We start from the raw sequence: 72,089 nt of genomic DNA, 5'->3' as shown, positions 1-72,089 counted from the left end.
GTGGCACAGCAGTTATGCTTATATTTACATAGGAATAACATCCATGAAATGTATCAGTCAGGATTTAGACCTCATCATAGCACAGAGATAGCTCTGGTTAAAGTAGTAAACAACCTACTGTTGGCATCTGATCAGGGTTGTGTCTCGCTGCTTGTGTTGCTTGACCTTAGTGCAGCATTTGATACCATTGATCATTCCATTCTTCTGGATAGACTAGAAAATGTTGTGGGTGTTAAGGGAATGGCCCTCTCCTGGCTCAGGTCTTATTTAACTGATCGCTATCAGTATGTTGATGTAAATGGTGATTTTTCTAGACATACTGAAGTAAAGTTTGGTGTTCCACAAGGTTCTGTCTTGGGTCCACTGCTTTTTTTTCTTTATATATGTTACCTCTGGGTGATATTATTCGTAAACATTGTATTAGTTTCCACTGTTATGCTGATGACACACAGTTGTATGTTTCTGCAAAACCTGATGAGAGGCACCAGCTTAATAGAATTGAGGAATGTGTGAAGGACATTAGACACTGGATGCTTATTAACTTCCTTCTGCTTAACTCTGACAAGACTGAAGTACTTGTACTAGGACCACATGCAGGTAGAAGTAAGTTTTCTGATTACACAGTAACTCTGGATGGCCTTTCTGTTTCTTCACATACAGCAGTAAAACACCTCAGAGTGATTATTGACCCCAGTCTTTCATTTGAAACTCCTATTGATAACATTACCCAGATAGCTTTCTTTCATCTCAGAAATATTACTAAGATAAGAAATGTAATGTCACTACATGACGTGGAAAAACTAGTTCATGCTTTCATTACCTCCAGGTTGGATTATTGTAATGCCTCACTGTCTGGATGTTCCAATAAGTGCATAAACAAGCTCCAGTTAGTTCAAAATGCAGCAGCAACAGTCCTTACTAGAACTAGAAAATATGACCACATCACCCCTGTCTTATCCACACTGCATTGGCTCCCAATCAAATTTTGGATTGATTATAAAATACTACTATTGACCTTTAAAGCACTGAATGGTCTCGCACCACAGTACCTGAATGAACTTCTGGTCCTCTATGACCTGCCATGCCTACTTAGATCAAAAGGTGCAGGCTATCTGCTGGTACCTCGTATAGTGAAGGCTACATCAGGGGGCAGAGCCTTTTCTTACAAAGCCCCACAGTTACGGAACAGCCTTCCAAGTAGTGTTCGGGAATCAGACACAGTCTCAGTGTTTAAGTCTAGGCTGAAAACATATCTGTTTAGTCAAGCCTTTTGTTAATGGTGTTTATGAGGTAAAGGTGTAGATCTGGAGGGTCCTCAGACATAGTGTTTTGGTAAACTGGGATGTATGGATACTGTCAGTCCCCCACTCACTTGCTCACTCGAGTTTGTTGACAGTGTAGTGGCTGGCTGCTTTATGTCCCGGGGCTCTCCCCTTTTAGTTATGCTGTCCTAGTTAGTTGCCAGAATCCCTGCTTGTGCTCAGTGCAGTATGTATACTGTTCCTACTTATTCAGGTGACATTGGGCATACCTAACAACCTGTGTTCTCTCTCTCTCCCCCCTCCCCTCCCCCCAAAAAAATCTGTCCCTCTGAGTTGCATGTCAATCCTGAGATCGAGATGCTGACCTCTTCTGCTCTTCAGACCTGCCTGATCCATCCTGGTGCCCTGTGTCTGGTTGGAGTCTCATCACATCGCTCCTGTGGAGGATGGCCCCATGCGGACAGTTAAGTCACACCTGGAGGATGCTCTGGACACTTACAGTAATGCTTTTATGGCTGAGGACTACAGTTGACTTGCTAACTTTAGGATTGTAGTTGTCATGAATAGTTTTGCACTCAAGTTTCCATCAATGAAGAGTTTATAACATCAACGAAACTGACTTGTTGTCTGTTGTTGCCCAAATGAGGATGGGTTCCCTTTTGAGTCTGGTTCTTCTCGAGGTTTCTTCCTCATGTCGTCTGAGGGAGTTTTTCCTTGCCACCGTCGCCACAGGCTTGCTTATTGGGGATAGATTAGGGATAAAATTAGCTCATGTTTTAAGTCGTTCAAATTCTGTAAAGCTGCTTTGCAACAAAGTTTATTGTTAAAAGTGCTATACAAATAAACTTGACTAGGAATTAGCAGAGCCTAGGGCTCTGGAAAGGCTTACAGGTTCTTAAAACAATCAGGGGAGCAGAGTTAAAAAACCAACAGGACAGCAGAACCCAATTTAAAATTAAATTTATTCCACAAAAAACATAACCCAGGACTGAATCTTTAAATTAAAACCACCAATAGACTGCTAAAAAAAAAAGGAATACAACACTAAGCAGGCTTGCAAAAAAAACACTAAAAAAAATAGTTTGTAGGAGAATTAAAACCCCATTAAAAGTTCAAGTCCATTTCAATAGCTCCTCCCATGTCCACACTTCTTCTCTTTGTCACTCAAGGTCCTCCTTGCATGCCTCTCACGCTGATCCAAAGCCGTCAGATGGTTTTCCTGGGTGGCAGATATCTCGCTGCCAACCCAGGCCTGAGTGAAACAGCGTAGGCAGACACTGGCTGCTGCACGCCTCCCCACTGTGACTTCTCGTGGTTCAACGCTGGCTACTAACTCCTGGGAGGACCGCTTCTCCGATGACTGTTCTCTCCAGCATCTGCTCCCCATGCGTGCACCTTGCTCTCTCCTTTTCTGTCCCAATAAAAATCCATCTAGATTGTGTGGCGCATCCCCCCTGCACCTGTCGCTTATCAAGTAATTAAGTCAATATGCAGGGTGTGTGTGTGGTGCTCCCAAGGTCATCACAGTTCGTTTCAACTGCTTAAATAATGCACTCCACAACAAACTTAAAACATCAAGCAATTAACATAAAAAGGGAATAACAAATCACAGCAAACCAGGCAAAAATATTTTTTTTAAAAGCATGCAAGTGAAATAAAAGCACTCTAATAAAAATGCAATATATTTAAAAAACAATATATAACATGCACTTGCATTTTTGACCCTGTCACATGTACACTTGCACTACATGTGCAGGAATAAAACTTTACTTCAGACAGGTTTAAACTGCATGGGCAGTGCCAGGGAGGAGCTTGGGGGTGCTGTCGCAATAGCACCCCAAAAAAATTCTGTTTATTTAGAATTTTTAATTGTGCTCAAATTAGACACAGACATCCTCGTAAGAGGCTGACAACTGACAGACCAATTGGCCTACAGACGTCAGGGTGAGTGAGTGAGATTTAGAATTTTTAATTTTAATGTGTGACTACTATAATTTATCATTTGAAAAATAAATAAACACATTACTAAAACAGGGGCTGGCATGGTGTAGTGGTTAGCACTGTCTCCTCACAGCAAGAAGGTTCTGGGTTTGAGCCCAGTGGTGGACGGGGGCCTTTCTGTGTGCAGTTTGTATGTTCTCCCCATGTCTGCGTGGGTTTCCTCTAGGTGCTCTGGTTTCCCCCACAGTCCAAAGACATGTAGGTTCAGCTAATTGGTGGCTCTACATTTATCATAGGTGTGAATGGTTGTTTGTCTGTATGTGTTAGCCCTGTGATGATCTGGCGACTTGTTCAGGGTGTACCCTGCCTCTCATCCATAGTCAGCTGGGATAGGCTCCAGCTTGCCTGCGACCCTGCACAGGATAGGCGGTTACGGATAATGGATGGATGACTATATAAAGCCAACACAGGTGATCTGATTCAGCCAATTGGTACAGCACGCATTGACCTTACTTTCACATCCTTTAGCCAGAGCACAATCTAGGTGCAACTTTTTTTTTTGTAACTTAACATTAGTCAAGCATTAGCAATATCATAATGGATTGTGTTTTACTTCATAAATGTCCACGTCTGGTGACCCAATCAGCAGACACATTGTTTTGTTTTGAAGATATCGAATGGTAAGTGTATGATTTTCCCCTCTGTTGCCAACTATAAATTTAATGCATTTGGTAGTTGAGGCACAAATTATGACCCTTAATAGTTATTTCTATGTGATGCTCATTCAAATATTAGGTTTATGGAATGGAATACTGTTGATTCATTAGTCATGGTGTTGGGAATTGGCAATGTGAGTTTTTGATCTCAGAATTGGAGGCTGAAATTTGCACAAACCTCTGTGTCTGTGTGCAAGCCCTGGCTGTGGCATAATTGTCTGAAATTTTATATTCAGAGGTTTGTTTACGTAGGCTGGCTTGTGAGCATTATGCATCCTGTGAGCTGAATATCCTGCCTTGTGTTTAACACAGAATGGCATTATGACTGTTATGGAGCGGGTACTGCGTATGTACGCATGTGTGTATATGTGTCGGTATTGTTGCAATAGAAATTAGAAGGACTACAATTTTAGTGTCAGAGAAATTAAATTCGTCAAACTGCCCTGGGTGTCAGATCTTCTTTTTTTTCTTCTTTTTTTTAAATGAAAATTTTCCTTGTATTTTTATGTGACATATGCTTTTCTTTGTTTGTAGTCCCTGAAAAAGTTCTGTTTAGACAGCAAGAATCGCATTGCTATGACAATTACCATTGTTTACTAGTATCTGTGTCAGTACTGTGTATGTGTATCTCGCTGATTGAGATTTAAACTTCATAAAAGTGAAGTTTGTTGATCAGTAAAAATCACATGGTTACAGAAACTTTCTGATTAGAATTTTAGAAGCCTTTATTTGTCACATCTACATTACAGTACAGTGAAATTCTTTCTCTGCATTTAACCCATCTGAAACGGTGAACACATGCACGCGTGCACACACACACAGAGAGAGAGAGAGAGAGAGAGAGAGAAATGGTGTCTGGGGATTTTTATTTAGAATTAGAAGCCTTTATTTGATGGCTCTGTGTAATGAAATTAAACAGTGTACTCGTGTGCTAGTTACGTCACAGGTGGATATCCGGTTTCAGTGCAAATGGTTGCATCCAGGTAAGCCTATTTTTAGCAATATCATAACTTTTAAAATGGATAAATTGTTGTTGTAAAGTTTTATTTTTAATTTAAATGTGTGGAGGGTACATTAAGGCACTTGCCATGATCGGCAATCTGCATTTACTTTTGGGTTTTGTTTGACTTTAATGAAAGTTGAGTTGGTAGTTTTTGTGTAATTATGCATAAAGGCAAACAAACAAATATAAACCCTTTCAAAGATGTAATTAAACTATGGCACAATAATGGGGAAACCCTAAATTTCAGAACACACTCTCTGAAAAGTCAAGCAACCCTTTAGCACCAGGAAAAGAAAATCTCTGGTGCTGCCCCTGTTGAACTGTGAGTATTATATTATTGTATTGGATCCACCAAAACAATCACACAAGCAAGAATACTTCAGTGACATTTACCTCTTCTTTCATTGTTTTTTGTTTCAGGGAAGACTGTCAGTAAAGGCATTGAGAACGACAGCACGAGCCAAACTACAAACATGGCCACACACAACTACAACTCCCAGAGAGCACAGACACCCCCCATCACCAGCTTATTGAGGTATTTCACCTGACGTCACAGAGTCACGTGACGCCCCGGTGTCCGCCATTTTGAACGTCAAGCTAGCTAATGTCAACAACAGTAGCTGGTATGTTACTGTAGCAATGTTTACGTTCAGTCATTTGGATGACTGTTAAAACCTTTCAGTCTCAAGTTTTTCCTTTACTGGATTTACTAGTTTACTGAGCTAGCGCGCGCCGGCCGCCGGGGAGCTAGTGCGCACCGGCCGCCGGGTAGCTAGTGCGCGCTAGCTCCCAGCTTGCCTGAGCGCGCTAGCTCAGTAAACTAGTAAATCCAGTAAAGGAAAAACTTGAGACTGAAAGGTTTTAACAGTCATCCAAATGACTGAACGTAAACATTGCTACAGTAACATACCAGCTACTGTTGTTGACGTTAGCTAGTGCTAACAGCTAGCTGCTAGTGCACTGCTACAACTACACCGACCCTAATAATACAGTTCTTGGTCATTGTCTGGTAACAGCAAATTTATAACGGGCCATGTCTCAACAGACTAAGAAGTTATTTCAATGACATTTAATAACATTTTGTTTATCCTGAGGACCGAAAGTAAATGAAAATATGAACAAACCTTAGCTGTAATAAGATGGCGACCACCGGCTCCAGGGACGACCCGCTGATGTAGGCATGTTACCCAACCTGACACAAAATATTTGTAGGCATCCAAACTCTTATACGCTTTCAGATCAATACCTGTGTATGGCGATGGGTTTTTAACGACATAGGTATACAGATCATGTGGGCCGAAGTCAGGTAAAGACGAGGGCTTCGTGTACTTCCGTATGTCAGTGAGCAACCCTGGTGGAAGCAGGTAAACGTCGTTCTCTAAGCCTGCTAACCTCAATTTTTGCAAATACCTCTCCCTCTGCTCGCCCTGTAAATGCCCTATGTCGCTGGATAGTGAAGGTGTTTTCTGCATCTCACTCCTTTTTCTTTTATGTTTTTCGTTTGTCGCCTTCCTCGCATTCAAACTGATTCGAGCCATGCCGTCCAAAATGGCAGCATCACATGACTTGGTCACGTGGGTGAAATACCTCAATTGAAATCAGCTGTCATTCATTCACAAACTCATCAGCCACACTACTTAAGCTTCTCACACACACCTTCAATGTGAAGTATTGTTCTGTGTTTTCCAGTCCATACCAAGCCTTTTTATCTCTGCCTGACTCTAGTATTTCTGACCCTTGCTATCTCTCTTTGTTTACAGTGGTGCTTGAAAGTTTGTGAACCCTTTAGAATTTTCTATATTTCTGCATAAATATGACCTAAAATATCATCAGATTTTCACACAAGTCCTAAAAGAAGATAAAAAGAACCCAGTTAAATAAATGAGACAAAAATATTATACTTGGCCATTTATTGAGGGAAATGATCCAATATTACATATCTGTGAGTGGCAAAAGTATGTGAACCTTTGCTTTCAGTATCTGGTGTGATCCCTTGTGCAGCAGTAACTGCAACTAAATGTTTCTGGTAACTGTTGATCAGTCCTGCACACCGGCTTGGAGGAACTTTAGTCCATTCCTCCATACAGAACAGCTTCAACTCTGGGATGTTGGTGGGTTTCCTCACATGAACTGCTCGCTTCAGGTCCTTCCACAACATTTCGATTGGATTAAGGTCAGGACTTTGACTTGGCCATTCCAAAACATTAACTTTATTCTTCTTTAACCATTCTTTGATAGAATGACTTGTGTGCTTAAGGTCGTTGTCTTGCTGCATGACCCACCTTCTCTTGAGATTCAGTTCATGGACAGATATCCTGACATTTTCCTTTAGAATTCACTGGTATAATTCAGAATTCATTGTTCTATCAATGATGCCAAGCCATCCTGGCCCAGATGCAGCAAAACAGGCCCAAACCATGATACTACCACCACCATGTTTCACAGATGGGATAAGGTTCTTATGCTGGAATGCAGTGTGTTCCTTTCTCCAAACATAACACTTCTCATTTAAACCAAAAAGTTCTATTTTGGTCTCATCTGTCCACAAAACATTTTTCCAATAGCCTTCTGGCTTGTCCATGTGATCTTTAGCAAACTGCAGATGAGCAGCAATGTTCTTTTTGGAGAGCAGTAGCTTTCTTCTTGCAACCCTGCCATGCACACCATTGTTGTTCAGTGTTCTCCTGATGGTGGATTCATGAACATTAACATTAGCCAGTGTGAGAGAGGCCTTCAGTTGCTTAGAAGTTATCCTGGGGTCCTTTGTGATCTCGCCGACTTACATGCCTTGCTCTTGGAGTGATCTTTGTTGGTCGACCACTCCTGGGGAGGGTAACAATGGTCTTGAATTTCCTCCATTTGTATACGATCTGTCTGACTATGGATTGGTGGAGTCCAAACTCTTTAGAGATGGTTTTGTAACCTTTTCCAGCCTGATGAGCATCAACAACACTTTTTCTGAGGTCCTCAGAAATCTCCTTTGTTCATGCCATGATACACTTCCACAAACATGTGTTGTGAAGATCAGACATTGATAGAGCCCTGTTCTTTAAGTAAAACAGGGTGCCCACTCACACCTGATTGTCATCGCATTGATTGAAAACACCTGACTCTAATTTCACCTTCAAATTAACTGCTAATCCTCGAGGTTCACATACTTTTGCCACTCACAGATATGTAATATTGAATTATTTTCCTCAATAAATAAATGGCCAAGTATAATATTTTTGTTTCATTTGTTTAACAGGGTTCTCTTTATCTACTTTTAGGATTTGTTTGAAAATCTGATGATGTTTTAGGTCTTATTCATGCAGAAATATAGAAAATTATAAAGGGTTCACAAACTTTCAAGCACCACTGTACATTACCTGTCTTGCCTCTATTGCCCTGTTTGCTGATCGACTGACCCTTGCCTGCCTTTTGACCATGCTTCTCATTTTGCAATTTGGCTTCGTTTCCAGTTTGCTCCCCGCTCTCCCCTGCACATACATCCGTAAGTGCCTGCACTCTGACAAAGACATTAAAACACACAGTCTCCATTTTCAATGCTGAGATGATTAGACCAAACCTGGTGAACTCTTCATCAAATAACTTAAGTATTTTTCCCAATTCGGATATACTTTTGCATAAGAGGACAATATCATCAGCATAACTGACTTGAATGATGTGAGTCTCTCCACTACAAGGATGTTCCCTTCATTGACTTTGGTTGATACTAGTAAAAGGAATTGCATACTTCAACACCATGGTCATGGTCACTATTAATCCAATAAAGGATACATCTCAGAACAAAGCCCAGATAGATATTGAAGATGCTAGGAGTTTCAAGGCTTTCTGGTCTATGACCACAGATGGTTTCAAAAGCTGATGCTGAATGTTTACTTGTCACAACTGTCCCAACGAAAATGCATTCCAGCAATTTGGCGAGGGTTGAAGCAGCTTTGCATATCTCTAAGATCTTGAAAAGAATCTTGCGATTTATCCAGCCATTAGCTGCTTTTAGATTGATGAAACAGGAGAACAAATCACCTTAATGGTTATCAGTAAAGTTCTTTATGAAAAAGGAAAAGCAGAGGTGTATAACATCAGGGAAAATGTTGTGAGCCTTATTAGTACCTGTGCAGATAGTTGGAAATCAAAGGATGGCCTTCGTCCCATGCTGTAGATCTCACATAAATGGAAATATTTAATTCAATTTGCTCTATCCAGCTTTAAACTTTAAGAAAACCACAAGGACTCTTCTCCCAAGTGCTTCAGGATATTCACAGAAACCTTCAAAATCTTTTCTAAGAAGCAAGCTCTTCTAAATTAGATTTTTATTATTACAGTATATCAGTAGTGTTTTCTCAACTGCAAATACAACAAAGAAACTGCTGCTTTTCTAGTAGACAGAATTGTTAATTCAAATTTAATACTTGTAATGTGTAATAAAGATATGCTGTAAAGAAAGATGCCTTATACACAGTAATAAAATAGAGATACTTGGTGTGACAACAGCAGTAGTCTTAGGTACACTTTGTGGAGATTTATAGGAAAATTAGCTTGTAGGTTTTATAGAGTATCTTGGATAATCTGCTGCAGTTCTTCTGGAGAATTGAACCTCACATTTGCTGCTTTATCATCTTTTATTATTTGCATGCAAATCCCAGGAGCCTTCATCATGTTTTTGTGTGAAAAGTGGTCTGTTATGGAAAATGTTTCTTTACTGACCTACAAACTTTTCTTTTTTTCTGAAGCATTACATCTTTTGTTGAAAAAGTAATGCTTGGAAATATAAAATGTTTTTGTACTGAATCAGTAATGCAGAAGTCATTTCTAAGATAAAAAGAAAAAGCAACTATAACAAAATTTGCACTAAAATAGGGCGAATAAGACCTTTACACAGTACTGTGTGTGTGTGTGTGTGTGTGTGTGTGTGTGTGTGTGTGTGTGTGTGTGTGTGTGTGTGTGCTTTAAAAAGGTTTGTCAATAAAACAAACAATGGTCTTTATTATTTGCCAGTTGCATGTTACAGTCAGAGACTTTAAGATGAATGTATCCTCAAATATAATTAATTCCACCACATCAGTACCCACTCAGAAGCTTCTCCCAGTTAATTGTAGTGAGCTACTCATCTTTGTAATTGAAAAGAAGGCGTTCTCTTGGGGTTTTTTTTTGTTAAGGAAGTAGCAATTTAAAGGAAAATGACAGTACATTTATCTCAGAGTACATTAAGTGTCTTTGGTTGTCATTTTCACACTTATTTTCTATTCATCTGTATGTGTTTAAAAATAATAAATAAAATCTGACTTCTTTGTATAGATGTTATTTAAGATATGAAATATATTAAATAACCCTGCAATGATTTGGCAACTTGTCCAGGGTGTACCCCGCCTTTTGCCCATAGTCAGCTGGGATAGGCTCCAGCTTGCCCATGACCCTACATAGGATAAGCAGTTATGGATAATGGATGGATGGAAGATATTAAATAGAGGCAAGTTGTTGTTTACCTCTCAAAAGTGGTAATTGGTTTATCCAATTTATTCTGAAAATATCTGAATAATTGTTTTTATATGTTAGTTGGAGACAAACCAGTGTGCTTTTATTTGGTTGTTCATTTATTCATTTTGATTTATTGAAGACTATTAAACTTGGAGGCTGTGAAATACAAAGTTGCAAACAAACAAAAATCAGAAATGTGCAAACAGTTTCCCTCATTTTCTTTTAATTAAGAAAGCTCAAGAAGTATGTGTCTAAATGTGTATACATTTGTTCTGCTCCTTATGTCTGAACATTCTTTAACTAGCTCTAGCTTTCAAAAAGCACACAGTGAGATGATGAGATCTGTAAGTAAGACAAAGCCAAGGCTATCATACAGAAATATTAATTGATAGTACTTTTTTGTCAAACTTCATAGAAATGTCTGAAATCTTGAATAGTTCTGGATTTGGGGTGCATTTTTAGAGTAATTTAAACTGAACATACATTGGCTTTCAATTTCAGTGGCAGGTCTGTGGAATGCAAACATCCTTTGCAATGACTGTTTATAAAATGGCAGACAATGCTTGTGTGCCATTACCAACATTAACCCTCTATTGCATGCTGTTGCGTCAGGGTAACATACTCTTTTCCCCTTAATAACACAAACACACACAAAAAAAAGGTACCAATTATAAATGCCTTTTGTAAAAGGAAGGAAGTAAAGGAAACTGTGGGTGGTAGAAATGGGCAACTGGACTTGCTTGAAGATTCTTGAAAACGTTTCACCTCTCGTCCAAAAGGCTTCCTCAGTTCTGTCTGACTAATAGGGAGTATCAGATATTTATCCTCTCCTAAATATCTGATACTCCCTATTAGTCAGACAGAACTGAGGAAGCCTTTTGGACGAGAGGTGAAATGTTTTCAAGAATCTTCAAGCAAGTCCAGTTGCCCATTTCTACCACCCACAGTTTACTATGACCTGGATGATTGAGAATCTTCACAGACAAGTAAAGGAAACCAACAGTGTGCTTATATTTGATCACATGACCTTTCGTACCCTTTTTACAAAGTCTCTTCCTCAACTGATATCTTTCACACCAGCCATATTTTTGGTCTCCAAAAATGGTCGAAAAATGGCAGCATTCTGAAGAGTTTAATCAATGAAACATTTTCACAATCATGGGTTAATTCTGATTTCTTTCTTTTTTATCAATGTTTAATGTTTCCATCAAATATTTATTTTGTAAATTGATAAAATAGCTATGTTGCTTCAAATCAACAACATGTAACAGTGGACTGAGGATTCCAAGTTGTTATGCTTGTTCGTAATATGCCATTAAAATGTCAAATCAATGATTATTGTATTATCGTATTAACTGTCACTGGATACATTGTTTGATAACATACATACATACATACATACATACATACATACATACATACATATATGAGAGAGAGAGAGACTATATCGTTGCACAACCATGTTATGTTCTTTATATTATATGGACACATACACACACAAAAATGCAAGTTAATTGAAAGAATTTTAATTTTGAACCAGTTCACCATTTTGACAACATGTGTCTCGTCAGCAGGAAAACACTGGGAGTGACATCATCAGAGTGAAATATAGAAAAATATGTCACTCGGATCCACGATGAATTTTGTCTAAAAAATGCGAGTTTTTCAACATGAGAAGATAAACTTCATATCTTCAAGACAACGTGTGATTTTTCTTTTTATTATATGGATACATTCACAAACAAAAAGTACCCAAATTTATCAAAACAACTGAAAAATAAGTGTTTAGTCACTTATTGTGCACTATAAGTAAAAAAAGTGTGGCCAAATATTTTTAATCCATTATTTCATAAGGCATGCAGTAGAGAGTTAATCAATAGTTAATCTATTTCATGTCTGCTTTTCTTCAATGGAAGACCATTTCTATAGTGTTTATATTCATATCAGCCTCCCTAAGGTAAAAATTGGGCAACACCAAATTTAATGGAGCTACTTTTTGCTATTTTTCAACCATAAAACTTCAAGTGTACAGGAACTTTAACTAAACTTGTTTAGATAATATAAGAAATATTAGTATACATTTAATCTTTAACATGCAAGACACAGTGGGCAGCTAAGCTCAGGTTACTGTCTGTGTTCCATATTGTGTGTGCATGGGTTTCATCCAGGTTATGCAGTTTTTCCCCAGATCTTTTTTTTTTTAATATAATGCAGTGTAATTTTCACTGTGAAAACCTGCTTTGCAAACTGCTCTATCTAATTACCATTTTCTTTCCATCACCCAACTATTGGAAGCTGTTTGTGGCAAACAGTCCTCCACTTTTCTTGGCTTAGATACAATTTTTTCTTCATAAACAACTATTATTTCTTAGATGTAGAAAGTATAAGGCTCACCAATGTTTCCTTTTTTTTTGCAATGAGTCCTTGTATCACTTTTCAATAATCTTTCATGGTAATGAAACATGTAATATAAATATTGTTAATCTAAGAAAATATCAAATAATATATGTTCTTTAAAAAATTTACAGTATGTAGGTTAAGAATCACTGTGCAAAATACTTTTCTTATTCGGTAAATTATGAAGATAAACTATACTGTGTTGCTCTAGCTTTTGTGGGACTACTGGGGACTAATGGGACTATTTTCTATGTACCATTAATCACTGCATGCATAATGGATAATATGCCATCTCTATATTATACTCACTACATGCATTCATACAACCAAAGCACTTTTTAACTGTTGAGCTATAAAAGTAGAATTGTTTCTAAATTTTTTACCCAAGTGGATAATTTTATAAATATGCTTCAATGTCTTAAAATTTGCCACAGAGCTCCTACAAGTTGGGTTAGCACATGTGGAAGCCTAAAATATTCAGAATTTCAATTGGGCTCATGTGTATGGATTAATTAGTTCTACATCAGTGATGTCCCATGGGGGTACAGCTGCAAGGTACTGTGGGACCATTTATTTTGAAGTGGATGTCTCATGGGCATTTGAAGGGCTCCCCCTTTGAATTTCTTTAATCTCGATTCACATTTTGCTTAAACATTACACATTGATATCTGATGCTTGGCTTTTTTTTTTTTTTGCATTACCTCAAGATGCTGGGCAAAGTTATGAATATGACAGGATATTATTTCTTCTCAGAATTACATTCATATCACATCCTGTTGTGGACCATACCCTGTACCACAATGAGAGTGCTTTGGAGCAGTTAACTAAGCTATCAGTACTCTTTTCATCAGCAATATTGCAGCTCATTGTTTTTCAAAAGAATTAGCCATGCTGAGGACTAACTCATATGTAAAATGGCACCATATCTTGAAGGTGCAATGAGCTCTACTAAACATAACCTCATTAGAATCAAGGGCTTTATCAGGCATGTGAAGCAGTCAGCAAACAAAGGGCTTTGCTAGAATGAAAGGTCATCCTGTCAAGCCAAGCAAAAGGAAAATAGCAGCATCTCAGTGCTTCTGTAGTGTGCTGGTCCACTACCTGTGGCTGATCTAGTGAAGAATGTGTACCTCAGTTTGACAGTCAAGACAAAACCACTAGCAGTGGAACTGACTTCTGGCCAAGCCAAGCTTTGTCAAGTCAAGTCAAGTTTATTTGTATAGCGCTTTTAACAATAAACATTGTCGCAAAGCAGCTTTACAGAATTTGAACAACTTAAAACATGAGCTTTGTCACGAGTTATCTTGTCCAGCTTATTTTCTAAACCAAGAGCTGGAATAAAATGAATGTGGTAGGGTAGTGTTCATAAGGCTGTGCGACACCAATTTAAGCCCTCCAAGACAACTGACATAACTCTGCATGACACTTGTACTCATTCCAGTTGGCATCAGCTGGCATAAATATTGCCCTCATTAATTTTGAGGTTAGGTGGTTATAACACCATGCGACATGGGTTTTTGATGACATTGTAAGGGCTAACTTACTTTAGAGCATCATGACAACTGACTGTGTAGTTTAGTGCTCTTCTAGTATATCAGAGTTACATAATGGTAATGATGTCATACTTAATGGCTGTAATTTAGTCATTGTAAAAAGTAATGTACAACCAGTTGTAATTGTCTATAAAATCTTGGTGTGCATTACACACCACTGTGTGTTAATGATAAAAGGTCATTATTCATCTACAACACGGGCGATTGCTCCAAGACAACGAGGGAGGCTCAGCCTCCTCTAAAAATGACAAACATAGTGTAGGATGAATTGCGCTAGGCTTATGTTATAGCCGACCTTATAACATTGTTATTTCAGATCCAGAATCATAGAAATATATGTGCTCAACCCAACTACAGTGCGAAATCATTCCTTTATAACTTTCCCCAGTTCACCTAATGTGTGCGTGAGTTTTTCCCCCTCGTGACAACGCGATGCAGCCCAGCCTCAGTGGACTTCAATGGCATTTGGGAGCTATGCGCTTTTCAATATCAAAATGCAAGAAGATTATTGGACAAATACTGAGAAAACGCCCACCCCACGGACTCCCAGCCTCAGTGGACTTCAATGGCATTTGGGAGCTATGCGCTTTTCAATATCAAAATGCAAGACGGTTATTGGACCAATACTGTGAAAACGCCCGCCCACCGGACTCCCAGCCTCACAGTGGGAGGGACATGGCAAAGCTTTCCGCGAGGAGACTGGTGATTGGTGAAAGCGGCCGGATATTTTCTTTGATTGACAGCTCGTTTCAAATATAGACAGGCAGCGGTGAATTTCAGTTCAGTCCCATGCAGATTCGCAAGTGCTGTGGTGTATTGTAAGAGATCAGCTTACATTTCGATTTCATTCATTACATACGGTTTCTACCAGCTTTTTTAGTTTGTATATATTTTCATTGTAAATAAAGTGTAAATATAGTGTTGTCAAGTTTGCTATCTTAGTTCCAGAAATTTTGTTTATTTGAATGACTGAACTTGAACTTGAGGGGGCTAGTCAGCTAGCAAGAAAGCTGCGCACGGATGCCAAGCATTGCTGATTTAATTTTGGCGAAGCCATTTGCCAGTCTTCCTTTTGAAGCAAAAATTTAAATTAAAGAGCAGGGTAGACCAACGCCTCAAATTGACTTGGTGAAAAAGGTAGGGAATAATACTCGTTCCTTTCAGCTCTCCTGGTACGAGAAAGTGAATTGGCTAACAGCAAGTGACCCACATCAACAACAGTAAATACACTGAGTGCAGAATTATTAGGCAAGTTGTATTTTTGAGGATTAGTTTTATTATTGAACAACAACTATGTTCTCAATCAACCAAAAAGTCTCATAAATATCAAAGCTGAATATGTATGGAAGTTAGAGTGGGGCGTTTTTAGTTTTGGCCATTTTAGGAGAATATGTACATGTTCAGGTAACTTTCACTGTGCAGAATTATTAGGCAACTTAATAAAAACCAAATATGTAGCCATTTCACTTATTTATTTTCACCAGGTACACTGATATGACAACTCCAGATTTGCAAATAAACATATCTGACATTCAAACACAAAACAAAAACAAATCAGTGACCAATATAGCCACCCTTCTTCATGAGGACACTCAAAAGCCTTCCATCCATAGATTCTGTCAGTTTCTTTATCTGTTCACGACCAACATTGTGTGCAGCAGCAACCACGGCCTCCCAGACGCTGTTCAGAGAGGTGTACTGTTTTCCCTCTTTGTAGACCTCACGTTTTATAATGGACCACAGGTTCTCTATGGGGTTTAGGTCAGGTGAACAAGGGGGCCATGTCATTATTTTTTCACCTTTCAGGCCTTTACTGGCTAGCCATGCAGTGGAGTATTTGGACGCATGAGATGGAGCATTATCCTGCATGAAAATCATGTTCTTCTTGAAAGATGCTGACTTTTTCCTATACCACTGCTTGAAGAAGGTTTCTTCCAGGAACTGGCAGTAGGTCTGGGAGTTGAGTTTGAGTCCATCCTCAACTCGAAAAGGTCCAACAAGCTCATCTTTGATGATACCAGCCCATAGCAGTACTCCACCTCCACCTTGCTGGCGTCTGAGTCAGAGTGGAGCTCTGTGCCCATTACTGATCCAGCCACAGGCCCATCCATCTGGCCCATCAAGAGTCACTCTCATCTCATCAGACCACAGCACCTTAGAAAAATCAGTCTTAAGATATTTCTTGGCCCAGTCTTGACGTTTTATCTTGTGTGCCTTACTCAGTGGTGGTCGTTTTTCAGCCTTCCTTACCTTGGCCATGTCCCTCAGTATTGCACACTTGTACTCTTTGACACTCCAGGAATGTTGCAACTCTGGAATATGGTAGAACTGGATGCTAATGGCTGATTGTTAGCTTCACGCTTGATTTTCCGCAGATCATGTGCAGTTATTTTGCGCCTTTTTTTTTCCACACGCTTCTTTCGACCCTGTTGACTATTTGCAATGAAACGCTTGATTGTTCGGTGATCACGTTTCAACATCTTCGCAATTTCAAGAGTGCTGCGTCCGTCTGCAAGACATCTCACAATTCTAGACTTTTCAAAGTCTGTCAGATCTCTCTTCTGACCCATTTTGCCAGAGGAAAAGAGGTTGCCTAATAATTATGCACACCTGATATAGGGTGTTGATGTCATTAGACCACACCCCCTCTCATTACACAGATGCACAGCACCTGATATACTTAATTGGTAGTAGGCTTTCAAGCCTAAACAGCTTGGAGTGGGACAACATGCATTAAAAGGATGTTGTGGTCAAAATACTCACTTGCCTAATAATTCTGCACTCAGTGTAGGCTACTTTAGTAATATGTCATGGATGGACCAAAAATATAGAATCTATTTAAAATGTTTATGCTGAGTATATTATGTTGGAATATATATTTTTCTGGATATGAATTAAACACAGCTACAATTTGGAAAACATTTTTAAACAAAAACACAGCTGAGAATATTTCACACTACAGACCTGGATTAAAAGTGAAGGGTTATCAAAATTGTCAATAAAACATTTCTCAGTCAAAATAAGTAAAATATAGGGAAAGTGTCACTGAATGAAATGTGTGGCACCCAGCTCTATGTTTGGCTCCCCAAGATCAGTGCTTGTGCCTATTCCAGAACACTCTGCTGTTACTGCTGAGGTTCCTGACAAAGAGCTGCTTTCAATAATGATCAATTTTTAAACATGCCACAATTTTAAAATATAAAATGTTAAAATATACCCCCCCAACACCACCATCATGTATATTGGACAGTAGGCTAATGGGCCAAAAGAACCTGTATTTCACAGTTTGTGACCCTGCCAACAATCAGCCACGTCAGAGGCAAGAGTATGGGCAAAATTGATGTGTTTTTTCTTTTTTCTTTTAAAATCTGGAAATATCGTAACTGACCAGCCTCCCGTTTGAAAGACTACCAGCCGCCACTGATCTACAACCCCAGTTCCAAAAAAGTTGGGATGCTGTCTAAACTGTAAATAAACACAGAATGCGATAATTTTCAAATCATGAAAACCCTATAGTTCATTGAAAATAGTACAAAGACAACATATCAAATGTTGAAACTGAGAAATGTTATTGTTTTTTTGAAAAATTTATGCCCGTTTTGAATTTGATGTCAGCAACACGTTTCAAAAAAGTTGGGACAGGGCATCAAAAGACTGGAAAATTTGTGTAATGTTAAAAAAACCCTAATTTGATTAATTGGCAACAGGTCGGTCACATGATTGGGTATAAAAAGAGCATCCCAGAGAGGTGGAGTCTCTCAGAAATAAAGATGGGGAGGGGTTCACTGCTCTGTGAAATACTGTGTGGGCAAACAGTGCAACAATTTAAGAATAACGTTCCTCAATGTAAAATTGCAAAGAATTTGGGGATCACATCATCTCTGGTACATAATATCATTAAAAGATTCAGAGAATCTGGAGAAATCTCTGTATGTAAGAGACAAGGCTGAAAACTGACACTGGATGCCTGTGATCTTCAGGCCCTCAGGTGACACTGCATTAAAAGCAGACACGTGTCTGTCGTGGAAATCACTGTATGGGCTCAGGAACACTTCAGAAAACCATTGTCTGTGAAAACAGTTCATTACTGCATCCACAAATGCAAGTTAAAACCAGATATAAACAATATCCAGAAACACTGCCACCTTCTCTGAGCCTGAGCTCTTTTATGATGGACTGAGGTGAAGTGGAAAATTGTCCCGAGGTCTGACGAATCAGAAGTAGAAATTCTTTCTAGAAATCATGGACACCACGACCTCCAGGCTAAAGAGGAGAGGGACCATCTGGCTTGTTATCAGTGCACAGTTCAAAAGCCAGCATCTGTGATGGTATGAGGGTGCATTAGTGCATATGACATGGGTAGCTTGTACATCTGGGAAGACAGCATTAATGCTGAATGATATATACACGTTTCAGAGCAATATGCTGCCATCCAGACAAAATCTTTTTCAGGGATAGCCTTCCTTCTTTCACCAAGACAATGCCAAACCACTTTCTGCACATATTAAAACTGCATGACTCTGTAGTAAAAGAGTCCGGGTGCTAAACTGGCCTGCCTGCAGTCCAGACCTGTCTCCTATTTAAAACATTTGGCACATTATGAAGCGCAAAATACGACAAAGGAGACCCGAACAGTTGAGCGACTGAAATTGTATATCAGGCAAAAATGGGACAACATTTCTCTTTCAAAACTACAGCAATTGGTCTCCTCAGTTCCCAAACGTTTACCGAGTGTTGTTAAAAGTAGAGATGATGCAACACAGTGGTAAACATGCCCCTGTCCCAACTTTTTTTAAACGTATTGCTGATATCAAATTTAAAATGAGCATAAATTTTTCAAAAACCAATAAAATTTCTCAGTTTCAACATTTGATATGTTGTCTTTGTACAATTTTCAATGAAATATTGGGTTTCCATGTTTTACAAATTATCATATTTTGTTTTTATTTACAGTTTACACAGCGTCCCAACTTTTTTGGAATTGTACAAAGGTACCTTCACACTTTTCCAAAAGTCATGTGATAAAAATATCCCTGTGGCTTCTGATGGACTTTTTTCATGTTTTAGTTTGAAGTGTTTGTGTAAATGCATGTTGTTCTCCTGGATAATATTCTAGAAACGGTTTTTGTCAAGCTTCATTGTTTCCTTAGCAGGTTTATGATGCCTGTTCCAGATCGACTGAATATGACCATTTGCTGCAGCCTGAGAAAATAGCTTTACTTCAGGTAGACTCACCACCAAATAATGCAAAATATCCAGCACAGTTGTGTCTGAATGACATGACTGTCCCCTGGTGGCCAAAGCTAACTGTTAGACGGTTTCACCATGCTGCTGCTAAAAAGTTCAGTCACAGTTTGAATGAATTTTGTGATAAATGCATATATGTTTATTGAGCATAAAGTTTCTGACCTGTAGTTGAAAGTACTTCTTCAATGAAGAATGGAAGTAAGTTTTTCTAAACAGACAGTCATGTAGTGTGAACAATAACCAGACATCCAGGAACCAGACATCCAGACAGACATTTGCTTAATCCTTCTAATTTGCTGAGACTGCCATTATAGTTGTACTTGTTCAGCATTTGGAGTCTCCCCACATCAGAATGTGTAAGTAATACTGATTGCAAATTTAAAAAGGCCACCTAATTTTTATCAAGAAAAAAAAATCCCCAGTCGATAGGAATTAATCTAATTAATCTACACTCCTTTTTTTTCCAACAAAGATGAAATCAAAGATTAACTGTAAATATCTGAAATATGTAAGGATTTTTCATATCATACATGTAGATGAAATGATTTCATCTCAAGGTCAAGGCTTTTTTATTGTTATTTCAACCATATACAGTTGATATAGTACATAGTTAAAACAAAACAGCATTTCACCAGGACCATGGTGCTAGATTAAACATCACAGGACTACAAATCTACACATACAACATAAAGTGCATAAGTGTAGCGAGTGCAAACATTGCAGACAATAAACTACATACAACATAAAAGTGCAAACAACAAGGACAGTGCAAAACTGACAACTAGCACAGACAGTACAGTGCCAACCAGTACCTGTTAACGTGCAGAAAGTTTGTGTTCATACATTAATCGATACATGAATTTACAAAATAGACAAAATTTACGTCTAATTTTCAGCAGAGAATGTCAAATATGTCAAGTCAGTATTGTGTTGGACTAGTTCTTATTATAGTAAAACTCCAGAATTATTGGCACCCTTCAGAGAAATGAGCAAAAATGTGTTTTATATATGAAAGAGAATATTAGATGGTTGCATGAAGATCTGAAGTTTATCTTCAAGTGGTGAACATATTCACAAGTGAGCGAAGTAAACAAGTGAAAAATATTTTCAACATGAGAAGATAAACTTCATATCTTTGCGCTACCATGTAATGTTCTTTATGTCATATGGACACATCTACAAAAAATAAATAAAAAAGTTAATCAAAAGAATTTTAATTTTGAACCGGTTTGCCATGTTGACAACACACATCAGTGGGAAAACACTGGGAGTGACATCATCAGAGTGAAATATAGGGAATTATTACACATACAGGCCACTTTTTCCATGGAATAAAAACATGTATTCTATTCTTTTCTTGTGGGTTTATTGATAGCATGCAATATTATCACATCGCTTATCATCCATGTATTATGCCACTCTCCCCAATGGAGAATGAGCATGCAATATTGTTACAATATTGCACATTGTCAAGACAACATGACGTCACACATCAGAGCTCATGTGAAGATCCAATGACAAAACTTTTCTGCTGTGCACGCGCACAATAATTTCTTTGTCAGCCGGGAAAGAGAGAAGATGAGGCTAATCCAGTGCTCAGTTTAAGCACTAAATAAATAAACTGAAAATTGAAACTAAAGATGCACCAACAACCCAAAAGACTACCAAAACTTCATTAGATATTCTTTATGCATATTTACAAGAGAAAACCATACCAATGGGCATCGAAAAACTGGAAAAGAGACATGTCGAAGATGTAAAACTTCAGTGCTAGAGATTGACTGTGACAGTTTGTAAAGAAACATGGCTGCTAGGTTTGTTTCATTAAAAGTGGAAGATTTTGAGAGAATTTTGGCTGCCAGGTCACTCCGGTGTGTGTAGTTGTCGATGTTGATTTTAAAAGTAACTAAGTAAATTACATTGGGACATGAATACTTAAGTCTGAGTGGAAAATGCTGTGGTGAGTGTGCATGGAAGAAGAATCTTGGGACAGAAATCTTCGTTTCTTGGTCGTTAGCCTGTGCTACTAATGAACGCTACAGCATCTGGCAGGTCACTTCACTGCCGCGCTGATGAATGCTACAGCATCTGGAAGGTCACTTCACTGCCATGCTAACAGCGCTAACTCACAGGTAAGCTAGCATTGGCCTTCAAGAATCCTGATATGCAGAGTGTGCATATGTATTATAATAATAATATTTGCTGGCTTTTTTCATGGTATATCTGATATATTCCATTCAGGAATATATCCAATATACCACTCAAAGCCAGCTAATATTATTTAATTATTATACATATAGGACACTTTTTCGATGGAATAAAAACATTCTTTTCCCTTCTAGTGGATTTCATTCATTTGGTTCGATAGCATGCAATATTGTTAGCATATCGCCTATCCTACCTGTTTTACATCACTCTACCCAATGGAGAATGAGCATTGAATATGGTTTATGATATTGCATGGTTGTCAAGACAACATGGCATCACATGTTGGAAATGATGCGAATATTCAATAAGAGAGTTTTCTGCTGCGCATGCGCAGAAGCATTTCTTTGTTGGCCAGGAAAGAGAAAGACACACTGAACACCTGAAAGACTACCAAAACTTCATAAGATATTCTTCAGACATATTTAAAAGAAGAAAAAAAAACCATACCAATGGACATTGAAAAACTAGAAAAAGAGACACGTCAGAGACGTAAAACTTCCACACTTGTGATTGACTGTGACAATTTGTCAACAAACATAGCCACCAGGTTTGCTTTGTTAAATATGGAAGATTTTGAGAGAATTTTGAAAGAGGAAGATGTGTTGAACACCTGAAAGGAATGTGTATGTATAATACTAATAATGGCTGGCTTTTTTCATGGTATTTCAGATATATTCCATTCAGCTAAGCATGATATTGAACTCCTCTTCTTCGACTCGTTCAGTATCATGCTTAGCTGAATGGAATATATCTGATATACCACACAACACCAGCCATCCATCCATTATCCATAACCGCTTATCCTGTGCAGGGTTGCAGGCAAGCTGGAGCCTATCCCAGCTGACTATGGGTGAGAGGCGGGGTACACCCTGGACAAGTCGTCAGGTCATCACAGGGCTGACACAATATTTATGGCTACGTTTACATTACGTCGAATCAGCGGATCATCAGATTAACGTTCTTAAAACGATTCGCGTTGACACTAAAACCGTTAGCCGTGCACACAGCAACACCAATACGCGGATACGCTCGGCTCCGCAGGCATCCTGCGCTCCAAATCACTCCGCCCTGAACAGCGAGTGCCCTCTGGAGGGTGCGCACTCCGGCCCTGCGCAGCTCACAGAGCGCGCGAGTGAAGTGAACAAGCCATGATTCGGGACTGAGCCGCTGTGTGTGAGATCCCAGCGCATATCACTTATTACTTGCAAGTGGAAGGATGGCAAGCCTAAAGACAATCATAACTACACAATGGGCAGTATTTGCATCAGTATTTGCAGTATTTTCATACTTTTATACTCTTTAATGAAAGGTGATACAAGGCGGAAGTCTGCGCCGTTTTTCAGCAGTCGCGTCACATGACCAACGCCAGCGAATCAGGAAGGTGGATGTCACAGTGACGTTGTCCAATGAGACGCCAGCTAGAGCTCAGCACAGCGTATTCGCGTATTCTCAATGTTTACACAGCACCGGAGCTGATACGATCTAGATTGAATACGTGGACGCTGGCGGATTCCCGTTTCCCCGCTTTTTCAGGGGGGTTAATGTAAACGGACAGTGCGTCCGCGAAGAAAACGAGACAGATACGGTCTAGTGTAAACGTAGCATAGAGACAGACAACAATTCACACACACATTCACACCTATGGTCAATTAGAGTCACCACTTAACCTAACCTGCATATCTTTGGACTGTGGGGGAAACCAGAGCACCTGGAGGAAACCCACAGAGATACAGAAAGACCCCTGTTGGCCACTGGGCTCGAATCCAGAACCTTCTTGCTGTGAGGCAACAGTGCTAACCACTACACCACCCTGCCACCCCCAACACCAGCCAATATTATTTAAATAGGTCATTCAAATCTGTGATGTATTTCATCTGAAAAATGTGAATTTTTCAACATAAGATAAACTTTATACCTTCTAGCTAACATGTGATTTTCTTATTATATAGACACAGTTACAAAGTACCCAAGTTTATCAAAACAATTAATTTCCTCAGAGATTTGTCACGGTTTTGGTTCTCCATGTTCCAGATGTAGCTCATATGAAAAATACAAGTAGTATAAAGTTAAGTGGCATAAAGTTTGATTCAGGTAGTATTTTTTTTCTCTCCAAAACACTGGTTTCAGAATTACTGGCACTCAAACAATTAATTGTGAAGATCCCCATACCAGAAAGAATACATGTGGACACTCCTCTGTGCAACATCTTGATAGTCTAAGGTTCGTACAGTTTAGCACACAGGATTTCAAGAAATTTCAAGCCTTTGAGAATTACTGCAATTCCTGATGCCATCAGTCTTCACAAAAGCCTTTGACCACTAACCACAAAACAGCCTGCTGGACCTTGTATCTTACCAAAAATGTCAATGGTTTCCATGGCCAAAAAGAAAGTTTGGACTTGTTAGACCATAGCACACAAGCAGTTGTAGTGATCATTAATAAAGATCCATTGCTGCAGTTTGTGGGTTTCTCTTAGAAACCCATCTGTTGCAAAACAGCTGGGGTCTTGAATTAAAACATATCTTTATTAGATATTTGTAAGTCTGATTTAGTTATAATTCATCTTCAGTTTACCAGGCCTATGAGAAACTATTATAATAATTGAGGCTAAAATCATACTAACGGCAATAAAGAGCATCATGCAATTAATTTTAGATTCTTAAAACAATCTAAAAAAGTATTACTGGTATTTTTAAGTTCATGTACATTCAAGTCAAGATCTTGTATCTTGAAGACAGTCTGAGTGTATCGTATTAATTTTAGGCACTATATTGGATAGAGGAATGGCTTTGATATGGGTTGTTAAGAAAGTTAACATACATATCCATGGATATCAGCATAAATTCATTGTAATGGGAGTGATTTTTACAGTTAGAGATGGCTAAAAGTCTGTATACAGACTTCAATAATCCAATCTTACCATCTTCTGCATGCATCTCTAAACATACATACATACGGGGGGAGAAAATTCAATAAACCATGAAGCCCAGACCATATAAAGACCACGTTGAGAAAGACAAGTGTTTCTCTGGCAACAAACTTTGAATTCTCTTTATTTTTATCCAGTGGAAAACAATCATAAAAATTGCAGCCCATTTCTGAAAGGCCAGAACTTTTAATATGATATAAAACATCAATTTCAGCAACATCATTGGTGGACCGGTAGCACTCTGTGTGTGTGTGTGTGTGTGTGTGTGTGTGTGTGAGAGAGAGAGAGAGAGAGAGAGTGAGAGAGAGAATGCCAACTAAAACAAGTCATACAAATAAAGTCCATTAAATGCTCAGGTCAGAAGTCATTGCTATACAGTACTTATATTAGGTTGGCACAAGTACTTAGGGCGTCTGGTGGTGGAAAAGGCATCATTATTTTCTACAAAAATATCTCAATAAAAGTTACAAAGCAAAAAGCAACATCTCTCCATGTGATGTGCCTCTTCTGACTGAAGTATTTATGTCGATCAGTGGGAGGCAGTGCAGATTCTGCTATGCTAAAAACTTGGCTTATTTAGTGCAGAAAATTTGAGCAACATTTCAGCATCATTCCAAGCCCTTATTAAGTTTCATAACTACCTTTTACTGAGGAAACAGTGTTGAATGCGACAGCATTTACCTCTTGTATTTACCTCCACAAATGGTCTCAGTGGAGATTTGACTATAATAGGAATCAGGCATTAGAAATTCACAGTATTATGGTACCATAACATCATATTGTCTTCTAGCCTGTCAGACATCACAAAGAAAAGATTTTCTACCACATATCAGTAGTCTCATCTGTATATACCAAATTTAAAATTTATATTTACACTTCCTACCATGCGGTCATCATTTCATTTTCAAACAGGGGGCAGGAAATGCCAACATTTGGGTACCATAAAGGATATTGCAAATGGTTTTAATCTCCTTTTAGCACAACCACCCAGTCGAGTCCTTCTTGTTACTAATTTGTATATCTGAAATACCCTTAAAAATATACTTATGACAAGGTCACAGATGGAAGAATCTGAAAACATAACGCCTCCACCACATCGTGAAAGGATAAAAATATTTCTGAATAAGCAAAAAACATTACTATTAATACATGGCCACAAATAAGGCTGAAAAAAAAAAAGTAGTGTTGGGCACAGGTTGGTCACCTCCATCTTTGTCCTAAAGTGCTACAGTCATTTTCCTCACAAAAGTAGCCACTGGTCATCAGTCACTGAAAAAAAAAATCATAGTTTGCATGTAGAAAGGAAATATGAAAAGGCCTTGGTGGTGATGACCTGCCACTAATTATGGTATGATTGTAATAAAGAAAAATTGAAATGTTCCTTAGAGTAGAAAATAGGTTTGCTCATGGAAAGTCCACGTGGAGTTCAAAGTAAACAGCACCGTTCCTTGAAGCTCTTCTTGTTCTTCTTGTTCTTTCCTTTTCCGTTTTTGTCCTTATTTTCTGACATCTTCTTGGCTCGCACTTCCCTCATGAGGTCAAAAAATACCTTTGGAAGTAAATGGTTTTATTAATATATACACTGATTAGACTGATTGGTAAGATTAAATCATGAGCAGTATGGAACTATTCAGACAAACCTTATCTACATTGGCACGTGTTTTAGCAGAAGTCTCCACATACTGTACACCCCACTCCTCTGCCTTTGCTCTGGCATCATCTACAGACACTTGCCTGCGCTCCTCCAGATCAGACTTATTCCCCACCAGCAGCAGTGGAATCTTATCCTCCTCAGCTTTAACACGCAAGATCTGTTCCCTGTACACACACACACACACCAACCAATCTAAGGACATTTTCACACCACTCCCAAATATGCAAGTCTACACGCAGAATGGATTAAGGGCTCATTTGGTGGAGGGCGTCATCACAGGTTTGTTTTCTCACAGACAAATTACAAAAGGGATCATTTGTGTAATTTTACATCTCATATCTGCTGAGACATGTACAACCCCGATTCCAAAAAAGTTGGGACAAAGTACAAATTGTAAATAAAAATGGAATGCAATAATTTACAAAATATCAAAAACCGATATTGTATTCACAATAGAACAGACAACATATCAAAATGTCAAAAGTGAGACATTTTTAAATTTCATGCCAAATATTGGCTCATTTGAAATTTCATGACAGCAACACATCTCAAAAAAGTTGGGACAGGGGCAATAAGAGGCTGGAAAAGTTAAAGGTACAAAAAAGGAACAGCTGGAGGACCAAATTGCAACTCATTAGGTCAATTGGCAATAGGTCATTAACATGACTGGGTATAAAAAGAGCATCTCGGAGTGGCAGCGGCTCTCAGAAGTAAAGATGGGAAGAGGATCACCAATCCCCTTAATTCTGTGCCGACAAATAGTGGCGCAGTATCAGAAAGGAGTTCGACAGTGTAAAATTGCAAAGAGTTGGAACATATCATCTCCTCCAGTGCATAATATCAAAAGATTCAGAGACTCTGGAAGGATCTCTGTGCGTAAGGGTCAAGGCCGGAAAACCATACTGGGTGCCCATGATCATCGGGCCCTTAGACGGCACTGCATCACATACAGGCATGCTTCTGTATTGGAAATCACAAAATGGGCTCAGGAATATTTCCAGAGAACATTATCTGTGAACACAATTCACCATGCCATCCGCCGTTGCCAGCTAAAACTCTATAGTTCAAAGAAGAAGCCATATCTAAACATGATCCAGAAGTGCAGACGTCTTCTCTGGGCCAAAGCTCACTTAAAATGGACTCTGGCAAAGTGGAAAACTGTTCTGTGGTCAGACGAATCAAAATTTGAAGTTCTTTATGGAAATCAGGGACGCCGTGTCAATCGGACTAAAGAGGAGAAGGACGACCCAAGTTGTTATCAGCGCTCAGTTCAGAAGCCTGCATCTCTGATGGTATGGGGTTGCATTAGTGTGGGGGGCATGGGCAGCTTACACATCTGGAAAGACACCATCAATGCTGAAAGGTATATCCAGGTTCTAGAGCAACATATGCTCCCATCCAGACGACGTCTCTTTCAGGGAAGACCTTGCATTTTCCAACATGACAATGCCAAACCACATACTGCATCAATTACAGCATCATGGCTGTGTAGAAGAAGGGTCTGGGTACTTAACTGGCCAGCCTGCAGTCCAGATCTTTCATCCATAGAAAACATTTGGCGCATCACAAAACGGAAGATACGACAAAAAAGACCTAAGACAGTTGAGCAACTAGAATCCTACATTAGACAAGAATGGGTTAACATTCCTATCCCTAAACTTGAGCAACTTGTCTCCTCAGTCCCCAGACGTTTACAGACTGTTGTAAAGAGAAAAGGGGATGTCTCACAGTGGTAAACATGGCCTTGTCCCAACTTTTTTGAGATGTGTTGTCATGAAATTTAAAATCACCTAATTTTTCTCTTTAAATGATACATTTTCTCAGTTTAAACATTTAATATGTCATCTATGTTCTATTCTGAATAAAATATGGAATTTTGAAACTTCCACATCATTGCATTCCATTTTTATTTACAATTTGTACTTTGTCCCAACTTTTTTGGAATCGGGGTTGTAATATTACAAATGTGAAAATGAAATTTGTCTTCATTGTTGGGGCCCCCATGCTTAATTCTGTGCCACACAAAGTTATGGGGTCTGGACATGCCACTGAAAAGATCAGTTCCCTAAATGGATCTTGGGTTCAACCAATGTGTACCGAACTTATGCAAATAGCTTTGGGCTGGGTGGTGGTGGTGGAAAAATTGTAAATGATAAACCCTTTAAAGTGAAATATAGACTATATTATTCTCAAATTACAAATGGTGTGCTTTTGTGAGTTAAAACGGACCTGAACTCTGCTGTGGCTGTAAAAGACTCTTGCTCGGTTATGGAGAACACAAGGAGAAAACCCTCTCCACTGCGGAAATAGTTGTCTCGGATGGCTGCATAGTCTTCCTGCCCCGCCGTGTCCAAAATATCAATCTGCACCTCCTCCCCATCCAGCACAACCTTCTTTCGATAACTGTCTGCTTTTGTTGGCTCATAGTCTTCAACAAACTGATCAACAAAATAGAGATACCTGTATTTATGTCAAGGATGGGTCTAGATTCTAGACTCTAGAATATTAACATTTCTGCAACATGCACACACACACACAAAGTATGTGGATATCAGATCATCATATCCATATATGGTTCTTCCCCAAAATATTGCCACAAATATAGAAGCACACAAATGTCTGGAATGGTATAATATTCAAAGTTTTCCTACACAAAAATGAGGTCCATGCAGATATGGTTTGCCAATGTTGGAGAGAAATCATTCTAGAAGCCTGCACCTAGCCTTGACCTCAACCCGAGTGAACACCTTTAGGATGAATTGGAATGTCAACTGTGCCCCAGCCCTCCTCATCCAAAATCAGTACCTGATCTCACTAATGCTCATGGCTGAATGGGCAAATCCCCATGGTCATGCTCCAAAATCTAGTGGAAAGCTTTTGCAGAATAGCGGGGGTTATGATAACAGCGAAGAGGGGTCCAAGTCAGGAACGGGGAGTTCAGAAAGCACATATGGGTGTGGTGGTCAGGTGTTCACAAACTTTTGGCCATAGTACATGAGCCTCAAATCCCATATAATTTCCAAACATTCAGTATGACTTCATGTTTCAACATGACTGCTTGTTAAAGAAGGCAACTGGACTTGCTTGAAATTCTCGAAAACGTTTCACTTCTCATCCAAAAGGCTTCTTCAGTTCTATCTGACTAGTGGGGAGTTCCAGGTATTTATCCTCTAGTGCAGTGTTTCTCAACCAGTGGGCTGCAAAGTTAAGTTGAAGTTAATTTTTTACTCTTAGTAGGATACAATTGCTGGGTTGCATCCGACATCACATCCGCCTCATTAAGCTACGGTCACACTACAGCTCATGATGCTTTGCGATGGGTTATCGATAAAAATGAGACATTTTGGTGGCAATATACACGAGCTAATAGCTCGAGTGGCCACATAAGCTCACGGAGCACATTGGGCACGCTCTTGGGACCCAGTCGTTATGAGAAAACACCCAATACTGATTTGAGCGCAATCAGCATGCACAGACACGGAAGCTGTTTTCACAGAGGTTTTATGAAGCATCACAGTCACGTTTGTTTCTAGCCATGTGTAGAACGCTGTTTAAATACTCTGTTTTGCTTTTTTTTAAATATCACACCTGCTAATAAACACTCTTCCTGCACTTAGATCCGTTCACCGCCATCTATCTTGTGTCCTGATCCTCAGCTCTTTAACCCAGCCACATATAAAAAGTTGTACGCCTCCATGTTCTTCCAGGTTTTCATCTGTGTGTCCATGTAGAACGATGTCTGCATCACCAGGTAGGAGATGTCGGGGACAGATAATTTTCTAACTCGTAGGAAAAATCCTTCTTTGTTAACATGTAAGGATCTATCCCATTGAGTAGTTTCTAGATCCACTTCTGAGTGTACTTCTTGGTTTTAATAATTTGCTTGTTTGCTGTATACAAACATGGCAATAAGTTCTTGTGTTAATCAGCCAGGCTCCACTTTTGGATCATTAATCCCTTTTGATTGAGAATGCCTTGCATGCATGGTTTTATGTTGGCTTCTGGCACATTTCGTACAGTTTAAAAAAAAAAAAAAAAAAAAAAAAAAAAAAGCAGTTTGTGTTTATTGCATTTATTTAATTCCTGGGCTCCCATCTGTAACAGGGAGTGATGTTGCAATCCATTAATACACTTTACAATAGATTATTATATTCTAATAGAATAGATTAGCCAAAATAATTGGGGTCTTTTTTAATGGGCTCTAACCCGTTACATGTCTGAATAAGTGGGCCTCAAAGCAGAAAAAAGGTTGAGAACCCCTGGTCTAGTGGACCAAAAGCAAGCCTAAGGAGAGTCGTTGAGGCCACATGGGTCATTGACCCTCTCAGTCATTCTGTAGGTGTGACCTCAATGACTCTCCTCAGGGTTGCTTTTGGTCCACTAGGGGATAAATACCTGGAACTCCTCACTAGTCAGACAGAACTAAAGAAACCTTTCGGATGAGGCGTGAAACATCTTCAAGAATTTCAAGCAAGTCCAGTTGCCTTCTTTAGCACCTATGGTTTACTGTGACCTGGATGACTGAAAACTTTCACAGACATGACTGCTCACCTCATCATACATGAACTGGAGTGTAAGGGCTGACTTGCCGACACCACCGCTGCCCACCATGATGACCTTGTGCAATGCCAAGGAGCTCTGACTTTTCCCCTTGTTGGCTGCCATCTCTGAATGCCTCTCTCAGCTGCTCCACACACACACTTGATCAGATTCTACCTGTCAAGAGACAGACGATTTTGCTGTTTAAAACCTGCTCCTGTGAGTGAACAAAGAGGAGAAACAGAACAGAATTCCATCAGTGTACCATGGTCTGAAACCTGAATGAGTTTTCAATTTTAAACTCTTTACTAGTGAAATGTTTTTCTCTGTGGGTTTTTAAAATAACATTGGGCATCATTTATCAAGCTCATATCACTCGCATGGGCATTTACACAAGAAATTTGGTCTTCATGAAAATTCCATTCATTTGTTAAAAAAAAAAAAAACTTGCATCCTACTTGTGCTCATGAGTGTGGCTAAATTTATGCACAAGCATAATGTAAACTTGATCAACTTCAAATCATATAATTTGCCTGGACTACTGCACTTTTATATATGGAATAGTGTTGAGCTTAAATTGCTTTTATTCTTTACATTTACAGCTTTAGCATATACTCTTGTCCAGAGTGACTTAGAGGTGATTTTGAGTCTCTATCAAAATCACATCCTCATGCAACTTCATTCCATACCATGGAGAAAATTCTGTGGGACCCTGATATTACTGGCATGTTATTAAAAAGCATTAATGTTTCATTTCATATTATTAAAGAATATAAAAAAAAATAAATGAACACACACAAACCCACAATTTAAGACAAATAAAAACATTCAATTATGAGAATAGAAATGCTGCCATTTTAACAACAGATGGGGATGTGTGTAGATATAAGCCATTTAAAAACAACAAAACCTCAGCTGACAAAAGATTTAGTGCTCACAAATATTTTTTGGCACAGAAGTCAGTCAACATGACTTCCACTTCCATCTTTCAGCCTTAATCCATTCTTTTTTTTTTTTTTAGTTTCATGCTTCCTGTGCACTTGAACTTATGAGCATTGCTACATGCAAAAGAGGCGTGTTGGGAATGCACTTTACAGGTTATTAACATAGGACATGCAAGTATGAAGAAAATCAGTAGTTCCAAAAATCAACAAAATTTTAGTTTGGTTTATACAAACATTTACACACAACTTTCAGATTGATAAATGAGGCCCAGTGTTGGTGGCACAGTGGTTATCACGGTCATCTCTCAGAAAGAAGGTTCTGGGTTCGAGCCCAGTAGCCGACGGGGGCCTTTCTGTGTGGAGTTTGCATGTTCTCCTCTTGTCTGCATGGATTTCCCTCACAGTCCAAAGACATAGAGGTTAGGCTAATTGGTGGCTCTAAATGGATCATAAGTCTGAATGCGAATGTGAATGGTTGGTTGTCTCCATGTTCAGCCCTGCGATGACCTGGCAACTTGTCCAGGGTGTACCCCACCTCTCACCCATAATCAGCTGGGATAGGCTCCAGCTTGCCCGCGACCCTGCACAGGATAAGCAGTTACGGATAATGGATGGTTGGCCCAGTGTTACAGCTGTTAAAACAATCACAAAACCCCTCAGGAATACACCATCTTGGTTAATTAAAAAAAAAAAAGTTTGGGGTCCCCCCCCCAAGACCAGATATATGCTTACAAAAAATGATAACTTCAGGGAAGACTATCATGTGACCTAAATAAATGTTATATCCACACCTATTGATCAAAGACAAAATGTCAAATAGTCTTTATCCTTGAATCATTATCAAATGCAAATTTTAGCAAATCAGTTAATTTCTTAATGTATATTGCTTTATAAGAATAGTCATACATGTGGAAAAGACAGGTAAAAATACTGGGGAAGAGAAGTATGGGGTTAACATCCTTATTTTATTTAGCTTTATTCTCCTCATTTATCATTTTTCACAGCCACTGAAAGCTACATTGCAAGCCCCCCCCCATCTGTGCTTATTTTAACCTTATATTCTCCCTTGTCAGACTCTATATCTTTGTTCATTAAGATAAGAATCAAAATAAATAAATGACTTCTGTGGGATGATTATTTAAAAAAAAAAAAATCTGTCCCTTGTATACATGTTTAATACATCAATAAAACCTACTGAATACATTTTAAAAATGTGGCAACAGACATAATATAAGTAGATGTAAAAATTGTTTGGTGTTTAGCATACACGTTTACTTGTTTGGAAACACCGAGTACTCAAAGCCTGAAAAATCGTGTTCAGCCCAGCCCCAACAAATTAACCTTGAGGAACTGACATGCTGTTTGAGGACTAAACAGAGTTGGCCGTTTCAAGGATGTGGTGTCCAGTACCTATTCCCACTGCTGCTCTTTACACAGGAAATGAGATCCTGACGCATTGCTTCCAGCTATTGTTCTTGGCACTGTTGAAGTTAAGGGCCTTACTAGGAAGCTGCAACAACATGCATGGAGGAACACTGCACCAGAATTTGCTGGCTATGCCATTTTTTGGTGTGTGCTCACTTTACCTCATGCACATTGTCAGCACATTTCTGGATAAAGCCATGATCAAGCTCCAACTGGTACAACCACTAGCAGAATACTACATTTATACCCTTTCTACATAAATCTAAGAGACATTAAAGTGAACATTGCTCATGGAAGACAATGGGACAAAATATGACATCACTCCAGGACTGCCTTCATAAGGGGAAACTTTAGTAGGGAATGAACAAAGGGCAACAGGCTTGAAATTGTGACCTACATGTGGTGCTTTATCAACTTCCCCTATGGCTACATGCCACTGAAATATAAATGTTGCTGCCCTTTCCCCAGATAAAGGAATTCATTAGGATTCCCAGATTGCCAGAAACTATGCAGCATACTGGCCATTATAGTCATCTTTCTCCCTTGCTCTTCTCTCTCTCTCTCTCACACACACACACACACACACACACACACACACACACACACACACACACACGTTTCACTATCCCTGTGAGGACCTTCCATTGACTATTATTGCAGTTAATTAATACTGTGCCTGCACTCAACCTCAGTAATGAAAAGGAAATTTGTTAGCCTTTTTTTTTTTGTTTATTAAAAAAAAAGCCCCCCCACACACACACCAGCAATTTCCTTATGGGGACCATCCAAATGTCCCCACAAGGTCAAAATTGTCAGATTTTACTATCCTTGTAGGGACATTTGGCCCCCAGTAGTATATAAAACACACACCCCACTGTGTCTGTGAGAAATCAGGAGTCTGGTGGCATCATTTATGGTTATTGTCCACTTATTAAAACTGAGGCATAATTTTAGGTACGCTTATCGATTACCATTTTAAAACACATGCTATTTTTGTAATGGCCTTTACTCAGTCTTCCTGAATAGGTAAGTGGACGTACATGGCAAAATAACCTGTTTAACCTCGCACCCTCTACTCAACCCAGAGATAGCAGTGACACTGGGTACAATCACATCACGCTTCAGGAGATTAAGCAGACATGAATACAAGAACACAAAGAGCTAAATCAGGAAATTGGCTATGAAGCAAGAATACATCTAGATAAATCAAATTCAAGGCTGTGTCAGTGTGTTTATAAAAAAAAAGTAAATGAATATTTATCATCATTATCTCTATTGAATGCATGCAAATTACACAAGCCATCCAGTTTTGAGTAGTATAGCCCAATTTCTCAATTGTATTGTCCACACGCCAATGTTACTTGTGCAAAACCATTTCAAATTACTTGATTTAAACAGACTTTTTACCCAAAGAATAAAACAAAGAACATGGTTCGTGTCTTAATGGCATCCCATCCAGGCTGTACTCCTGCTTCGTGCCCAGTTTTCCCAGGACAGACTACCAATCGATTGTGACCCTGACCAGGACAAAGTGGTTACTGAAGATGAATGAAATGTTGAAGTTTGCAGTGTAAAGCACTGACATTTATTCCCAGGATAAAACTGTTGGAACTAAAAAAGTACTAGTTATTGAAATTGATGTTTTTAAATTCAGAAACGTTTAAGATGCTTTGGAGTTATACGTGTGTGTGCGCGCATTACTATATGATTGCGTCAAGACTGTAGCCATCTGACATTACAGTGATGGACCTGAGTAGGGACATTGTACCTTAAAAGGGACTTGCACTGAAAAATAAAATATAAGCTAGATAAATATGTTACACAAATGCATTTTAACTACCCCGTATTATCACACTCTGTTGCATAAAACAGCATTTTAAAATTCTTTTATATTCCTGCTCACTCAAGGGTGCAGCCATATTGCCATTTTGTGGGCAGTGTCTGACGCAGTGTCGCCGATAGGTTTCCTGTATCTTAATTGGCTCACTGCTCCTGATGCCATTAACTAGAATAGTATAGACATTCAAAGCTCATACATGCATACATAGGCACTGCCTAAAAGTGGAACTCCCAAGGAGTACAGTATGAGATGTGCTAGTAAATAATCCCACATCATTTTTTAAAAAGCAAATTAAAAGTAAATACTGGCTCAAAACTCATCTCTCTTATGTAAATAAAAGATACAAGTTTCATTGGCTGGTGCTCTGCTATAAACTTGCACTCAGCTTCTAGCGGTCAGGAATATATATTTAGACCATATAAACTATTGTGGCACACTGCATGTCTATACCTGTATTCAATAAATGGCCTTATAGCTAGTGCAGACACACGTGTATATATACACACAAGTCTCAGAAACTGGGTACTGTGGGGTACCCCATTAAATATACCTCACAGTCAATCAACTATACGGGTTTTGAATGGTGATGGTTTTAATTTGAAATAAAATGATGAAAGAAATACACACAAAACTAAATCTGACGTGAATACTCTTCAGAATTTGGCAAAAATTCTGCAAATTTGTGGAAAAATGGCGGCTTGATCTGGGACATGATAAATGGTTGACTACATCGCATTCCCTTAAAAAGGTTGTAGGCCACTGAAAAGTCTACAGTTATCACTAATTGTATGTTAAGTTGTAACTTTATACACCTAAAGATTGGTGCACTCAGAATAAATCATAACTGTAATAAAACATAATGCAAAATATTTGATCACTGTTGTAACTCCATTTTCTGCATACCCAAAATCAATACGATCGTGCGTTTTGATCTAAACGGAAAGCCTCAGGGTCAAGGTCACTACCTCACCAAAAGTAGTAATTTAAAATCACTACGCCATATAAAAGTTTAGGTATAAATCTGTGATTTTGTTTTTTAAAACGAAAGCTGAAAGTAGGTGTAGAATGTGTTTCTTCCAGAATATGTTACGATGGTAGCTGGTTTTGTATGAATTTCTGAGCTAGAAAATGAGTTGTGGTCTATTTTTTACCGTAGCGTGTTATTTGTGTGCGGGGAAGGACACACATTAACAATTTGCATGAGTAGAATGGAGTTTTCCACTCCAACAGTTAGAAGTTGATTGCGCTTCCATTTGCGGTCTTTCTGTTACGCGAGTGATCTGTTCGGATGTCATCACTGAAAAGGTGAGTTGACAGTTTTATTTTGTTTTAGTCTTGCAGTATAAGGCAATAGAATGTTTCTTTTTCATCTTACTTTCATATTTCGTAGTGTTTGTGTATTTTTGGCCAATATTTTGCAACCATGGTCAATTTAGATCAAACTTTTGATAGAATCTACGGCCAGTCATTTTGCCCCACCCCACGTGCTGTCCGGTGCGGTAGTGATGCCCCGTTGCTCGGGCGCCGCAGCAGAGACCCGCGTGACCATCAGCCGATACAGTCGCTGTTCTTTTACCACCGCCGTTATTCTCATCTTTCCGGTGTGTTCTTGATTTTTCCATTGTGTCCTATTTCACCATATCAAATACCCAAAATGTATCATATTATTCATATTTAAGTGAATAAATCAATTCAGTCATCATAACTTGGCATTTTTAACCCAAGCAATCAAAAAGAGGAAATTTATTCAATATTTTCACTCATCTGTGAAGGAGGGGCTTTAATTCTTCATGATGTAGTTATTTTATATGTAAATCAATTTTACAAAAGCATTTGAATTGTAATCAAAGAAAATTTTCCACAGTGGAGGCCAGATGAAGCAAGATACTATCTTTATTCTTATTAAACATGACAAAAGAAACATTGAGTGTTTGGTAAATGCAAAAAAAAAAAAAAAATTAGAAAACTTATTTTTGACAAAATGAGACCAGTTTCATTATTTACACACACACACACACACACACACACACACACACACACACACACACCCCTTTGACTTTGCGCCTTCACAGCACGACCAATTTCATCATTAGAGTCATCTGAGGATTTGCTGCTGAAATCATTCCCCAGATGTGGATAGTCCTTTTTCTGAGGTTCATGCAGGTATCCGGTTTCTCCGCTATCCATACTGACTTGAAGAAAACTCTCTCGCCTGAATAAATCCAGACTAACGAGTATATTTACATTGGCTACACTTTAATATTGGTTGCCCAAGTGCAATAAAACTTGACGTGCTTTTGGACTTAAGCTTATGATGGCTAATCAGGTGGCTGCAATTGTGTGCAGCATTATAACTAGGGCTTGTACTATCGATATCCGTCATGTTTAAAAGGTAGACCAGCCTTTCAGATTTTTCAAGTGTAGGTCATAAAAAGAAATTTTGCTCGACACCCAATTATTTTTGTTTAGTGGACCGAAAGCTACTGAACTCTAATCATAGACTTCCTTTTTTATTATTTATTTTTAAACTGGAACATTTAAGGAATTTAGGGCAGTGGCGCCCTAAATTCTCCATTTTTCCTGCTTCACCGTGACCCAATTCAAGATACTACGTCATGCATCACGTGGTGGGCTTTCCCCGTTCATGCAAGGCACTGTGGGATATAAATTTAAAACAGGAAAGGAAAATGGAGGACGCGAGTGTGCGAATGAAACATGAAAGACCGACTACAGTAAGGGAAAGCGATAACAAAAGGCGTTATGTTGCAAAGGAAAGGAAACGCAGGACCAAACTAATAAATATCTGCGGTCAGAGATATTATGTGATCAGCTGTTCATTTAGCGACAGAAATTATGTAACTGTCAATGCATGGTCAAGGTAAACCTGTGCATGCGCACAGATTTCCTCTGTCTGCTTGACTGTGCGAAGCGAGTGACTTCATGCACATTATTTACTCAGGAATCCCTTCAAAATAAATAACTTCCCAGCCACAGAATAGCCTGGCTTTTTGTGAGCTGTTACAGAAGTAAATAAACAACCACAATGACCAAATTTCAGAGGGAACTAAATTTCACCGATTTTATGAAACCAAAAGGCCATCTCACTTTAAACGCTGTATCGGTACCCTTTAAAAAAAAAAAAACCTCAATCCTTGATCTCAAGCCTAGAAACCTAGTCTGGTTCAATATGTATTCAGTCTAAGGACTCCTGTTAAACCTGAAAAATAGTCATGAATGAGGCTACATCCACACGACAACGAGATTTTTTTTTTTTTTTTTTTTAAATATCGCGTCCACATGGGCAACGGATCAGTAAAATTTCAGGTCCATACGGCAACGCAACGCTTGCTGAAAACGATGCAATACACATGCCACACCACTACGTGCGCTGTAAGACGGTCCCATCAGAGACACCAGAACAATAGAAGTAGACGCATGCGCATAAACCCCTTCTTCTGTAGCATTAGCCACACAAAGTTTTGATTATTAGTCAGGAGCGTAAAACAAAAGACGCGGAAAGAGGAATGAATGGGGGTAGATGGAAGCCGGTAGGCCAACATTCTGATATCCTCTAGAATTCTTTAATGGTCCGGAATAAATTGAATGCTACACGTTGATGGATTACTTTGTTCTTCTACGCCCTTTTTGAGGAATGTATTGTCGGACGTAAACCAACATCTGAAGAGGTGAGATCGCTCCTTTTTTTTCCTATGTTTGCTGGCGGGATTGTTTTTGTTTTTGGAAAGCGCACGGGCGGTGCGTGGTTTGGTACTGCTTCCGCAGTATTTGGACTAAAGACTCTGCCCTAAGGGCTATTCTCTCCCTCTCTCTTTGCACCATTACACAATAAATATTCACAGTGAAAATATTTTGTAAGCGCGTTTCATGAACCAAGTTATAGGATTTGTTGACAACTCGCATCGAGTTCGTTACACTTCTACCCGGCGTGAAGCACTGACAGTCATGTGGTTGTGACGTCATCGTAAACAAATCCGTTCTACTCATCCAGACGACTTCGCAACAGCGCCGTTGCCAGATTTTTTCGCTCTGGAACCGGTTCTCAAAAGATTTCGTTTTGGGGCACCCAAAACGTCGGTGCCATGTGGACGCCAGGCCGAAACGATAAACAATTTTATCAGATTCACCTGAATCCGTTGCCGTGTGGACAGGGCCTGAGAAACCAGTTTAGATGGGATGCATCACGTTTGAATGAAAAAAAAAAAATTACCAAAAAAAAAAATTTCTGTTCTTTAGAAATTTAAATATTCATTTTGTTAAATTTTCTTAAAACAATATTTACCCACAGCCTATTGACTAAAATATTCCTTTTATTAAAAATTAAACCACAAATAGGCCTTTTCTAAATAAACTTATGAACATTTACCTCTCCCTCTATTTTTCTTCCCTTTTCTTAGCGTTCAGCAGTTTTTAAAAAGATCGCTCTGAATTCTTGTTACATCTATTTATACAGTCAATCACACAACAGCTATTTCCGAATTTAAATGTAGTCTGATCATGATTTATTTCATCGATACAAATGGTCATAAATTTGCATCACAATTTATCACTGCAGTGATGAATGTGTACAGTGGCCTCCTAAAGTATTGGCATGCTTAAGTAAAAATAAACACGCACACATTGTTTTTCATTTTCTTTCAGTGCTCAGGCACTTTGTTTTTTTTACCCTTAACCAGGTCCTGTTTTCCTGGGGTATACAGTGGGGAAAATAAGTATTTGATAACTTGCAAAATCAGCAGTGTATCCCACTTACAAAGAATGGAGAGGTCTGTAATTTTTATCGTAGGTACACTTCAACTGTGAGACAGAATCTTTAAAAAAAAAAAAAAAAAAAACACATATGATTTTTAAATAGCCAATTTGCATTTTCATCTCATTATCTCTAGCTGCTTTATCCTGTTCTACAGGGTCGCAGGCAAGCTGGAGCCTATCCCAGCTGACTACGGGCGAAAAGCAGGGTACATCCTGGACAAGTCGCCAGGTCATCACAGGGCTGACACAGACACCGACAACCATTCACACTCATTCACACCTATGGTCAATTTAGAGTCACCAGTTAACCTAACCTGCATGTCTTTGGACTGTGGGGGAAACCGGAGCACCCGGAGGAAACCCACGCGGACACGGGGAGAACATGCAAACTCTGCACAGAAAGGCCCTCGCCGGCCACAGGGCTTGAACCTGGACCTTCTTGCTGTAAGGCAACAGCGCTAACCACTACACCACCGTGCCGCCCTTAATTTGCATTTTATTGCATGAAATAAGTATTTGATCACCTACCAGCCAGCAAGAATTCTGGCTCTCACAGACCTGTTAGTTTTTCTTTAAGAAGCCCTCCTATTCTCTACTCATTACCTGTATTAATTGCACCTGTTTGAACTCGTTACCTGTATAAAAGACACCTGTCCACACAATCAGACTCCAACCTCTCCACTATGGGCAAGACCAAAGAGCTGTCTAAGGACACCAGGGACAAAATTGTAGACTTGCACAAGGCTGGGATGGGCTACAGGACAATAGGCAAGCAACTTGGTGAGAAGGCAACAAAACTATTGGCGCAATTATTAGAAAATGGAAGAAACTCAAGATGACTGTCAATCTCCCTCGGTCTGGGGCTCCATGCAAGATCTTGCCTCATGGGGTATCAGCCCAGAACTACACGGGAGGACCTGGTCAATGACCTGAAGAGAGCTGGGACCACAGTCTCAAAGATTACCATTAGTAACATACTACGCTGTCATCTCATCTCATTATCTCTAGCCACTTTATCCTGTTCTACAGGGTCGCAGGCAAGCTGGAGCCTATCCCAGCTGACTACGGGCGAAAGGCGGGGTACACCCTGGACAAGTCGCCAGGTCATCACAGGAGCACCCGGAGGAAACCCACGCGGACACGGGGAGAACATGCAAACTCCGCACAGAAAGGCCCTCGCCGGCCACGGGGCTCGAACCCGGACCTTCTTGCTGTGAGGAGACAGCGCTAACCACTACTCCACTGTGCCGCTACTACACTGTCATGGATTAAAATCCTGCAGCACGCGCAAGGTCCCCCTGCTCAAGCCAGCACATGTCCAGGCCCGTCTGAAGTTTGCCAGTGACCATCTGGATAATTCAGAGGAGGTATGGGAGAAGGCCATGTGGTCAAATGAGACCAAAATAGAGCTTTTTGGTATAAACTCCACTCATTGTGTTTGGAGGAAGAAGGATGAGTACAACCCCAAGAACACTATCCCAACCGTGAAACATCATACTTTGGGGGTGCTTTTCTGCAAAGGGGACAGAACGACTACACCATATTAAGGGGAGGATGGCTGGGGCCATGTATTGTGAGATTTTGGGCAACAACCTCCTTTCCTCAGTAAGAGCATTGAAGATGGGTCGTGGCTGGGTCTTCCAGCATGACAATGACCCGAAACACAGCCAGGGCAACTAAGGAGTGGCTCCGTAAGAAGCATTTCAAGGTCCTGGAGTGGCCTAGCCAGTCTCCAGACTTGAACCCAATCGAAAATCTTTGGAGGGAGCCGAAACGCTGTGTTGCCCAGCGACAGTCCCGAAACCTGAAAGATCTGGAGAAGATCCGTATGGAGGAGTGGGCCAAAACCCCTGCTGCAGTGTGTGCAAACCTGGCCAAGAACTACAGGAAACGTTTGACCTCTGTAATTGTAAACAAAGGTTTCTGTACCAAATATTAAAGTTCTGTTTTTCTATTGTATCAAATACTTCATGCAATAAAATGCAAATTAATTATTTAAAAATCATACAATGATTTTCTGGATTTTTTTTTTTAGATTTTGTCTCACAGTTGAAGTGTACCTACGATAATTACAGACCTCTCCATTCTTTGTAAGTGGGAAAACTTGCAAAATCGGCAGTGTATCAAATACTTATTTTCCCCACTATAAGTAGGAGGTTGTAAAATCCTGTTATTTACCATAGGAGTAACCAAGGAAACTTCAGCACGAGAGAGACAGACTGGTGCGGACCTTCACAAAACAGGTAGCGTATACACAAGCATTATATACAGTGCTCAGTGTAAATGAGTACACCCCCTTTGAAAAGTAAAATTTTAAACAATATATCTCAACGAACACAATTTCCAAAATGTTGACAAGGCAAAGTTTAATAACATCATCTGTTTAACTTATAACGGGAAACTAAAGGTTAATAATATAACCTAGATTACACATTTTTCAGTTTTACTCAAATTAGGGTGGTGCAAAAGTGAGTACACCCCACAACAAAAACTTCTACATTTAGTACTTTGTATGGCCTCCATGATTTTTAATGAAAGCACCAAGTCTTCTAGGCATGGAACGAACAAGTTGGCGACATTTTGCAACATCAATCTTTTTCCATTCTTCAACAATGACCTCTTTTAGTGACTGGATGGAGTGATGCTCAACTTGTCTCTTCAGAATTCCCCAAAGAAAATAATTTCTTTACACCACAAAGGTGAAGGCTACAAGATGATCAGCAAAGCTTTACTTAGGCTACATCCACACAACGGCAACGAGATGTTATTAAAAAAAAAATAATATCGCGTCCACATGGGCAACGGATCAGTAAAATATCAGGTACATATGGCAACGCAACGCTTGCTGAAAACGATGCAATACACATGCCACACCTCTAGGGGCACTGTAAGACGGTCCCATCGGAGACACCAGAACAATAGAAGTAGACGCATGCGCATAAACCCCTTCTTCTACCCGGTGTGAAGCACTGTCAGGAACAAACACACAACAAGAAGATGGCTGCGACTACATGAGGAAATCGTGCCTTCTGTGTGTACAAATTAGTGTGCATAGTTTTATATAACTTAATTTTCTTATTGTGTGTGAACATTTTGAAAAGCATTTTTATATAATTTATATAACTTTTTATATTGTGTGAACATTTTGAAAAGCAGTCTTATCCAATAAAAAAAAAGAAATTCAAGAAATGGTTCAGTTACTTGTTTATTTAAAAGAAAAGCTGTATACAAAAGTGAATGCAATGCAGTGGTTCATACAAAACAGCGAGAGTGCTGCTTGTTCTAGTCATGTGGTTGTGACGTCATCGTAAACAAATCCGTTCTACTCATCCAGATGACTTCGCAACGGCGCCGTTGCCAGATTTTTTCCACTCTGGAACCCGTTCTCAAAAGATTTCGTTTTGGGGCACCCAAAACGCCGGTGCCGTGTGGACGCCAGGCCGAAACGATAAACAATTTTATCAGATTCACCTGAATCCGTTGCTGTGTGGACAGGGCCATAGTCAGAATACTGTAGCAAAAATGGTACAAAAATTTAAGAAAGCTGGAACTGCAACCATCTCACAGAGACGTCCGGGTCGTCCATGGAAGTTAACACCTTGACAGGAGCGTCTTCTGATGAGAAGAGTTGAAGAAAATCGGCATGCAAGTTCACTGCAGTTATCTAAAGAAGTAGAAAGCCAAACTGGGGTGACTATTTCCCGTGACACAATACAGCATACACTGCAGAGGAATGGCATGCATGGATGCCGTCCACAAAAGAAGCCTCTCCTAAAGCCCAGGCACAAAAAAGCCCGCCTAGATTTTGCCAGAGCCCATGCTGACAAAGATGAAGACTACTGGGACTCTATACTTATGTGGGGCTGCATGAGTGCTGCTGGTGTCGGGGAGCTGCATTTCATTGATGGCATCATGAATTCACAGATGTATTGCTCTATACTGAAAGAGAAGATGCTACCATCATGCCGTGCCCTTGGTCATCGTGCACTTTTCCAACATGACTAAACACACATCTAAGGCCACTGTTGGATTTCTGAAGAAGAACAGGGTGAAAGTGACTCAGTGGCCAAGTACAGTGGTGCTTGAAAGTTTGTGAACCCTTTAGAATTTTCTATATTTCTGCATAAATATGACCTAAAACATCATTGGATTTTCACACAAGTCCTAAAAGTAGAGAAAGAGAACCCAGTTAAACAAATGAGACAGAAATATTATACTTGCTCATTTATTTATTGAAGAAAATGATCCAATATTACATATCTGTGAGTGGCAAAAGTATGTGAACCTTTGCTTTCAGTATCTGGTGTGACCTCCTTGTGCAGTGATAACTGCAACTAAATGTTTGCGGTAACTGTTGATCAGTCCTGCACACCGGCTTGGAGGAATTTTAGCCCATTCCTCCATACAGAACAGCTTCAACTCTGGGATGTTGGTGGGTTTCCTCACATGAACTGCTCACTTCAGGTCCTTCCACAACATTTTGATTGGATTAAAGTCAGGACTTTGACTTGACCATTCCAAAACATTCACTTTATTCTTCTTTAACCATTCTTTGGTAGAACAACTGTGTGATTAGGGTCGTTGTCTTGCTGCATGGCCCACCTTCTCTTGAGATTCAGTTCATGGACAGATGTCCTGACATTTTCCTTTAGAATTCGCTGGTATAATTCAGAATTCATTGTTCTATCAATGATGGCAAGCCATCCTGGCCCAGATGCAGCAAAACAGGCCCAAACCATGATACTACCACCACCATGTTTCACAGATGGGATAAGGTTCTTATGCTGGAATGCAGTGTTTTCCTTTCTCCAAACATAACGCTTCTCATTTAAACCAAAAAGTTCTATTTTGTTCTCATCCGTCCACAAAACATTTGTCCAATAGCCTTCTGGCTTGTCCACATGATCTTTAGCAGACTGTAGACAAGCAGCAATGTTCTTTTTGGAGAGCAGTGGCTTTCTCCTGGCAGCCCTGCCATGCACACCATTGTTGTTCAGTGTTTTCCTGATGGTGGACTCATGAACATTAGCCAATGTGAGAGACGCCTTCAGTTGCTTAGAAGTTACCCTGGGGTCCTTTGTGACCTCGCCGACTATTACACACCTTGCTCTTGGAGTGATCTTTGTTGGTCGACCACTCCTGGGGAGGGTAACAATGGTCTTGAGTTTCCTCCATTTGTACACAGTCTGTCTGACTGTGGATTGGTGGAGTCCAAACTCTTTAGAGATGGTTTTGTAATGTTTTCCAGCCTGATGAGCATCAACAACACTTTTTCTGAGGTCCTCAGAAATCTCCTTTGTTCATGCCATGATACACTTCCACAAACATGTGTTGTGAAGATCAGACTTTGATAGATCATTGTTCTTTAAATAAAACAGGGTGCCCACTCACACCTGATTGTCATCCCATTGATTGAAAACACCTGACTCTAATTTCACCTTCAAATTAACTGCTAATCCTAGAGGTTCACATACTTTTGCCACTCACAGATATGTAATATTGGATCATTTTCCTCAATAAATAAATCACCAAGTATAATATTTTTGTCTCATTTGTTTAACTGGAAGGTTCTCTTTATCTACTTTTAGGACTTGTGTGAAAATCCGATGATGTTTTAGGTCACATTTATGCAGAAATATAGAAAATTCTAAAGGGTTCACAAACTTTCAAGCACCACTGTATGTCTCCTGATCTGAACCCAATCGAACACCTATGGGGAATTCTGAAGAGACAAGTTGAGCATCACTCTCCATCCAGCATCCAGTCACTAAAAGAGGTCATTGTTGAAGAATGGAAAAAGATTGATGTTGCAAAATGTCGCGAACTTGTTCGTTCCATGCCAAGAAGACTTTGTGCTGTCATTAAAAATCATGGAGGCCATACAAAGTACTAGATGTAGTAGTTTTTGTTGTGGGGTGTACTCATTTTTGTACCACCCTAATTTGAGTAAAACTGAAAAAAAAAAAAAAAAGTTATATTATTAACCTTTCACATAAGTTAAACAGATGTTATATTCTTTGTCAACATTTTGGAAATTGTGTTCATTGAGAGATTGTTTAAAATATTACTTTTCAAAGGTGGTGTACTCATTTACGCTGAGCACTGTAATATGAAATTCATATGCAATTAAACATCCCCTAAAAAACAGTTAGGGCCATAACAAAAAAAGCCACATGTCTAAAACTTTCCAGGAATTGGATCCATGAGCAGTCACTACCCCCTCACAATAACATGCTATTTGTTGCAAACCCTGTCTCAGAGCATCTTACAAAATGCAGCACCTGAACATCACCAAGCTACATTACCGGCATTGTGCGTTTTGGTCAGATAAGACCAGAATCAAACAATTTGCTGATGCACACCATCGGCATCATTATTTGGGGGGTGGACTCCATAGATGGAAAAGCCCCTGAAACCCCACCGTAAAACACAATGGTGGATTAGTGATGCTTTGGGGCCGTTTCGTGGGTTGTGGTCCAAGAGCTTTTGTAACAATTAATGGCATCATGAATTCTGTTATGTACCTGGATATTTCAGCCCAAAACTTGTTTGCCTTTAACAATAGGTTCAGAGTAGGTCAGAAATGCACCTTATAACAAGAGGATCAAGCAATTCAGCATATAAATGGTTAAACACAAAACCACTTTTGCAATGACCTTACTGAAATCCTACTGAAAACCTGCACTCTGAACTGAAGAGTGGAATCCATATTCACAAATCTACAAACATAAAGGACCTTAAAATGTTCTGCATGGGGGATTTGACCAAGATCTTCACAAGTGTCTGTAAAACAAAAATCTTTTAAATAAATCTCTCATATATCCCTCCATGTTTGAGCTCAAACTAATAGTTAATACATGTCTTATTTGTTATAGCAATTTTTGATTATTTGCCTGAAGCATGCCGATATTTCTGAGAGGCACAGTACAAGCTGTGCAAACCAGAAATATCTGAGGGAACCAGATGGATTCCTTTTCATTTAGCTGGCTTGTATGAAACTTCTTGATATAAATGATGGAGAAAGCAGGAGCACAACTGGGCCAAGGCCTCTCAGCATTAACACCCTCTTTCTAATCTGGATCAAGAGGTGAAATTCCCGTTGCCTGATCCCCCACTGGCTGACAAGTCATCATTAGTCCAGACCTCATGTCAATGTAATAACAAAACCTGCTAATAGCTGCAGAAGTGCCATTACAAAAACTTTCCAGGTTCAAATCCAGTTCAAGGTTATAGAGAAGTACCAACGAGGACTGATATAAACATGGAAAGTTGATTATTGTGGAGCGACCATTTTCCAAATAGCTGCAAACAACGCAGGAATTTGGTGAATAGCACTGATAATTATGGTTAACATGCTGCTATCAAATGACCGTGCACACAAAGTTTAAGCAAATCAGCATAACACTGATTTCCATAATAGCTCATTTCCAAGAAAGGTTTCAGTTTTAGAGCTAAACACTGGGATTCTCATTTTTAACCACACATAACTAATACATAGCACAGTAGTTCACATCAGCACAAAAATAAAAATTATAAATGATTAGACAAACTGTGCAATATTACAATTGGTACAGTAACCCTGAACTAAAAATTCTAGTCTTCAGTATTTGCAAGGACAAAATAAATGCTTAGGACCATTTCCACACAGCACCAGAAGCCTGGCTCTGGTGACTTTCTTTACTGAATACTAACCATCTCAGGCTGGACACCGAGCTCAGTGAGAGATTTAGGGATTGCATCCCTGAACTAGGATGGCCTTCTTGACAAGTAGTTTCTTCAGAATGTGTTCGTTATTATGACATGGTTGAAGATCAAACCAGATTTTATGAATTATTAATGCAGAAACACAATTTCAAAATGTTCACAAAGGTGTATTAGGCTTGGATGATGTGAGGACAATGGAGATGCTGCATTAAATAACTTACGATACGTTGCAGGAATCGCAAATGCTGGAGAGCATATTTAATCATTTCTAATCAACAACATTATTTCTAAAGTATTAGATTTGACAGTTCACTGGAGACATATTCAATCTTTAAGTAACAAGTTCTGTCTTTTTTTCCCTTTTCGCAAAAACTGAAAATGCCAGTGATCACTTTTAGCTTTAAGAAATTCATTGGCATCCCTAATAAATGTAATTAACTGATGTTAATTATATACTTGCCTAATGTCACCTACTGCAAGTCAAATATATTTTGGTGGACTTTTTTTTACATTAATGGACTCCATTTACCTTGACAGAAAGCAAGGGCACCAAGAGCACAGTTAAATTGTGGAAAGGATGGAGATTCTCAAAACCACTTTCCATTTTACTCTCTCCAGACCAAGCATAAGAAACTCTAAAGGGCTGATGGCTAGCTTCTGCAACCTTGATGTGCAGACAAATCCATATTCAGACACATCCAAAGGCTGTAGTTTACACAAACTTTTTATAATATAATCATAATGGGATCCTTTCCATTATGCGGAAGGTACAGTGGGGCAAAAAAGTATTTAGTCAGTCACCAATTGTGCAAGTTCTCCCACTTAAAAAGATGAGAGAGGCCTGTAATTTTCATCATAGGTATACCTCAACTATGAGAGACAAAATGAGAAAAAAAAAATCCAGAAAATCACACTGATTTTTAAAGAATTTATTTGCAAATTATGGTGGAAAATAAGTATTTGGTCAATAACAAAAGTTCATCTCAATACTTTGTTATATACCCTTTGTTGGCAAAGACAGAGGTCAAACGTTTTCTGTAAGTCTTCACAAAGTTTTCACACACTGTTGCTGGTATTTTGGCCCATTCCTCCATGCAGATCTCCTCTAGAGCAGTGATGTTTTGGGGCTGTCGCTGGGCAACACGGACTTTCAACTCCCTCCAAAGATTTTCTATGGGGTTGAGATCTGGAGACTGGCTCGGCCACTCCAGGACCTTGAAATGCTTCTTACGAAGCCACTCCTTCGTTGCCCGGGCGGTGCGTTTGGGATCACTGTCATGCTGAAAGACCCAGCCACATTTCATCTTCAATGCTCTTGCTGATAGGAGGTTTTCACTCAAGATCTCACGATACATGGCCCCATTCATTCTCTCTTTTACACGGATCAGTCGTCCTGGTCCCTTTGCAGAAAAACAGCCCCAAAGCATGATGTTTCCACCATCATGCTTCACAGTAGGTATGGTGTTCTTTGGATGCAACTCAGCATTCTTTCTCCTCCAAACACGACAAGTTGAGTTTTTACCAAAAAGTTCTATTTTGGTTTCATCTGACATTCTCCCAATCCTCTTCTGGATCATCCAAATGCTCTCTAGCAAACTTCAGACAGGCCTGGACATGTACTGGCTTAAGCAGGGGGACACATCTGGCACTGCAGGATTTGAGTCCCTGGCGGCGTAGTGTGTTACTGATGGTAGCCTTTGTTACTTTGGTCCCAGCTCTCTGCAGGTCATTCACTAGGTCCCCCCGTGCGGTTCTGGGATTTTTGCTCACCATTCTTGTGATCATTTTGACCCCACGGGGTGAGATCTTGCGTGGAGCCTCAGATCAAGGGAGATTATCAGTGGTCTTGTATGTCTTCCATTTTCTAATAATTGCTCCCACAGTTGATTTCTTCACACCAAGCTGCTTACCTATTGCAGATTCAGTCTTCCCAGCCTGGTGCAGGTCTATAATTTTGTTTCTGGTGTCCTTTGACAGCTCTTTGGTCTTGGCCATAGTGGAGTTTGGAGTGTGACTGTTTGAGGTTGTGGACAGGTGTCTTATATTGATAACGAGTTCAAACAGGTGCCATTAATACAGGTAACGAGTGGAGGACAGAGGAGCCTCTTAAAGAAGTTGTTACAGGTCTGTGAGAGCCAGAAATCTTGCTTGTTTGTAGGTGACCAAATACTTACTTATTTTACTGAGGAATTTACCAAATAATTCATTAAAAAAATCCTACAATGTGATTTCCTGGATTCTTTCCCCCCATTCTGTCTCTCATAGTTGAAGTGTACCTATGATGAAAATTACAGGCCTCTCTCATCTTTTTAAGTGGGAGAACTTGCACAATTGGTGGCTGACTAAATACTTTTTTGCCCCACTGTAATTTTGATAAAGTCTGATTATGCACTCTACAAAGCAGAACTCACTAGCACATGTTGCCATCACTGTTCCCTGAAAACAGAGATATCAGCAGGTCAACAAGGAAGGTGATTAAAGAGAAAATGCCACACAGTTATAGACGAAAACTATTTGAGGTGTAAAACATCACTGTGCAAGCCTGGAGACTCATTCTGTATCAGGCATATAAATCATGCTTTGCACATCTCCAAGAGACTGATAATTCCACTTTACGGTCTCCGTGTTGCATCCAGGTCTCCATGGATAACAGTCATTTATTTCCCAGTGTGTGCATGAGTTACAACCCCTTTCCCAAGGGATTCAACCCATGAATCTGCATCTTTTGTTGATAAACCGCTGCCATTTTGAGCAAATATTTTGCATATTGTTGTATTTTAGTGTTTTAGCAATACATATATTGTTCATTCACAGTAGTTATTGGTATTAGGAATGCAAGTGTATCGAAATTCATTGTATTTTCTTCTTGCGTTTTAAGCTGATCAAATTAGCTTAGTTACATAACTACAAGCAAACCTATGGTTTACACAGTTTGAGTATGTAACACTAAAAACGAACTACATTTATTCACTGATCTAATGCAACACCCAAGCATTAGGCCAAAGTTTTTCTCCAGAGTGCCTTGCTGATTACACTCAAACATGCCATTTCCAATTTTCCAGGGAGGCCTCCTGTGAACAGCCTATAGACCCTTTTCAGTCACGTGACCTTCGTAAACGCGACCACCATTTTGGACATGTAGTGGACTTCGCCTCGAATCAGTTTGAATGCGAGGAAGGCGACAAACGAAAAACATAAAAGAAAAAGGAGAGAGATGCAGAAAACACCTTCACTATCCAGCGACGTAGGGCATTTACAGGGCAAGCAGAGGGAGAGGTATTTGCAAAAATTGAGGTTAGCAGGCTTAGAGAATGACGTTTACCTGCTTCCACCAGGATTGTTCACTGACGTACGCTCCGGCTTGCTCCCCCTCAAATTAAGCAGCGCGCTCCGGAAGTCGGAGCGCGCTGCTTAATTTGAAGGGGAGCAAGCCGGAGCGCACTCCGGAACCTCAGCCAGAGCACTCCGGGAGCAAGGCGGAGCGCGCTGCTTAATTTGAGGGGGAGCAAGCCGGAGCGCGCTCCGGAACCTCGGACGTTGGCTCCGGCAGCTATTTACACTGGATCCGGTGTAAATAGCTGCCGGATCATAATTACAGTAAACTAGTAAATACAGTAAAGGAAAAACTTGAGACTGAAAGGTTTTAACAGTCATCCAAATGACTGAACGTAAACATTGCTACAGTAACATATGTTGTTGACATTAGCTAGTCAACAATAGCTACTACAAAAGAACAAAGAGGTTACAATGGGTTATTTTAACCTATTTGGTTACACACTCGCCGCCACAGAATGTTAACAGCAATGTAATGCCTTTTCTGGCTAATTTTATTCGTCTTACCTCCAACAAAGTGGTCACTACACAAGCGTTGGTATGCCGAGGGCTGCCAACCTTTCCTGTTTATGGCCGCTATCCATCTTCTCTGTCGGGATCCGATAAAATGATAAACCTTGCCTTGTTTGTTGGTTACTACATCCAGGTGCACAACAATATAGTGGCATGATGGAAGTCTTGCTGAAAGTAAAAACTTTCTTTGCTGCCGTTCCTCAATGTTGGCTGTGGTAAACTACTGGCAGTACATGTCCAAAATGGCGGCCGCGTTTGTCATGACGTCACGTGAAAAGGGTCCATACCGACATGTTTACAGAGTAGAATTCGTTAACAAAAGATCCTTCTCTCTCTCTCTGACCCAACCCTCTGCACTCACACTACGCACACTGGCAATTTATCCCTAATATCCAATTTCAAATAAGCAGGAATGACAGACCAGCACAACTTAAAATCCACTGAAGATGCATTTGAACAGCCAATTATAAACTTGATAAGATTACAGACATATGATCCCTTATCTGTTTTAACATCTAACTTAAAACTCTTTGAAATACAATATTGCTTTTAATGATAACTCCCCCCCCCAACTTATTATTAAATTTATTTCTTTTATTCTACCAAACCTCTGACTCCATCTCCTCGGACTTTTAATCTACACCCACAAACTCTCACATATCTAGTTTATATCCAAATTAGGTTGCTTGTGCTTTTCTGAGGGATTTGACCTAACCCAACTCGGGAGAATTTGCCACAGGCACAACAATGGCAATCCCGGCTGTACAACAGGGAGGCACAGCTATGTGAATTTGCACCAGGAGATAAAGTCCTCAAGCTCCTGAAACAGTGGAGAAAGGCAGTTAATGTGGCTCTGGCAATGGTGGTTCCTGAGGGGGAGGAGCAGGGACCAGAGGCAAGTCTAAGCCCATGTTTACATTAGACCGTATCAGCGGATCATCAGATTAACGTTTTTAAAACGATTAGTGTGCACACAGCAACACCAATACACGATTTGCGTGCACACAGCAACACCAATACACGGATACGCTCGGCTCCGCAGGCATCCTGCGCTCCAAATCACTCCGCCCTGAACAGCAAGTGCCCTCTGGAGGGTGCGCACTCCAGCCCTGCGCAGCTCACAGAGCGCGCGAGTGAAGTGCACAACCAGTGATTCGGGACTGAGCCGCTGTGTGTGTGATCCCAGCGCATATCACTTACCACTTGCAAGTGGAAGGATGGCAAGCCTAAAGACAATCATAACTACACAATGGGCAGTATTTGCATCAGTATTTGCAGTATTTTCATACTTTTATACTCTTTAATGAAAGGTGATACAAGGCGGAAGTCCGCGCCGTTTTTCAGCAGTCGCGTCACATGACCAACGCCAGCGAATCAGGAAGGTGGATGTCACAGTGACGTTGTCCAATGACGACGCCAGCTAGAGCTCAGCACAGCGTATCCGCGTATTCTCAATGTTTACACAGCACCGGAGCTGACAAGATCTGGATTGAATACGTGGACCCTGGCGGATTCCCGTTTCCAGGCGGTTTAATGTAAACGGACAGTGCATCCGCGAAGAAAACGAGACAGATACGGTCTAATGTAAACTTGGCCTAAAAGGGGCAGCCCAATTCACCCCAGTTCCCTGTGGAGACCACATCTTGCTATAAATTTGACGTTTATCCGATGCCTCGCATTGAACTGCTGTTCAGTTAAGTACAGCTTGCTTTCATTTGACACTAGATTTGACTAAAGGACTGGCAGATACCCTGGACACCATTATCCTGCAAAAAGCAGCCTTTTCCACTCCATTTTGGATATACCAGTTTGTCACCATTCTGTTTGGGTTCTTTGGTGCCTCAGCAATGTTTCAGCATCTCACAGACAGACTCCTCCGCCCGCACAGTGAATATGCCATTGCCTATTTAGAAGGACATCATAATTTACAGTAATGATTAGCAGCAGCATTTACAACATCTAAGGACTATCCTGAGACGCATAGGACTGACAGCAAACCCAAGTAAGCAATTGGGCGGGTGGAAGTACAACATCTGGGCTTCCACTTGGGTCATGGGCAGGTGCATCCCAAAGTTATAAAAACTGTCACAATTGCAGCCTGTCCAAGATCAAAAAGGGGGTGTGGCAGTTCCTAGGGCTTGCTGGCTATTACAGAGGGGTTGTACCTAATATTTCAGACATGACCAGCCCACTGACTGATCTCACTAAAAAGAGGGTACCCAATTGGGTCCACAAAATGGAGCCATGTGAACGGGCTTTTGTCCAGGTTAAAGCAATTTTGTGTGGGGGCACTGTTACATTCTCTTGACTTTCTCACTTTTGTCCTGGAGACTGATGCATCAGACAGAGGACTGGTGGGCCGTTTCATCCCAGGTGGTGGAGGATCACCCCTTGCTGTACATCAGCCACAAGCTCTCAGGGTGAGAGACAAAAGTAGAGCATGATCAAGGAGTGTATTGCCATGAAATGGGCAGGGCTCACTCTCAAATACTACCTGCTGGGATGCCCTTTCACTCTCTGTTCTGACCACACCCCCGCTCCAGTGGCTCCACCTGATGAAAGATGCCAATGCACATCACTTATTGGTATCCAGCTCTTCAACCCATTAAGTTTGAGGTGGTCCATCAGCTGGGGGCAGAGATGGTGGTGGTAGATTACCTCTCCAACTGGGGAGGAGGGATGGAGTCAGCTACAGGCCAGATGGCTCCCAGGCCCGAGTCAGGTGGTGGGGGTATGTGGACGTAGGGGTGTAGTCAAGCATCAGCTGTGGGCAGCAAGGGAATCAGGTAGAACCAGCAGATAACACCATGGGTACAAGTATAAAATTTTCAAAAACCTGAAAAGTCTAACAAAGTCAGACATACATGGCGCAGCCATGCGGGGGGGGGGAGCCCCCCTTAGGGCTCGAAAAAAATTTTAAATTACAAGTTAAAATAGTTGTCTCTCATGCAATCATATATAATATTAATAGTTATATGATTTGCATAAGGGGTGGCACAGTGGCGTAGTGGTTAGCGGTGTCGCCTCACAGCAAGAAGGTCCGGGTTCGAGCCCCGTGGCCGACAAGGGCCTTTCCGTGCGGAGTTTGCATGTTCTCCCCGTGTCCGCGTGGGTTTCCTCCGGGTGCTCCGGTTTCCCCCCCACAGTCCAAAGACATGCAGGTTAGGCTAATTGGTGACTCTAAATTGACCGTAGGTGTGAGTGTGAATGGTTGTCTGTGTCTAGGGCCAAGTTTACATTAGACCGTATCTGTCTCGTTTTCTTCGCGGATGCACTGTCCGTTTACATTAAACCGCCTGGAAACGCCGGGAAACGGGAATCCGCCAGGGTCCACGTATTCAATCCAGATCGTGTCAGCTCCGGTGCTGTGTAAACATTGAGAATACGCGGATACACTGTGCTGAGCTCTAGCTGGCGTCGTCATTGGACAACGTCACGGTGACATCCACCTTCCTGATTCGCTGGCGTTGGTCATGTGACGCGACTGCTGAAAAACGACGCGGACTTCTGCCTTGTATCACCTTTCATTAAAGAGTATAAAAGTATGAAAATACTGATGCAAATACTGCCCATTGTGTAGTTATGATTGTCTTTAGGCTTGCCATCCTTTCACTTGCAAGTGGTAAGTGATATACGCTGGGATCACACACACAGCGGCTCAGTCCCGAATCACAGCTTGTGCACTACACTCGCGCGCTCTGTGAGCTGCGCAAGGCCGGAGTGCGCACCTTCCAGAGGGCACTCACTGTTCAGGGCGGAGTGATTTGGAGCGCAGGATGCCTGCGGAGCCGAGCGTATCCGTGTATTGGTGTTGCTGTGTGCACGCAAATCGTGTGTGTGTTGCTGTGTGCACTAATCGTTTTAAAAACGTTGATCCGCTGATACGGTCTAATGTAAACATGGGCTATGTGTCAGCCCTCTGATGACCTGGCGACTTGTCCAGGGTGTACCCTGCCTTTCGCCCGTAGTCAGCTGGGATAGGCTCCAGCTTGCCTGCGACCCTGTAGAACAGGATAAAGCGGCTAGAGATGATGAGATGATTTGCATATTCACATTAAATGTTTAATACATTATCAATTCATCTGAAATATTATTTCAAGTACAAGGCTTGATATTTCAAAACATCTAGCAACTACCAATGTAAATGTTGAAACAACCATTTTTAATATGCTTTTGCTGTGATACCTTTTTAACAATAGATACACAATTTGAGTTAAAATAAGGGGCCACATGTCTTGATGTCCTCAGAAACTCCTGGATTTTAGCAAATAAGATTCAGCTTTTTCCATATACAAAAATATCTATATTTTATAATCCATTACTGACTACAAATGAGTTTTCAACCTAACAACCACATTAGAAAAGATAAAGCTAACAAACTTATTTCAAGACCTACCTTACTTTTATTTAATAATTGAAAGGTAATCAAATGTCAAAACAAACGTTTATAAAAGCAGATACTTGTGATGAATAATTTCAATTCTAGAAGAAAGCACATTGCATTTGCACATCACACAATATCAGATGACAATTTAAATCACCAATAAATGTTTTGAATTCACTTATTACTACATTGCACAAAAATCAGAAAAGGTGATTAGTCTCATCAGCGTGACTTAAGTCCCTTCTTCCCGCTGGAGCCGGACTTGATAGTCTTTGAACAGCAGTCACAATACGCAACTCCCGGGACGTCCGGTTTTCTCAGCCATATTCACCCATTTGTCACCGTTTTTGTCACACTCGCTTAACCATTCCCATCTCCATTTATTTCTAGACATCTTTTCTAATTCTTTTGTATTGGAGCCTTCCGATAAAAACTTCATTTTGACATATTTTGATCAGCAACCAGAGGCAAAGCACGTGGATCTATCGCAAGGGAGGGAAGCGAAATAAGGCTTATTATAAAAGCTGAAGTTTCACTGGACAGCAGTTAACAGTGAGCCAATCAAAAGCACCGTTCTAACTTGCACCAAAAGAAACGGCGACTCATGGGAATAGCTGTGTTGGTTTGGTCGAACAACATGCTACGTGCGTGAAACAGGATATCACACATGTAGAACACCGTGAAACAATGGGCTAGTCAGGACCGCTCGTCGGTGAGCAGCGTATAAATTGAATGAGGTTTGTGGCAAAGACGAGATTAAAAGATTTGTCTCGTGCAGAGACTGTACCGCGGTAACCCGGTAATACGCTGAGAGTGAGACAGTGAGAGGGCCATCCCTATCCACCCCGGAAAATCTCAACAGATTTACACGATTTGGAAAAATGACTTTCGGAACCGAAAAAAACGAAGCTTCCGGCACATGCCGGAAAACTTGCACCCACGTAACAGCCGATGAGTTGCACTTGTGTTGGATTACTGGAAGTTTACTTTTGTGTTATGTGTTCTTTTAGAGAGAAGCCAGCACTGCGTGTGCACGCCCGTCTGTGTGAAACTGAACTAAAAAGTTACTGAAATGTGACATTAGAGAAAAACAAAAACAAACCTTAAGTTGTCAAGCCTGTTTCTCTGTTTACTCCCTAACCTGTGAGAATATTACAACGGCCTATAAACATAACACGTACTAAGAACATGACTGCATTTTTGCAAAAGGGAATGCCCTTCCAAATTAAAAAAATAATAATAAATAATAATAATAATAATAATAATCTCATGAGAATTACACAATTCTGACTCTTGACAGAATTGAATGAGCACTCAAAGGCAGGAAAGAAAAAAAAGTTTGCATGCCGGGTCATGTAACAAAATGCCTGTTAAGGAAAGCAGTAGTAGAAGAGCAAATGGCGAGATCGATGTGACTTGACAATTTTTTTTTTTGTGGTTGTACTTTTCCCATTCAAACTGAAGTAAACCATATCTGGAGAAATTTCCAGTATCCACAAAAAGTGGATTCTAAAACTAAATGAATGTTATGGGCTTGAATACAATTCATGGTCAAGAATACAATTCATGGTCATAAAGATGTAAAGATCTGTTTTGCAAGTAAGAGCTGTAAATTTATTCAGTGGCAACGTTATATGACAGTTACCCATAATGTATGAGAACCTGAGTCAGGGAAAACATTATAGCTAACACCACCGATCACAGTTCTCATTAAAACAGCTGACCAATGGCCCTTTTCCACTACCCTTTTTCAGCTCGCTTCAGCCCGACACGGCTCGCGTTTCGACTATCTAAGAACAGCACGACTCAGCTCGCTTCAGCCCTGCTCAGCCCCCAAAACTCGCACGGTTTTGGAGTGGGGCTGAAGCGAGCCAAACCGAGCTGAGCGAGGCTAGGGGCGTGAGCAGACACTCCCCTGTGCACTGATTGGTGAGGAGGAGTGTCCTCACATGCCCACACACGCCCCGCGAGCACGCTGGGATCTGTAAACACCGTAAACCCGGAAGAAGAATTACGAATTACGAGAATTTCTGAAGCCTTATGCGCCTCGCCTCATCTATACGCTCTTGCCAGTATCTGTTGGCGTTGTCGGTGACAACAAGCCACAGCACCAAGACCAGCAACACTAACGACTCCATGTCCTCCATGTTTATTGTTTACTCTCCGGGTTGTGAGACTACCGCTTAAAAGGTCACTGATGTCACTGTTTGCGCCGCCTAACGACATCACCTGACGTCCACCCACTTTCGCTAACTCCACCCAATGTGTCCACCCACTTCCAGCCAGCACGGTTCAGCGCGGTTGTAGTCGAAATGCAACTCCAACAGCCCCGCTCAGCTCAACTCAGCCGCGTTGGTAGTGGAAAAGCGCCACAAGTGACTAATGACGAGCAAGACATTGAATTCAAGCTTATTTCACTACATTTCTGAAAATGTCTGAGCAGTTTAAATAAATAAATAAATAAATAAATAAATAAATAAAAGCACCAATGGCAAGATCAGATTACAAAGTACATACATGGACAGAAAAGACAGGGGTTCTGAGACAAGACTAACTGTAATAAGATAAAACATGTAATAACCCATGTATTGTAATATAATTGTGCCTCAAATTTTGTGATGTACTATTATTTATTGCATGGATGAAAGTATCTAGTGCTCAGTTCAATTCTCTGGTTCCGAAAGAGCTTCAAAGAGACCTTCCATTAAAAAAAAAAAAACGAACATGATTTCCCACGTAAACTAGTTAACATTTGGTCACTAAAAACAACTGGGAGTTCCAGCATGGGTGTGCTTGTTTTCAGGATGTAGTTGTATGCCTAGCAAAAAGCCACCTACAAGTTAAACAAAGCCAAGCCACACAGTTTCCACGAGGATGTATGATAATGTGTTGCTGCTGTGAATGAAAGTAGTCATCACATTTTGTAAGAATTCTAACAAGCATTTTTCATTTAAGCTGTCTCATGTGATTAATTTTTTTTTACATTAATTTGCAATTGAGGTGGTAATTTAATGGGTGTATGCTTCTAAATTGAAGTTAAAGATTAAATGTCTTCTTAATAACATGGACACACAAAAATGCCTTTAACAACAAAGTCATTATAGATTTGTGGTGTATTATTAAGTATATAAAAAGGTCCAGCAGTCATTTAAAGGTAGACTGCCTTTCACATTTTTCAAGTGTAGGTCAGAAAAAGAATTTTCCCCGATACACAATTATTTTTGTTTAGTGGACCGAAAGCTACTGAATTCAAATCACAGGCTTCCAATTTTATTTAGTTTTTTTTTTTTTTAAATACAACAATTAATGAATTTAAGGCCACGTGGCCCCAAATTCTCTGCTATTATTTCTTGCTTCACCGTGACCCAATTCAAGATACTACATCATGCATCACGTGCTGGGCTTTCCCTGATCGCGTAAGACATTGTGGGATACAAATTTGAAACAGGAGAGGAAAACGGAGGACGCGAATGAAACGTGGAAGACCAACTACAGTAACAGAATGCGAGAAGAGACGTTATGTTGTGAAGGAAAGGAAACGCAGAACCAAACTAATAAAGATCGGCAGTCAGCGAGCACCTTGGTGTGATCAGCTGTTTGTTTAGCGACAGAATGATGTAACTGTTAGTGCACGGTTAAGGTAAACCTGTAGATGGCAGTAATGCAACACTGGATGCCAGCTGCCGTAAAATCCAAGAGAAGACGACAACACCTGAAGGTAAACATGCACACACCGGACTTCCCCATCTGCTTGACTGTGCAAAGTGAGCAATTTCATGTACATTATTTGCTCGGGAATCCCCTAAAATTAAATAACTTCCCAGCCACAGAATGGCCTGGGTTTATTTTTTTTTTAAATTCCAAAGAAGTTGGGACAAAAGTACAAATTGTAAATAAAAACGGAATGCAATGATGTGGAAGTTTCAAAATTCCATATTTTATTCAGAATAGAACATAGATGACATATCAAATGTTTAAACTGAGAAAATGTATCATTTAAAGAGAAAAATTAGGTGATTTTAAAATTTCATGACAACACATCTCAAAAAAGTTGGGACAAGGCCATGTTTACCACTGTGAGACATCCCCTTTTCTCTTTACAACAGTCTGTAAACGTCTGGGGACTGAGGAGACAAGTTGCTCAAGTTTAGGGATAGGAATGTTAACCCATTCTTGTCTAATGTAGGATTCTAGTTGCTCAACTGTCTTAGGTCTTTTTTGTCGTATCTTCCGTTTTGTGATGCGCCAAATGTTTTCTATGGGTGAAAGATCTGGACTGCAGGCTGGCCAGTTCAGTACCCGGACCCTTCTTCTACGCAGCCATGATGCTGTAATTGATGCAGTATGTGGTTTGGCATTGTCATGTTGGAAAATGCAAGGTCTTCCCTGAAAGAGACATCATCTGGATGGGAGCATATGTTGCTCTAGAACCTGGATATACCTTTCAGCATTGATGGTGTCTTTCCAGATGTGTAAGCTGCCCATGCCACACGCACTAATGCAACCCCATACCATCAGAGATGCAGGCTTCTGAACTGAGCGCTGATAACAACTTGGGTCGTCCTTCTCCTCTTTAGGCCGAATGACACGGCGTCCCTGATTTCCATAAAGAACTTCAAATTTTGATTTGTCTGACCACAGAACAGTTTTCCACTTTGCCACAGTCCATTTTAAATGAGCCTTGGCCCAGAGAAGACGTCTGCACTCCTTTCTGATATTGCGCCACTATTTGTCGGTGCAGAATTAGGGGGATTGGTGATCCTCTTCCCATCTTTACTTCTGAGAGCCGCTGCCACTCCAAGATGCTCTTTTTATACCCAGTCATGTTAATGACCTATTGCCAATTGACCTAATGAGTTGCAATTTGGTCGTCCAGCTGTTCCTTTTTTGTACCTTTAACTGTTCCAGCCTCTTATTGCCCCTGTCCCAACTTTTTTGAGATGTGTTGCTGTCATGAAATTTCAAAATGAGCCAATATTTGGCATGAAATTTCAAAATGTCTCACTTTCGACATTTGATATGTTATCTATGTTCTATTGTGAATACAATATCAGTTTTTGAGATTTGTAAATTATTGCATTCCGTTTTTATTTACAATTTGTACTTTGTCCCAACTTTTTTGGAATCGGGGTTGTGTGTGTCTGTCTGTGTGCATATAAATAAAAAACGCAATGACCAAATTCGGGCGGCACGGTGGTGTAGTGGTTAGCGCTGTTGCCTCACAGCAAGAAGGTCCGGGTTCGAGCCCCGTGGCCGGCGAGGGCCTTTCTGTGTGGAGTTTGCATGTTCTCCCCGTGTCCGCGTGGGTTTCCTCCGGGTGCTCCGGTTTCCCCCACAGTCCAAAGACATGCAGGTTAGGTTAACTGGTGACTCCAAATTGACCGTAGGTGTGAGTGTGAATGGTTGTCTGTGTCTATGTGTCAGCCCTGTGATGACCTGGCGACTTGTCCAGGGTGTACCCCACCTTTCGCCCGTAGTCAGCTGGGATAGGCTCCAGCTTGCCTGCGACCCTGTAGAAGGATAAAGCGGCTTGAGATAACGAGATGAGATGACCAAATTTCAGAGGGAACTAAATGTCACCGGTTTTATGAAATCGAAAGGCCATCTACTTTTAAGTGGTGCATAACCTGATTTTCCTGTTGTGGCGATCCCCTAATCCAGGGCTTTTCAAAGTGTGGGGCGCGCCCCCCCTGGGGGGCGCCAGAGTTCTTCAGGGGGGGCGCAACATGAGACAAAATGGATCAATTTTTAGTACCTAAAGCTACAGTGAGTGAGGAGACAAAGTCTGGGCCAAGCAAAAAAACAGAACCTCCAGGATGTTGCGATTTGCAACTTCAGCGCAAATTCAACCAATCCCCGCGAATTCAGGGCGGTGTTGCAATTATGTCCAATCACTGCAACTTTCCTACAAATTTGACCAATCATTGGCGTCGTCTTGAGGTGACGTCGACAAACTATCTTCCGCCTTACTTCCGTGTGTTCAAGTGAAGCAGCATGCGCGCAGTGTTGCCAGATTGGGAGGTTTCAAGTGCATTTTGGCGGGTTTTGAACATATTTTGGACTGGAAAACGTCAGCAGTATCTGGCAACACTGAAAGTGTGTTATGTTTACAGTGAAGGACTGTGTGCACTTTATTTTTTTTTTTACTTAATACAAAAAATTAGTGGATGCCAACATTTTTGCCAAAATGGTATTTTATTTTCCATTGTTTAGGCAGCTTCAGCATCATACTGTGAGATTCTGTTCAAATTGTTTTTTTTTCTTCTATGAAGCCTGAGCCATTTATTTAATTAGTTTATAATTATTGTTTAATTTAGTCTTCAGGAGAGACTGCCTGCACACAGTACTAGTATTAATAGTTTTTTTCTTATATGAAAGCTGAGGCATTTATATTATATTTGAAGGTAACTTCACGTTGTGCTGTGAGGTTCTCTGCACTTTAACTTTTGAACCAACAGGTGCATTTGGATAAGTAAAGCCTATTTTTCTGCATTTTTGTAGTCCTGGTAATCTTTTATATTGGTAAAGTTGTTTATAGGACCATTTCTCAGTGTCTTTTTGTTTTTTTAATCAATAGTTTTTCAGTAATAACTTAATATTTAACATACTCAATTTTAATCACAAAAAGAGAAAATCGCAACAATTTCTCACAACTTTCACTTCCTCCCGCAATGTAATCGCAACAAAAAACTAAAAATCACCGCAACTTTCATCGCAATTTTTTTTTGGAAAACCCCCCGCAACATCAGACATTTTAGCCCGCAACAATCACAAAAAAGGCCCGCAGAATCCTGGGGGGACTGAAAAAAGAAGGAAGTATGACCACGATTATTTAAAGTTTGGATTTTCATGGACTGGATCTGAAGATGCTCCACTGCCACAGTGTGTTGTCTGCCAAGAGGTGCTAGCTAACGATGCTATGAGATGTTTAAAATGTGTAAAACAAGATGTTTTAAAAAGCACAGATGTTTAAAATGTCTCATCTCATCATCTCTAGCCGCTTTATCCTTCTACAGGGTCACAGGCAAGCTGGAGCCTATCCCAGCTGACTACGGGCGAAAGGCGGGGTACACCCTGGACAAGTTGCCAGGTCATCACAGGGCTGACACATAGACAACCATTCACACTCACACCTACGGTCAATTTAGAGTCACCATTTAACCTAACCTGCATGTCTTTGGATGAAACCGGAGCACCCGGAGGAAACCCACGCGGACAACATGCAAACTCCACACAGAAAGGCCCTCGCCGGCCCCGGGGCTCGAACCCAGGACCTTCTTGCTGTGAGGCGACAGCGCTAACCACTACACCACCGTGCCGCCCTGTTTAAAATGTGAAAAAGAAAAAAAAATAATGTGTACAACAACCATTTTTTAAAAATACGAATGGAACATTAAGTATAGCAACAACAAAAATTGTAAGGGGGAGCGCGGTTGTTTATTTGCTCTCCGAGGGGGGGCTGACTCTCCCACACTTTGAAAACCCCTGCCCTAATCTATTGTTTAGGCTGATAATTTCGTGTAATGCATGTGTCTCATCAGTGCTTTCTTTATGTGCACACTGCTCAACACTGTTTACACATTCTGTTTGTATATAGGTATTTTCATACCTACACCACAAAATCTTTAACATTACAAATGTTTATAATAAAAAACCCACACAACTTATGTACTAATTACACTTCTGCAGATTTATATTCATTAGTACATTAAACTTTAGGAGCGTTTCTTGAACTAGCAAGAACAAATAATATATCCAGAATGCATATTAAAGAACAAAGTCAGTATATTTACACTTGGTTGTGTATTAATGAGGGGGAAAAAAATGCATGTGAATGATTTCTCTGGAGACTTGATCTTGCCATTTCCTGAGGCACAACAATTGATCTTAATTCATCTCCCACACTAACTGATGACTGTTTAACAGTTAGTGCATATGGAAAAAGGTGAAGGCCACACAAAAACAACAAGCCATAAAAGACCCAATATGGAAATAATGTAGGAACGCATGAGGTTCCTTTCCACAGTGGGTAAAGACAGGAATGGATAGAAATGTGCATAAAATAGCTTGGTCATTCTGGGGATCGGAACCCTAGACAACTAGACTGGTGGTAAATATAAGCTATGCATTCATACACCTAAAATGAAAGGTTCACAGGATCTGGTGGCGGAACAGATTTATGATAAAGGTGCATGTGAGCTAACCTATTCACCTTTCGCAGTTTCAATGTTACACTAGATAAGAGCACAAAACTTACTAATATTAACTCAAGAAAATACAGAAAGAGAAGGTGTGGACAGGGAAAAGGGTTAGTGAGCAGAATTTTCTTAACATGCAAAAATGGCAAAGCAGGGGTGGGGTTTCCCGAAAGCCTCTTAAGGCCAAGTGTCTTTAACTACCTCCTAAGATCCATCGTCAAGTTAACGTGGTTTTCCTGAGCATCATCATAGCCAAAGTAGTCCTTTAGGCCACATCCACACGACAACGGCAACGTGATGTTATTTAAAAAAAATATCGCCTCCAAATGGGCAACGATCAGTAGAAATCAGGTCCATATGGCAACGCAACGCTTGCTGAAAACGATGCAATACACATGCCACACCTCTAGGGGCGCTGTAAGACGGTCCCTTCGGACACACCAGAACAACCCATACGAAAAAGAACAGTAAAGAACTTAAGAGTTTACCACTGTCTTAGTAGTAAATCCTTATAAATATAAATAAATATATATGCCATGTATGATTTACTCCTGAAAGTGGCCCATTTTGCATTTTCCTCATACAAATTTTTTATGAAAATCTAGTATGTATGAAGTGAACATTGTGCATGGTTTTTACAGATAATGTGTATGATGAATTACACTGTCTTTGTATGCTTCATGTAATGTTTGTAGTTTTAAATTATATTTTACAGTTTAAAATGTACATGCCTTTTATATGTAAATCCAACACGGATTTACATATAAAAGGCATATACATTTTAAACTGTAAAATATAATTTAAAACTACAAACATTACATGAAGCATACAAAGACGGTGTAATTCATCATACACATTATCTGTAAAAACCATGCACAATGTTCACTTCATACATACTAGATTTTCATAAAAAATTTGTATGAGGAAAATGCAAAATGGGCCACTTTCAGGAGTAAATCATACATGGCATATATATTTATTTATAAATCCTTATAAGGATTTATCCTTATATTTATAAGGATTTACTACTAAGACAGTGGTAAACTCTTATAAGTTCTTTACTGTTCTTTTTCGTATGGGAATAGAAGTAAGGACGCATGCGCATAAACTATTATGCGCGAGACTTCATATTAGCCACAAAGTCAGGAAAATCTGTTCGTAAAATTACATTATAATGACCAAATACAATGAAAAGTATTTTTCCAGTCTCACCTGTGAAAGGTAATCCCATGTGATCTCGTTTGGACGGTAAACCTGTTGGTACAGTTAAACGCAGCTAATCTTTATGCTCCGCTTTGACCTTTCCAATATGGCGGCGAGGATGACGTACGCGGAAGGCGGCGTCTTTAATGGTCCGGAATAAATTGAATACTACACGTTGATGGATTAATTTGCTGTTTCTCACCTGTGAAAGGTAATCCCATGTGATCTCCTTTGGACGGTAAACCTGTTGGTACAGTTAAACGCAGCTAATCTTTATTCTCCGCTTTGACCTTTCCAAAATGGCGACGAGGATGACGTACGCGGAAGGCGGCGTCTTTAATTGTCCGGAATAAATTGAATGATACACGTTGATGGATTAATTTGCTTTTCTACGCCCTTTTTTGAGGAATGTACTGTAGGACTTAAACCATCATCTGAAGAGGTGAGATCGCTCCTTTTTTCCCCTTATTTTTGCTGGCGGGATTGACTCTGCCCTAAGGGCTATTCTCTCTCTCTCTCTCACTTTGCACCAGGCATTACACAATAAATATTCACAGTGAAAATATTTTGTAAGCGCGTTTCATGAACCAAGTTATAGGATTTCTTGACAACTCGCATCGCATCGCAATGAGATCATTGGCACTACTGGTGTTAAGAATCAGACCATTTTATAAATGAATATTTTGCTGTAGAGCTGCAGTGTTTGTACAATTGCATGTTTTTGCTTCACTATTACTGTCACTATTCTGCTTCTTGCATTACTACTGTGAACTAACACTGAACATAATAATAATAATAATAATAATATCCAAGCTCGTGTTTCACTCTCACTAGTGCTCTGTAAGGCTTTATCCTGGTGATATTCGTTACACTTCTACCCGGCGTGAAACATTCAGTCATGTGGTTGTGACGTCATCGTAAACAAATCCGTTTTACTCATCCAGACGACTTCACAACGGCAACGTTGCCAGATCTTTCCACTCTGGAACCCGTTCTCAAAAAGATTGCGTTTTGGGCACCCAAAACGCCGGCGCCGTGTGGACGCCAGGCCTAAACGATAAGCAATTGTATCGGAGTCACCTGAATCCGTTGCCGTGTGGACAGGGCCTTAGTTTGCTCTGAATTTACGAAGGACCTGGACCACTCGTTCAAAACAAAGAGCGACTCACTCACAGCCTAATACACAGACTGTGCATGTGCCTCCGAGGGGGACTCACAGTCAGCGGGGGAAACTGGTGTTGAATCTGCTGCTTGTATTCAATTATTTTTTTTGTACATTGCAAGTACATCGAGTTAATTATTAAATAAATGTACGCAAAACATTATGAATACACTTCAGTGTTATGGAATTACATATGAATGTCACACTGATCTCGCCACATTTTTAAATAAAATTTAACTCCATTAGGCAAGTGATTATTGAATTTAGTGTCATAAATGAGGCATTTCTGCACCTGTAATGTGTGCTCTAAAAGACTTACTCCACCCTTTAACCATGCAGTACAAATTGCTGGGTTTCACGTGACGTCACATTCGCCTCATTAGTTATTCAAAACTTTAGCTGGTGGTCTACCAAAGCTCAGTTGACAAAGCGTTTGTACAGAGAAGGTGCATTACTCGCATGAAAAATGCCTTACACTTGTTGTTTTAGGTTGCTCGAATCGATCAACTCATGAAACTGAAGTTTCTTCAGGGTTCCCCATGATTCATGGGCCATGAACTAATAAAAGGGTGAACGAACACAGGACTTCACAAAAAGACGTCGATAAAGGTGGCTTTTGAACCTCTCACTGAAATAGAATGGAGCCAAGTCAAAGCATGCTCGAGTTTGCAGTGATCACTTGGTGACAAGGTTTGTATCTCCCTCTCAGCTATGTCATTAGTGTTTTCCAAGTACTTTTCTTGCTATGTGTTGTTATTTTACGGTACTTTTTTTTAGTCACGAAACGCTCAAGTCCCCAGCTGTTTCTTTGTTTACTCCTCACAAAGTCCATATGCATGAAGGTCACGACAAAATTCTTACCCAACCATACAGTTACAATGCGCCGTGATCACTTCTCCGTCTTGTTTAACTAAGATTCAGGTCTTTAAAGGGGTTTCTGATTATCTTTGTGAATGATTTACCTGAGAGATAAGAGCGAACAGGGGCGGCATGGTGGTGTAGTGGTTAGCGCTGTCGCCTCACAGCAAGAAGGTCCTGGGTTCGAGCCCCGTGGCCGGCGGGGGCCTTTCTGTGTGGAGTTTGCATGTTCTCCCCGTGTCCGCGTGGGTTTCCTCCGGGTGCTCTGGTTTCCGCCCACAGTCCAAAGACATGCAGGTTAGGTTAACTGGTGACTCTAAATTGACCGTAGGTGTGAATGTGAGTGTGAATGGTTGTCTGTGTCTATGTGTCAGCCCTGTGATGACCTGGCGACTTGTCCAGGGTGTACCCCGCCTTCCGCCTGTAGTCAGCTGGGATAGGCTCCAGCTTGCCTGCGACCCTGTAGAACAGGATAAAGCGGCTAGAGATAATGAGATGAGATGAGCGAACACAAGTGAAAAATCAAGCAAACTGTTTATTTACATTTCAACTTGCAGCGCTTTGTTGTAAATACGCGAACAAAAAGCTTAAAAAATTAATTCTTACATGGGCAAAAACAATCCAGGATTCATTCGACAGCGACTTGATACCAAGATCCTTTACCCGGCCACATACCAAAAAATAAAATTAAATTAAATTTTAAAAAAAAAGTTGTACGCCTCCATACGCTTCCACCTGTTTTGCGGTGTAGAAGGATGTCTGCAACACCAGATAGTTCAAGATGTCGGGGAACTCGACTGAAGAGTAGTTTGAGATTGTATGACAAATCCTTCTTTCCCAAACTGTAGGGGTCGATTCCATTGCACATAGCAATCTTCTGAATATATCTAAAGCGAGCAGTGGCTTCTACATTACAAGCATACTCTGCTAAGTTAGTTATTTGCACTACTGCAACAGTTTAGACCACCAGCTGTCACTTCCGGTAAAAACCGCTAAGAAAAGTCACGTGACTGAAACCTAGCAATACATACAGTACATTAAGTATAAATATGCAGGTGACGATAGAAAATCGCACGCGCTGATTGGTCGAGAAATAGTCAGAATCTCTCGACCAATCACATCGAGCAACTCGGCAAAATGGCGGCCAACCACTTTATAACTACTTGAAAGACTTGTAATCACATATTATGAAAGAAAACGCTGTTCCTAAAAGCACTAAGGATGCTACGACGTTTGGTCTAAAGCTATTCAAAAGCAAGGTGGAATTGTAATTTATTTTATCTATTTCAAAACTAAGTATGTGAGTCGGCAAAGATAAGTGACAACCCTGCGCCCCGCCTTTATTATATTTGCTTTTAAAAAGTTTGAAATATTACATTTAATACGATTTTTAAAAAAATAAATAAAAATCACCCGTGTGTTTATACTAAAACAATTATCCGCTTCAGGCTCAGTGAATCGACTCCATCTCAGTTATTATTCACCTCATCTTCAGTGATTAATTGCTAAAGAGTTTTGGCATCATGATCTACATAACGGAAACACGCGAGTTAAACAAACAGCAGACTCAGTTATCAGTCCCACAACCATTCAACATGTATTCGTCTCTTTAATATCAGTAAATAAAGATGATCTTTACCGCGTAAAGTAATTCAAGAGACTAAATGAGTTGCCGGTTTTATCTGGGTAAAGATTATACCACCAATATTACAATCATAGCACCAAAACACTCCTTTCACAGGCGCTTCTAACAAATTAACAACATCCAGACATCTTATTGTTTTTAATTTAAGTTTAGAGATATTCAGCTAAGTAGACTGGACCTTGGAGCAGTATATAAAGTCATGTAGTTCAAACATACAGCTGGGTGAAATAAGGACATAAAAGAACCGAAATTCTTGAATGAAATGGGTTTTTAACGCAAACTCTTACCACACTCTGTCTTAATCCTCTCCACTGTCGTAGTGTTATCTTTTTACATGCATTAATCGTTTGTTCAATGAGACACAACGGTTTCTGTATAAGAAAATACTGAGAGCCTGACCCCACCCTCCAGCTAGGGGAAGCGCGGAAACTAAACCGGATGTGACGCCATGACATCACACTGGCACGCCCATTCGCAATCACATTCTTCCATAGGTGGCGTTGTATTGTTATGCACGCTTTAGCAGAGTGATCTGTGGGTTTTGGATAGTGACCAATAGTAGGCGTACTGTTGTTGTGGGGTTTTTTTTTCGTCCTTCCCCCGTTTGACGTGTATGTGGTGTTTTGTGCCTGTTTAATAACTCCTAAGTCAGCATAAATATACTAGGAGTTCACAAAAATCTTACCACAGCTGTATGCAGTTAGCTAATCATGCCAAGTGCAGCCAAATGTTAGGAATTAACATTAACCGCCTTGTGACTCCGATCTTATTTTGAGAAGGGGCCTGTAGGATTATGAAAAAATCCAAGCCTTTTCACACTACTGCAGTATTGGACACACTCAAAACAGAACAGTTATCTACTTCCCACTGGCCATAAGACTACTGAATTACTTTGCACTGGGCCAGATATTAACTACATTAGGCCTACCTCACGTACTGTAGTGTATAGACCGCACCTTTCTTCCTCATCCACCTGTTTACACGTACTGTCGATTTCAATTCAGTTCAACTTTGTCATATGTACGAGAGACAGTGTCACACTACAATGAAAGTCTTATTCTGCAAGGCCTCCAGCAACATTACCTAATCGTGAATTTAAAAAAATGTAAAAACGAGAAATAAAGTAATTAAAATACATAATTAAATAGATATAAAATAATTGATAACCAAGGATATAAAGTAGGCAGCACAATGGTGTAGTGGTTAGCACTGTTGCCTCACAGCAAGAATGTTTTGGGTTCGAACCCGGTGGCCGACAGGGGCCTTTCTTTGTGGAGTTTGCATGTTCTCCCTGTGTCTGTGTGGGTTTCCTCCGGGTGCGCCGGTTTCCCCCACAGTCCAAAGACATGCAGGTTAGGTTAATTGGTGGCTCTAAATTGACTGTAAGTATGAGTGTGGATGGTTGTTTGTGTCTATGTGTCATCCCTGCGATAACCTGACGACTTGTCCAGGGTGTACCCCGCCTCTCACCCATAGTCGGCTGGGATAGGCTCCAGCTTGCCTGTGACCCTGTAGAACAGGATAAGCAGCTACAGATAATGGATGGATGGATATAAAGTAGGCAGCACGGTGGTGTAGTGGTTAGCACTGTCGCCTCAAGAAGGTTCTGGGTTCGAGCCCGGTGGCCAACAGGGGCCTTTCTGTGTGGAGTTTGCATGTTCAACCCCGTGTCTGTGTGGGTTTCCTCCGGGTGCTCCGGTTTCCCCCACAGTCCAAAGACATGCAGGTTAGGTTAATTGGTGGCTCTAAATTGACAGTGTGTGTGTGTGTGTCAGCCCTGCGATGACCTGGTGACTTTTCCAGAGTGTACCATAGTCAGCTGGGATAGGCTCCAGCTTGCCTGTGATCCTATACAGGATAAGCAACTACAGATAATGGATGGATGGATGTAAAGTAATATAAAAAGATGTAGAGCGGCAGTTACATATATCAACAGTCCACAATTATCAACACCTTTTCAGATTTACCAATAAAAAACAATTTTACAAAGGTGAGTTTCAGTTACAACAGTTATTATTGATTAATTAATCACCCAGAAGACCCCCCTCGCCCTTTGATATTGTCGTCTGATGACATAGCTTGTTACCTGAGATGGCATTTTTTTTTAGCACAATCAGCAATTTGAGGAAAACCTGGACGTTATTAATGCAGGTAAGCATGGTGGAAAGATCATGGACATGTTTTACTTATCAAATTCACCAATATTTCATGATATTCTTGTCAAAACCTCCTTTGTTTCTTACGCTTTCATTTGACAGTCACCATTTTGTATCTAAACGCGCGTTTGAGAAGTCACGTGAGGTGTTGATAATAGTGACCACTTTCACCGGTGTTCACCATTATTGACTCCCTGTGGAGTAAATGTCACTTAATAACTGTATCGATCTTTGCGTAACATTGTTGAAGTACATGAAGTACTTTAAAAGTGCTGTGATTTATTTTTTTTTTCTGATTCATAACAGAATGGAATTTGGAATCCTATTGCAAGAAATAGAACTAGACCAGAATGAAATTCCTAGCATATAAAAAATGACATGCTTGAAATATTCAGATTTTTCTATTCCATTCAGATTTTTTTTTTTTTTTTGCAGTTGGTTGTAAAAATCTACCACATATTACAATATCAGTAGACATTTTAGATTTTGGTTCGAGGAATGACATCCGACCTTTGACCTGGATTTTCATGTGGTTACAATGTCAATTACCTGTTGACGTTTATTGGTAAACTACAAAACTAGAAATTAATACAAATAACAACAAATGATTAACAAAATGTGATCTACGAAAATACTTAGAAAGTGGAACAAAAAGATATTCTGACACAGGTTAAACATTATCAGTTAATTTGTCTACAAACATTAGAATGGCTTCCTCATTTACGTAAGCACCGACATCGATATATTTATATAAAAGATATTTTGTACTAAATATAAGACTATGTCAAACAAATTTTAAATAAAAACTATGTTTTGTTAAATTAATACCACATACCGATTTTTTTTTAATAGTCGATAATTCTGGAATGGTGTCGATAACTGTGGACAAAGGTGTCGATAATTGTGGAACGGTGTCACGTGATCTGATACACTAAGTAATCGGGAATCAACTCATTTTTTTCCAGTGGAAGTTTGAGTAATTTTTCATGCACTATTTACGTATTGAAAGTCTTTTCTACTTTTG

At 40.1% G+C, this 72,089-nt stretch overlaps 1 protein-coding gene across 3 annotated transcripts; it reads right to left on the bottom strand.

The window, feature by feature from the left end:
* Positions 1–24,844: 24,844 nt before the first annotated feature.
* On the bottom strand, positions 24,845–69,331 carry ralba (v-ral simian leukemia viral oncogene homolog Ba (ras related)). 3 transcript variants are annotated; one of them, XM_060929759.1, is made up of 6 exons: positions 69,197–69,331; positions 30,943–31,147; positions 28,621–28,829; positions 26,378–26,555; positions 26,180–26,286; positions 24,845–26,006 (listed from the first exon to the last, which is right to left on the bottom strand). In XM_060929759.1, exons 2-6 carry the CDS (start codon positions 31,054–31,056, stop codon positions 26,000–26,002), a joined length of 615 nt encoding a protein of 204 aa, XP_060785742.1. In that variant the 5' UTR covers positions 31,057–31,147; positions 69,197–69,331; the 3' UTR covers positions 24,845–25,999. The 3 variants fall into 3 exon arrangements, with proteins under 3 accessions (XP_060785742.1, XP_060785740.1, XP_060785741.1); XM_060929757.1 differs by having other exon boundaries at positions 24,845–26,286; XM_060929758.1 differs by having other exon boundaries at positions 24,845–26,286; positions 30,943–31,107.
* Positions 69,332–72,089: the final 2,758 nt, after the last annotated feature.

Source organism: Neoarius graeffei, chromosome 9 (genome assembly GCF_027579695.1).
Source record: "Neoarius graeffei isolate fNeoGra1 chromosome 9, fNeoGra1.pri, whole genome shotgun sequence".
Classification (NCBI taxonomy): Eukaryota; Metazoa; Chordata; class Actinopteri; order Siluriformes; family Ariidae; genus Neoarius; species Neoarius graeffei.
The sequence above is the reverse complement of the archived record's forward strand: the minus strand, read 5'-3'. Positions and strand labels throughout refer to the sequence as shown.

Excerpts from the sequence above, each read along its gene's own strand:
- ralba (XM_060929757.1), bottom strand. The coding sequence starts at position 31,056 with ATGGCAGCCAACAAGGGGAAAAGTCAGAGCTCCTTGGCATTGCACAAG. Across the intron at positions 26,556-28,620 it reads ACAGCCACAGCAGAGTTCAG|GGAACAGATCTTGCGTGTTA; the intron begins GTCCGTTTTAAC and ends GTGTGTGTACAG. Across the intron at positions 26,287-26,377 it reads CACGTGCCAATGTAGATAAG|GTATTTTTTGACCTCATGAG; the intron begins GTTTGTCTGAAT and ends TTACTTCCAAAG.